Source organism: Humulus lupulus, chromosome 1 (assembly GCF_963169125.1).
Source record: "Humulus lupulus chromosome 1, drHumLupu1.1, whole genome shotgun sequence".
Classification (NCBI taxonomy): domain Eukaryota; kingdom Viridiplantae; phylum Streptophyta; class Magnoliopsida; order Rosales; family Cannabaceae; genus Humulus; species Humulus lupulus.
This window is the reverse complement of record NC_084793.1, coordinates 239,551,702-239,623,790: the sequence shown is the minus strand read 5'-3', so window position 1 is coordinate 239,623,790 and position 72,089 is coordinate 239,551,702. Positions and strand designations below refer to the sequence as shown.

General features: G+C 36.1%; 1 protein-coding gene across 1 annotated transcript; it reads left to right on the top strand.

Annotated features, from left to right (window-relative positions):
* The first annotated feature begins 47,573 nt into the window (after positions 1-47,573).
* On the top strand, positions 47,574-61,180 carry LOC133804617 (uncharacterized). Its single transcript, XM_062242764.1, has 5 exons — positions 47,574-47,930; positions 57,553-58,416; positions 58,902-59,765; positions 60,348-60,868; positions 60,952-61,180. The coding sequence occupies exons 2-5, from the start codon at positions 58,183-58,185 to the stop codon at positions 61,088-61,090; spliced, it is 1,758 nt and encodes a 585-aa protein (XP_062098748.1). The 5' UTR covers positions 47,574-47,930; positions 57,553-58,182; the 3' UTR covers positions 61,091-61,180.
* Positions 61,181-72,089: the final 10,909 nt, after the last annotated feature.

Sequence of the window (72,089 nt, the reverse complement as noted above, 5' to 3'; positions counted from 1 at the left end):
TTACCAAGACCAAGCATTGTCAATCCAGACGTTCACATGGTCAGCGTCCCAAAGGAGTCGTGGACCAGCCCGATTATAGACTACCTGAAGGATGGAGTGTTGCCAACAGACAAGAGGGAGGCTCGGAGGCTAGTTTATAAGGCAGCCCGATACACCTTGGTAGATGGGATCCTATACAAGAGGGGGTTTTATGTGCCACTCTTATGATGTGTTGATGAGGAAGAAGTTGTGAAGGTGCTATATGAAATACGTGAGGGTGAATGTGGCAACCATGCGAATGGACCATCCACGACTCGAAAAGCTATGAGGCAAGGGTACTACTGGCCTTCCATGGAGAGAGATGCAAATGATTTCGCAAGGAAATGTGACAAATGCCAAAGGCATGCGAACTACTCCCGAAAACCCCCGAATGAATTGACCAGCATGACCAGCCCTTGGCCCTTTGCTGTCTGGGTAATAGACCTGATTGGCGCCCTTCCCCCAGGAAGAGGTGGTACGAAGTACGTAGTGGTAGCCGTAGATTACTTCACCAAGTGGGTCGAAGCAGAACCTCTAGTGAAGATAACGGTCAAGCATATCACCACCTTTGTGAATAAATTCATTGTCTGCAGATACAGAGTGCCCTATAAGATTATCTCTGACAACGACACTCATTTTGAGGGGGAAACGTTTGAGGAGTACTGTAGGGAAAGAGGCATAAGGAGAAGCTTCTCGGCTGTTGTGCATCCACAGGCCAATGGGCAGGTTGAGGCCATTAACAAAGTCCTAAAGAGGAACTTAAAAACAAAGTTAGAGAAGATGAAAGGTGCTTGGGTCAAGGAGTTACCTAATGTGCTTTGGGCCTATAGGACCACTCCAAGCACTACCACTGGAGAGACCCCTTTCTCTTTAGCATATGGATGTGAGGCTGTCCTCTCGATTGAGATGAAGGTTAACTCGTACAGGATACAGGCATACGAGGACCAGGTCAACCATGCGGCAATGGCCGAAAGTTTGGACATGCTAGAAGAAAGAAGGGAAAAGGCGCAAATGAGGGTGGCGGTATAGCAGCAGCGGGCAACAAGATATTACAACTCGAGGGTGTGAGAGAGAACGTTCAGAATAGGCGACCTGGTATTAAGAAAAGTACTCCCTAACACGCGAGACCCGGGGGCAGGGGTGCTTGGGGCAAACAGGGAAGGGCCCTACCAAGTCGCTCAGTACATACCACCAAACACCTACAAGCTGGCGCGCATGGAAGATACCGTCATACCTCGAATGTGGAATGCGGAACACCTCAGGAAGTACTACCAATAAGACTTCCACATCCAATGCACGCAGTAGCTGTGTTGAGTTTGTTGCAGGTTATGTTATCTTAGTAGATGAGAATCAAAGAGGTTACCTAGATAACCTCCCAAGTAGATGTAAGCCTTTTATATATATATCATTGTAATCTGACTACTATGAATGAAAGTGTTCACAACTTCACATGTCATTTTTCTTCTTTATACGAGCATCAACCAAAGTGCCTGCTGAAATAAATCTCACCAAGCACTTGGGGGGGTAGGATAGGAGGCACGAGTAAAAAAAAAAATCTCTTATATTCAAAAGGATTAGCTACCCTTATGAATATCAAGGGAACAGTTTAAAAGGATGACCTCCAACTAAAGGCCGACACCCCAAGAGGTGAGGCTTTAAGGAGGGAATCTCCCAATAAGTCTAGAACGGCCATTAAGCCGGCTAGCCAAAAAGGGTCCCACAAGAGAGCCTTGAAGAAATAGTACTATGTATAACGACGAGAAGGACGCTTCTCGCAAGACATAACAAGCGCGCGCAAAGAACATAAAAGGACCCCAAGAGCCCAATGGGTTAACGTGTCCTTACAAGTATAATCAAGGTGCACCAAAAAGATTATCACCATCAGATTAAGGAAAGGATATGTAATCCACAAATAATAATAAGGATAAGAGGGACTTACCAAAGTCCCTTAAGTTCAATGAACACAAAAGGAGAGAAAGGAGAAATAAGGTGAGGGATTACATAACAATAACATACATAGGTCGAATACAAAGGAACCTACAAATCTCCGTCCAGACCCTTCCACTCAGAAATCCTCTCGACGGCGTAGTCTCCAAAGGGAGACAGGTCAACGGTGCGGTTGGTCCTCCAGACAGCATGCAACGTGCGCTCGGCTATGCGATTATCCGCATCCACAAGCTCGGCCTCGAGCGTAGTGATCCTTTCATTTAAAGTTTGGATGGTAGCCTCCAGTTAAGTGTTGGTGTGGGAGGTTGATGCAGCCCGGGCTAAGGCAGCGTCCCTTTGGCAAACCGCCTCGATCAGTTGACTTGACAAATCATCCTTTGCTGCCTCGGCCACCAATAGGTTCCCCAGTGCCTCCTCAAGCTCGTGTTGCAACCGTTGGGTCGATGAAGAGTTGGAGGCGAACAGCCGATGACTCAAGATGGAAGCCTGAGTAAGGGAGAGGATATGAAACAAAGCCTCGAGGGTAAGATGATATACAAAAAATAATATATAAAAAGTATATATATAACCATCATAAATGAATAAACCGAGTATCATGACAAATACCTGCAAGGAGGCTCGCATATAGGCATCCTCTAGCTCAGCCTCGGGAACATTGTGCAACGTCCCCCACTCACCTTTGGGAAAGTTTCCCAGATGATGGCTCATGGCTTCCCCATACTGGCACGCCAAAGGATGATCTTCAGGAGCAGAAACATGAGCTTGGTCGGGGGAGGTGCGAGTGCTTGCCGAGGCACGCTTTGTCAGGGATGGGGACCGAGAAGGTCCTGACCCATCTGTAGTTGTACAATGAGTAGAAGAGTGCGGAGTCATTTCCTTGGGTAAAGAGGTGCCTGAAGATGCCCTCCTGGGATACCTCTTCGGGGGTAAAGGAGCCCCAGCAAAAGGAGGAATGATGAAATTCCTTTTAGGCTCGGAGGGGTGAGGGACAGAGGCATCAAAGGCAAACTCGCCGCCAGGCATCGACGGTGACATCCGAGAGGTAGCACCGCCAGTATGACCATCATCGGCTACACCCTTAGCCCTGCCAGCAGCAGAGTACAAGCAGGAGTAGTTCTCAGACACCACTGTCTCCTCAACGTCCATATGGTCGCCCAAAGGGTAGACATAGTCCCTATCAGCTACCTCGTCATAATTACTTTCATCGTGACCATATACCCACGGACCCATAGGTTCGGGTGCCATAGGGGGTGGATCCACAGGTTTGGGTGACGTAGGGCGTGGACCCGCAGGGTCGGGTGACGCAGGGCAGGAACCCGCAGGGTCTGGTGACGCGGGGCGTGGATCCTCAGATTCAGAGGAAACAGAGCATAGGGTGACTGTCTAGTCCGGGGTCAGTAGCCTGTACAAGCGAAGGTTGCTCTCTATAACAAGGGCGCTGACTTGTTTTCATCCCTTCGGAAAGGCCAGGATTTGCATTACTCGGTCACGAGCCGACCGTTTCAAGTTGGTACCAAAAACCCCTAAGAGACCTGCCATCAAACGAAAAGAAATAACTACAGTTAGAAAAGCTATAAAAAAAGAGAGAAGTCGAGTAAAAAGAGAAACCTCTAATATATGGGATCGAAGTGAGAATAGCCTTATGTGGGGTGTTGAAGCTAGTGTGTCGGGTCTGCCCGCTATAAGTAAAGAAGTAGTCTGATTTCCACGACCCCCTATTGGAAATGGAGCCCTCCACGAGGGAACTCCCTTTAAGGGCCGCGACTTTCTTGAGTTGGTAGAAGCCGGGGGCAGATGTATTCGCCCTCAGGGTGAAGAAGTAAGAAACCTCACTCATCGAAGGCCCCCTAGAGTGCACCTGATGGTACAACACATATAGGCAGCTAAGCGTCACCCAAGAGTTGGGGGACAATTGTAGTGGCGCCAATTCAAAGTAGTTCAACACTTTGACGAAAAAAGGGTGAAGCGGCAAAGCCCCACTGGATCGGATTATGGAATCGCTGAAGGCCACCAACCCTTCTAGCAGTTCGGACGTGCGTTCATTGCGCTCTGGTATAACGAACTTGAGATTCAATGCTAACTGATGAGCTTTTAGCATGTTGCCCAGTTTGTTCATGGTAAGTGTGGACCTTCCTGTTTCTTCAGAAGTTTCCAAGGCTCTCCTCGACATCTAAGGTACCTAGACAAAGATAGGCAGCTTATGAGCAATAGACTTTCTAAGGATCCTGGAAGACCCCCCACGTGTACTATGTCTAGCAGCGCTTTGCTTGACCCTAGGGCGCAAGACCTGGGATAGGAGAGGAAGCGCGGGTGGAATCGTGGAAAGGAACTCTGGTTCAACCAATTCACGTCTACCGCCTTCGAATGAGGGATCCCTATGACCGGGAGACTCGTCACGACGAAAGGAAAAAGGCTCAGGGGGCAAGTTTTCTTCTAGGCAAGCAATTTCAGAAAGGCAATCCTGGAGGATTGATTGTAGCTGAGAAATGTGTGTCGCTTGCTGGGGGAGAAACAAAAACTCGCGTCCCTGGTATTGGATTCTAGCTCCCTCTCCAGGTCGCACGCTTTATGTCTGAGGTAGGACAATCTCCGGAGGTAAAGCGCCTGCACACCCCCGCGGTTAGAGGGTCTACGTACGTCGGTCTCTGAGTCGGAGGATGACAACTCAATAAATTCAACATGGGACGGACCTTCGAGACATCGCCTAGACACCATGGACCAGCTAAGACTCGAGGGCGTGTATGCGTAAGGGTAACCCTACATCTACAACATGAGTGTGAGGGGTATAAGAAAAGGGCCTATGTATATGTACTGGAAAGGGCATACGAAAAGGATGACAAACTCTGAAGAATGAGTGTCGTGCAACCATTAATTCTACCCCCACGTAATCAAGGTAAAACAAAAAGAGAAAGAGAGTAAGGAGGCATACCTATGGGTATATGAAGCTGAGGGTGTGCAAGGATAGACTTGTGTAGGTGTGGGGTTGGTTGAGCGATAAGTAGGGGCAAGATCGTAGGAGCAAGAGAATGCCTAGCGTCACCGCAATGCTAGCCCAAAAAAAAAAGAGAGAGCAAAAGAATCAAGAAAAATAATAATAATAAAGAAAAAAAAAAAGAGAAGAAAGGAAGATGAATAATGAAAATAGAAGGAAGGTTACCTCAAGAATGCTTTGGAGGTGGATAGAACCCTTGAACCCTTGAACTCTTGAAAGTGGTTTGGAGGGAATACCACTAGGCTAGGCAAGTCTTGGTGTGGAGAAATGGCTTCAAGCCTTGGGGTATTTATAAGGAAAGTAAAGACCCCCTAGCCATTGGATCTATATCCCTATGAATGGTGGAGATCAACAATATGGGTAACCTTGGGATCCACAATTGAGAATGATTGGCCCTTATGCAATCTTAGGGATTTTCATGGATCCCCCAAGAGTTAGATGGTTGTTGTGTTTCTTTGGACACTATAAAGAAACACAACTTCAAAATTCACTTTGTGTTTCTTCAAGCGACATTGGGAAACGCTCCAAGGCTGAGTCCACTAAAGTTGGCCATACATGTCAAGCAAGAGAAAAAGAGAGAGTCTACAAACACACTTAAAAGTGTACTTATAGACTCGGGGGGCGGTGTAAATGTGGGAATTCTTCCCTTGTGAATTCCATTCAAGAGAACCTCTACACTACGAGGCATCCTAAAGGCTACTTATTGCATGCAAAAGGGGACAAGGACGTCACACGGTGTTGAAGGAATTGGGCTAAGAGAGCCACCCTCGCTACGTGAGGGTCCTCGGCCGCTTACCAACCCGAACGCCATCCTCGCTATGTGAGGGTCCTCGGCTGGCGTCCCATGCGTGCCGCGTAGCCTTCGCTGTGCGCGAGTCCTCGGCCGACCATTTGCGTACGCCGCGTCCACTCAAGTATCGAGCCTCGCCTTGCCTGCACACGGGAGAAGAAGACCAGCCTCGCTATGTGAGGGTGTGGCCTTGTTGTGGCGCCCGTATCCCGAGCCGAGCCGAGCCTGCACCCGGGGGAAGAGAGCTAGCCTCGCTATGCGAGGGTGTGGCCTTGTTGCGGCGCCCGTATCCCGAGTCAAGCCTCGCCTACACCCAGGGGAAGAGGGCCAGCCTCCCTATGCGAGGGTGTGGCCTCGTTGCATTGCCCGTGTCTTGAGCCTCGCCTCCATGTGACCTGTATAGGCCAGCCTCGACCCCTAGCGCCTTGGCCTCTCATGACGCGTATAGGTTGAAGCCTCCTTGACATAGGCACGAGGAACACTTGGAGACACCTAATGGGTGTGCCAAACGTACATTAGGCATCGAATAGGGATTGATGAGGACGGCCGGGTACAGGACACGTGTATTGACAGGAGGCGTACGGTTGTGAAGAGAACAGAGGCATGGCCCTGTGATTTGCATCTGAGGAGTAGTGGCAGTACGGACCTGTACGAAGAGTAGTGGCACCACTTGAACACCCCAGACCATACACCAGAGCCGACAGTACTATGTCCTGAGCCACAACTCTGCCATTGTCAGGGTAGACACCACTACGCCCTGAGCCACTACACTATCAGTGTACTCGCGTACGTCCCTGTCTCCTGATGTATCAGGGGCCAATAGAGCCCACCTATAAATAGGCCTCAACCCCTCGGGTTAAGGGGTGGGAAAACTGATTGTAGGAGAGACACTGAAGAGATATATGATTTTTGTTCCATGAGAGTTCTGGTTTTTCTGTCGATTCAAGTTCTTTCTATTTGATTCTAAGCTAACCTTAGTATAAAAATCTTAGTTTTCTAACATTTAATCGTTGACGAGTTCTTACCGTCAACAGGTAATATATAGGTTGTTTTAGAATAAATAACATTTTATTTGTTTAATTTTGTTAAAAAAAAATAGCCTATTAGATTAAAATCGTATTGTATATCGGTATATTTAATTGTTGTGATTTTTTTTCTTAAAAAAATGTATTGTATGAATATTGAATAGATCAATTGGAATTCGAGTAAAATTAAAAATATGATTTTAGTTTATTTATTAAAAAATCGAATTAGTATTTTGATATAAGTATTTTATAACATTTTAATTTATGTTGTCAAAGTTAGATTATAAAATTAGGTCTTTGTTAGTGTATATTTGATTGTATTTTTGAAGATTGAATGTAAATTGTTGTTAATTTAGAATTTTGTTTTGTATATTGTGCATTCTCTAGGATTTTTTGAATGCATGTTTAAATTTTTTGGAATAGGAGAAAACACGGTTGTTATGCTGCCGAAATTTCGGTAAAATTATGAATATTTAGTAATTAGTAATTAATCAAGTGAATTAGGAAATTAATTTAACCTAAATAAAATAATTACAAGGACTGGAAGTCAGTGCCGGACTAGTACAAAACAATACTTTTTGACAGGATGAATAAAGTAAGTATAATTTCTTAATTTTAATTTAAAACATGTGTATATATCATTTTTAATTTATTGCTAATACATTTCTTTTCTCAAATGTAATGCTTCTTTGACATAGCCAACAAGGATGACTACCGGCGCAACTGTTACGATAGAGTAAGCAATGTAATTAAATTATTTGATTTGTATTAACTTATCACTTATACTAAATTTTTGTATTCATTTATGAGGCGAACCTAAAAGCTGGAAAGTTTTCGAGTAAACAGCTGGAGGGGCTTCCACATGAGGATGAAAACTGGGGAAATTGTCAACGTTGACGCGACCATGGAATATGTAAGTTTAATTACTACAATATCTCACTTTTCAAACAATATAATTTTATTTTATTACTAATTACTGTATCTTTTTAAAAATAGAAAAAATGAGAATAGAACTTGCTGCACAACCCAGGTGCAGTCCGACACCACAAGTCAATCCCAGGACAACGCCTTTGCTTCTAGATCCACCGCCTCCATTTCTCTTGGAAGGTGATTCTTCTCAACCCCAGCAATCAGCGACTCCTGATAATGAGGATGAGAACGCTCATAATCAGGATACTACATACTTGTGATTTAGTTTATTAGGTTATCTAATTGTTTAGACTACTATAATAATAATTGTGTGATTAGAGACAATTTATTGAGTTTATGTAATATGAATTTATAATATTTATTATTTTAAAGTTGTAAATTAAATAAATAATTATTTAAAATTAATTTTTCTTAAAGCTAGCAATATTTGAGGCAAATTTTTGAATTATTAGCGTCGACCTTACTCTTCAAGTCGCTACAAACAACATTATATACAATGAAACTAGCTTTTCTTGGTGACGAAATCAACCGAATTAACGGCTACATTTTCCCACAATAAAACCATTATTTGCAGGTAGAACTTATTTCGTCACTAAAGGTGATTATTTGCGATGAGTTAGTTGCGGTACTTGATAGAGTAGTTTTTATAGCGTTTTAGAGGGTTGTTTTAAGAAATTTTTGAGCTTATTTAGTTATGTTTGTACAGTATGATGCTTTTGTTGCTTGTATTTGATAATATTTCAAGATTTATGGAAAATTTGATAAATGACCGTGTTTGGCCTTGAAAAGATGTGATTTGGTCAAAACAAAGCAATTTGAGCTGCGACTCTGGTCTTAAGAGCCGTGGCAGTGTGTCAAACAAAGATGGCAAAAATTCAGGGAAGTAAGGGCCGCGGCATCTACATTCTGATTGTTTTGGGAATTTGAGCTGCAACGTACTACCTTAAGGGTCGTGTTCCTTGTCGAGGTAGAGGCAAGACAAATTCTCAATATCGAACACGGGTCGCGGCGCTTCAGTCGGTCATATTGCGAATTAGGGCATTTAAAGCAGGGCAAAAGTAAAATTTCACATCTAACACACCAGCAACTATTTAAGCATCATTATGATGATTTTTTAAAGGAAGAACCCTAAGGAGAGACTCAAGAAAATAGTCTATTGAGGCAAAAGCTTGGAGATCAACTAATTTCTATCATTTTTTTCTTCTTCTTCTTTTAATTTCTTTTGTAATGATGTTTATATTTAGTTTGAAGGATTTGATTATGTTTAGCAAGAACTAATAATTTCTTATTTAGGGTGTTAATGGATTCTCCTTGAACCTCTGTGATTTTCTAATGAAGTTTTTATAAATTTCCTATCAATATTGTGAATTGTTTGACTTGTGTTTAATGCTTGTGATTAATTGACCATTAATTGCATGATTTATATGATTTTAACCTGAAATCTGAGAAGTGAAGCATAAATATGCTATAGTCAAATAATCATAGATTTATATTAGACGAGAGTACATGTATGATTTGTGGAGCTTAGGGTTTATGTGTTTAATTCCTGCGATATGTTAATTTACCACAAAGATGTAGGAGATTTGTGTATTGTAGAAAGTTATAAGTCCTAGTAAGAATATACACTACAACAGTTTTGACATTCAATTAAAAAATAGGAGGGATTTTAAATATCATATGTTTGGAGACATTGAAAATATGTATTGATTGCTAAAATTGTAAGACATTAAAAGTACAAGAAGATGTTAAAAATTTGGAGTGTAAGTACGTGTCCGAGGGGACATCCAACGTCTACTAGTGGGAGACGTTGGAAGTCATGGACATCCAATGTCTCCTACTGATATAATGTAACTCCTTCCTCTTGCTTCTCCTCAGACGCACAACAGAGACATCCGGTTGTGAATTGGGGTTATTTTCTGCGATTTCTAAGGCTCAAAGAGGTAAGGTTTCTCTCCATTTTCATGGTTTTAGTTAAAAAAAATTTTAAAAAATCATAGGTTATGCATAAAGATGAATAATAAATGCGATTTTGTGTTAGTTTTACATTATTATGAGTTTTTTTCCATAGATTGTTGGGTTTTCTTAGATTTTTCATAGTGGGTTTCTAAGAAAATTTTTATTTTGTTGACAATGTAGAAATTTTATTAATTTCACATATCACATTGTATAGATTTCATTAAGTATATATGTTTATGATATTTTTTTAATTTTTATTATTTATTATTTCGAAATTTAGGTATATTTGTATATGTATTAAAAAAATTATTAAAATTCTAGCTATTTTGATTATACATAGTTATGTTAAAATAAATTTATTAAATAATTTAAAAAATATAAATATATGAAAAATTTTATGTTTTTGTTGTTTATGAAAAGTTTTATTGATTTTTTTTAGGTTAATTAGTGGCTTATTGGAATTCTTTTTTATTTGTTCAACAATCATTTATTTATTAGATATTTAGTGGTAATTAATTTAATTTTGTAGGTTGTGATTTTGTTGGTGAGATTTTAGGGTATTTTTTGCATCAACATTTATATTTCAAGCACTCATTTGAGGTAATTAAGTTTCTAAAATTACAATAATAAGTTATATATTGCTAGATATTTAGTGGTATTTTATTTTATTAATTATTAATTTAATTTTGTTGGTTGTGGATTTAATAGCAAATTCGATTGCTACATGAAGTAATTTTGCTAGTTTTTGGATTATTAATTGCAAGAGGTACATATATATTCTATTACTTCTACTTTTAATATTATTAAACAAATATTAGAGGAGTTTAAATATCTTAAATATTCATCCATAATGAAGTATCATCTGAGATTAAAATTGTGTGTTGCGGTGATAACGGAAGGTTGAGAACTTGTGTGTTTTAGTGAAGTAGGTTTTGAGAAATTTGGTTGTGTGTTGCGGAGCTATAAGGAAGAAACTTGCTGTATGTTGTTTGAATTGTTTGTTTTGCTATTCACATGCTGATGGTTAGGGTCACTATTATAGGGGAAATGATACCCAATTTTATCTAGGATTATAAACAATTAGCTTTATATAGACATCCAACTCTATCACGTGCTTATTTAGTGTCATTTCTTTTATTTTTCATAGACATAGGAGAATATATGGATAGAAAGTGGATGTCAGCGAATAGGTTATATGCGAAATATAGGAATGGAGTCGATTTGTTCTTAAGGTTTTGTTTGGGAAATGTGAAAGACCCAAATTTTACTTATTCTCCATGTCTTAAGTGTGGAAATGTTATAAAGATGAATCTTAAAAAGATTAAAGAACACTTATATTTGGTATTACCATGGGGAGATAGCAACTATTGCTCCAACTCTGCCAAGAAGACCAAAAGGAGTGAGGAGGAATATAGTAGAGGAGAACTGGGATCCATTAGATGAAATAACTGATGATGCACATTATGGATGAGGAGTAGACCTAAATAATTTTGAGACACTCCTTATTGATGCTGAGAAATCAATTTACCCTGGTTGTACTAGATTTACAAAATTATTTGTGCTTCTTAGGTTGTACAATCTAAAAGCTAAACATGGCTGGAGTGATAAAAAAATTACTAATTTATTTAGTTTTTTGGAGTTATTGCCCAAAGATAATTAAATGCCAATTTCATTTTATGGGGCAAAGAAGACATTATGCTCATTAGAAATGCAGTATGAAAAAATTCATCCATGTTCTAATGATTGCATATTATATCGGAATAGCTTTGCAGAAGCAAAATAGTGTCCTACTTGTGGTGAGTCACGACGTAAAAAGAAAATAAATGGTGAGGATGTTAAGGAAGGATTACCTGCCAAAGTTTTGTGGTACATTTCGCCAATTCCTCGTTTCATCCGATTGTTTAGAAATGTCGAACATGATAAAAGTTTTTCGTGGCATGCTAATGAGAGAATAGAGGATGGTAAATTAAGACATCTAGCTGACACCCTAGCTTGGAAGAGAGTTGATTTGAAGTGGCTTTTGGAAATGAATCTCGTAATCTTTGTCTAAGTCTTTTGACTAACGGGATTAATCCACACACATCTGTTAGCAGTAAGTATAGTTGTTGGCCTGTTATGCTTATTATTTACAATCTACCCCCATGGTTGTGTATGAAGAGAAAGTTTACGTTGTTGACCTTGTTGTTATCAGGACCTAAACAACATAATAATTACATTGACGTCTACCTAGAAAAATTTGTGGGATGAAGGGGTTAAGGTTTATGATGCGTATAGGAAGGAAGAATTTAATCTTAGAGCGGTCTTATTGTGGAAAATTAGTGACTTTGTGCTTATGGAAATTTATATGGGTTTAGTGTGAGAGGATATAAGGTTTGCCCTGTTTGTGAAGAAAAAACATATTCTGAATACTTGAAACACTCTTGGAAAATATGTTATATGGGACATAGGAAGTTCTTGCCTAATATGCATAAACTTCAGACATGGAAGAAGGCATTCAATGGTGAACATGAGTTTGAGGAGGCTCTTGAGCCTTTGAATGGGATCCAAGTACTTGAGAAGATGTCTAAAATTGGGTTCAAGTTAGGGAAGCCTAAAGTTCATACACCTACAAAGATGAAACGTAGTCGTAAGGCTTAGGTTGTGGAGGAGCCGAAAGGGTGTTATAAAAAGAAATCTATTTTGTTCGTACTTTAATAATATTGTCCTTTCTTACTTGTACGCCATAATTTAGATGTTATGCACATAGAGAAAAATGTATGTGATAGGTTGATTGACACTTTATTGAATATTCCTGGGAAAACTAAGGATATAATTAATGCTAGAGAAGACTTGGTTGCAATGGGTATAAGTGATGAATTAACTCCAAAACCAGATAAGAGACGAACATATTTACCTCCTACTGTTTACACTCTTACTAAAGAGGAAAGAATGGAAATTTGCAGATGTTTGTTTAATACAAAAGTTCCAGACGAACGTTCCTCAAATATAAGGTCATTGGTAGACATGAACAGTTGTATTTTGACTGTTATGAAATATCAAGATTGTCATATTCTAATGCAACATTTACCACCAGTGGCCATTCGATTTGTGTTGCCTACGAAATTTCGAGATGTAATCACAAGGTTATGCTTGTTTTTCAAGTCATTGTGTTGTAAGGTGATTGATCCACTTAAGTTACCCAAGTTAAGAGATGAAATTGTTGAGTTATTGTGTGAGTTGGACATATATTTCCCGAGGGCATTTTTTGATATAATCATCCATCTGACAATTTAGTTGGTTAGAGAAGTAAGATATTGTGGCCCTGTTTATTTAAGATGGATGTATCCATTTGAGCGATCTATGAAGATTCTTAAGGGGTATGCTAGGAATAGAAGTCGGCCAGAAGGATGCATCGTCGAATGCTATATTGCAGACGAGGCAGTTGAGTTTTGTTATGAATACATGACTGGTGTACAGAGAATTGGGTTAAATGATGTTGAAAATGTTGAGATTCAAAGTCGTCGTGGTAGCGTTGTATGAAAAGTAAGTCGAGATATACTAGATGAAGCACATCGTCTTGTGTTGCATAATATAGATGAAATTCAGCCTTATATCGAGTGAGTTATATTCATATAATACATTAAGTTTAAGTTGTGTAATTTTGTATATTCAATTGTCTAACAACATATGTATAATTTAAGGGAACATTTTAACTGGATAAAGACCAAATTTCCATCCAAGTCCAGGAACCAAAAATGGTTACAAGACGAACATTATCGAACTTTTAGTAGTTGGATAGAATAAAAGGTAAATTGTGTTGATTATGAAACGTTGTCATTTATTGGTAATTATAAGATGGCATGGTTGGTTGTTTTTAGTCATTTATTTTTGCTATGTTGATTTAATAGGTTATGTCAGAATTAAAAAACACATCAAATAAGGTTTCAAACATTGTTAAGTGGATTTCTCGAGGACCTTCTGTTAATGTCATCAAGTTTTCATCATACATGATTAATGGTACTCTATTTAACATAGGGAGTGTGATAACAAAAGAAACACACAAAACAGTGGTGTTAGCCTTGTTGCTATAACTGTGCAAGTCTATAGTACAAAAGACATAACTCCAGTTGAATATGATATGACTTTTTATAGAGTAGTTAATGAAATTTGGGAGTTAGATTATATCACAACTCGAGTACATGTTTTCTTTTGTGATTGAGTGAAAAGTGAGAGTGGCATATTATATGAAGATTTTAGTTTCACATTAGTTATTCTAAAATGAATTGGGCATAAATCAGACCGATTTATATTAGCTTCACAAGACAAACAAGAATTTTATGTGAATGATCATTCAGACAATCAGTGGTCAATTGTTCTTCCAACGAAAACAAGAGAATGGAACATTAAAGATGGTGATTTACATGATATACCTCTCAGAGAAGAACTTGTCACATTCACTGCAATAGAAGATAATGATGAAATTGATGATGATTGTATTTGTTTCTGTGAAAATGGTGAAGTATTATGAGTTGATGATAATGGGTCTTGAGGTAACATTTAATTGGTTTGATATGTGACATTTTTAGTTTCATCTTTAATTAAAATGTTTGTATAACCTTTTTTTTATGATTATGAGTGTCCCAAATTGTTATAATAATGATATTTATGTTTGACAGATGGAGGGAGATCCTTTTGGTTGTAGTTCTTATGAGGGGAAGCCTCTCCCTCATTCTCACACAGTGGAAGATGAACATAAAATTGTGAGAGGGTGCACCTGGATGTCTAAAAACACCAAAAAGAAAGGAGTGAAGGACATCTTACACATGTTGAATATACCGAGTATGGTCAAATAGTTGGTGACACTAGAAGTAATGTTTCGTCACAACTTGGAGCTGTTGTTCGAGCAACTGTGTCCATCAACACTAATAGTTGGAACAATGTGAGTATGATGGATAAAAATAAAATATGGGATATAATGAAAGTATGGTTTTATTAATTATATTTCATTTAATGTTTTTAAAATATATATTGTTGTGATAATATGATTCTTATTACTTTCAAACTTGCATAAAAATTATGATTTGGACCCTAAACAAAATAAGTAGATATTGATGGATGCAGGAAAGTACTTTCAAAATTGGAAAACTAATCTCACAAGGGTTCCTAAATGAGTTCCCTCCAGCTATTCCATTTGGATTTGAGAATGTCATAAAGCTAGATAAATGGTTAAAGTTTGTGAACTCAAGATTAACTCCTGAGTGGCGTAAAAAGAGAGAAGAGATGCAGACCTTTCGAGCATTGAATGAATACAACCACAACCTCTCCAGAGGAGGCTGTGTGCGTATTGAAGATATGTTAATGCAATAGAGTGGGAAAAGCCTTACTAAACTTGATAGGGCAGACTTGTGGAGCATGGGTAAAGGATAGCTAGTTGGAGAGGCCTCTGAGATTCAAAAAAATATTGTAAGTGTTCATATTCAATAATGTTGGTATAACAAATTATTTGCTTCTATATATAACTATCTATGAATATTTTTTCACATGATCATTACTGGAAACTCCAAGCTAAGGGTAAATGGGCACCTGATGGCCTTGATGATGTGCTGACGAGGGCGTTGTGCACTCCTGAGCCCTGAGGATGTGTTAGGGCTGGAAAGCACAGTGTGTCAAGCATAGTATACTGGAATACTCCAACTCTTACCTCAATGAAAAATAAATCGGAAGCTCCTTCTTCGAATGACACCATTAGAAATAAGTTTGAAGAAAGATTTCGGAAACAAGAAGAAGAACATCGTCAACAAGCACAACGACTAGAAGAGCGCCTTAAACAAAAAGATGAACTCTTGAGAAAATTCCTGGCCCAACAGAGCGGGTCGGGATCCAACATTGGAGTCCCATCAGTGCCACCAGCGCATGCATCCTACTATACTCCTGACCCACTAGTGCCTTAAGTATAAGATCAATTTATTGCACTATAACTGCTTTTGCAAGAGGTAATTACACTTTCTTGAATATTACAAAACCAAATAGATTTCTTTACTATTTCAACATTCTCATTTGTATATAACTTGTTTCTTGCATAGGGTAGAGCATGCCAATTAGCCATTGGTTCGCTTTCAAATGTTGTTGCATCAGATAAACTCATTGAAAAGAGAGGCAGACAACAACTACCAAGTTATGATTACTAGCGTTCTTAAGCCAACGACTCCTCTCCCTTTTGCATATCCTGATTTGGATATGTACATAGTTGCTCAAGCCGTTGGGACGCCAATAGCATGGCCTAAGGATTTGGTCATTATATCTAAAGATATATATCATGAGGTGATGCCATATTTTTACATAAATATCTTTAGTATTGTATATTAAAGATAGTTTTTGATAATATTGTATACAGGCTCCTTCTACAAGTAGGACCAGATCACAACGACCACGAGAAAGAAGACGACAACAAACTCCTCCAACAGAACTGCCCCACACACCATTTGAATGATTACACAATATCGTATCTCAGTGGGCTAATGCAGAGTGTGTCAATCTAGGCATAGGTAGGAAGTTTTTTATCAGGATATGTCTCACTGTTACATATGCAAGGATGACATACTTCAGTTTGCTCGAAAGGAGAAGATTTGACAAGCAGTTGTCATCAGCTACATGAGGTATATATCTCAAAAATTTCATTCATTTAAGTTTCTAATTTGATTTATTCATTCAGATAACAATTTTTTCTAATTGTATTTTCGTATGTTTGTATTAGGTTCATTTACAGATATGTGGTACAACAAGGTCACCAAAATAAGTTTTTATTTGTCAATCCTAATATTGTAGCCACTCAAGGGTGTTCATTTGAAGATCGTGTTCAAAATCTATACAGACGATGCAATGAAGTTATGCTTGTCCCTTGGAACCGTGGGTAAGTTTATAACTTTGTCATTTGTTCGACTCATATCAATACTTTCTTTGTTTGACATTTGAGTTATAATTTGTTAGTTTTTCATATGCAGTGAACATTGGATGTTGCTTATATTGGCACCATATGCATATCATGCTTATTGCTGTGATCCGGTGAAATCACATCTAAATAACCGTGAGGAGATTGTATCAATGATCGTCAACGCTTTTAATCTTTTTTTCTCTATGAATCTTCATAATGTCAAGATCCTTGATAATCTACGCATTAAGAAACCTCATGTAAGTAATTACAACTTAAATTTTTGAACTTTTATAATTATTAAGTAGAATAATATGTATGCATTTTTTACCAAGTGTCAATATAATAATCAATTAACTCATACTTTTAAATAATTAGTGCCCACATAAACCGGACAATGTGGCATGTGGATACTACATAATGAGGATGTTGAAGGAGTTGATTGAACATGTGAGTCCATGACATTACTTGAGAACGTTATTATTAATTAAAATTTACAAATTATTTTTGAAACCATATATATAAATGTAATCAAATATATTATTAATTAAACAATATATTTTACTTTATATTTTTTGTAGCTAACAAGTACGTCATATACAGAGGCACAAATTGATGAGTCGCGACAAGAATGGATGTGTTACCGATAATCCAAAGTTACTGACCTCATTGATAGATTTTCTTACTTTTTACTACTTTCTTCATATATAGTGCAGTATTTGTTAATTTTGCATATGTCTAACAAATATTGCTTATCTTGTAAAACAATCTAAATTTTCATTAAAGAAGATTCGCAATTTCATTTTATTAATTATATCAATTTAAATTTATGACTTATACAAATTTCAATTTAATTAATTATTAAATCAATTTAAATTTATATTAGTTATTAAATAAATTTTATTTTGTTTAATTATTAAATCAAATTAAAATAATACTAATTATAATTTAATTTTTTTTTTAAATGGGAGACTTTTCAATGTCTCCCATTGGGAGAGGTGAGAGATCTCACGTCTTCCAATGGGAGACATTGAAAGTACATGATTTTGGACACCTTTCAACCTCTCCCATTATGAGACGTGGGATGTCTCTCACGTCTCCCATTGTGAGACGTTGGATGTGCACTTACAATGTTTCCACCCACTACTACAAATATAGGCTTTCTCAGTGTTTTTTTTTCAACTTTAAAGAAAAAGCGCAGAGAAAAAGTTTGAATGAGTCTAAAATATCATATTTAATACACACGCACCATTTTATTGCAGTTTTTAAAAAAAAACGCAACGTAAAGGTTTAAGGATTGGGGAGGCGAGGACTTTTCTCCACGGTTCTTTAGCAAGAACCGCAAAGAAAAGTTTACAACTTTTCTCTACGACTATATAGCAAAAACTAATCTGGAGAAAAACCCTCTTCCCCTCCAAATCCACCAGAGACCCTATCTCCCCTCACTTCATTCCCACATTTAACACACGAAGCAGTGGCTCCACATTCGTCCCCAGCCACGGGTAAGCCCCATTTTCACCATTTTAGTTTGTTTATTTTCATTTTCTTGCATATTAAAGCTTTAAATCATTTAAATATACCTAATATTGATTTGTTTTCAAGTTTTAGGGAAAAAATGAATAAATATTAAGTGAGTTTAATGGGGTTCAATATATGTTTATAGGGTGCTTTTCAAGTTTTTTTTTCTAACGTTTTTGAAAGTTTATATAGGATTGGAAGACACTTTCATTGTTCAAAACATGTATTGATCACTAAATCTTAATTTTTTTAATATATATTTTGGTTTTGGGGTATTTTTTTATATTATCTACCTAATTTATTGGTTTTTTAATAAAGTTAATATTAATTATGTTAAATCTTTAGAATGTATTGTATTTTACATAATTTTTTTATATTATAATAATGTTATTTACATAACTTTTTATATTATAATATTATTTCTTACATAATTTTTTATATTATTTACATAATGAATTTTTTTTAAGTTTATTTTTGTTAATTATATTATCTTAGGATCAATTCAATTATCATATATTTACTAACCAATGTTTAAACTTTATTGTAGGAAATATTTGTTTGAATTTGAGGTGTGTTGAAATTGTTGAAGGTTAATTTTGAAAGTGAGTAATAATTACTACTTAATTTTTTATTTTATTTTTTATATTTACAAACTATTGTTAGAGGAGTTTGAATATATTAGTTAATCATCCGTAGTGGAGTAGGTTTTGAGATAAATTGTGTACTGCGGAGATAACAGAAGGTTAGAACATGTATGTCTCAGTGAAGTAGGTTCTGCGAATTATGTGTGTGATGTGGTGGCTTATGGTTGAGAACATGCATGTTGTTTGTTATATATTTTATTTGATGCGAATTTATAGGAAGTAATAACTTGGGATATGCTATAAAAACAAAGGAAACTCTGCCCATTTTTTTAAGATTAATATATTAATTGAACATGTTTTATAGGTTATTATATGCAATACTTATGTTTGTTTATGTTAAAATTCTAAATACATATAAATTTTGGATATGTTATAGAAATAAAAGAAACTCTGCCCATTTCATTTTAGAATCTATTAATTGAACATAATTTGGGTCGTTTACAATATTAATTTCTTTATCATTATTGACCTAGGAATTAGGTAGATATTATCATAATGGATAAATCATGGATTCTTGAGAATAGAGAAACACAACAATTTTAAGACGGATTCAACTCATTTTTAGAATTTTGCCAAACAAATTGTAGTGATCCGAAAAGAATTCATTGTCCATGTATAGATTGTGGAAATTGATCAAAAGAAAATATTACCATGATAAAGAATCATGTATTTTGTTGGGAATTTGATACAAGTTATCGTACAAGGTATTGGCATGGGGAATCATTGAAAAACAATAATCCATAACCATTCGGGAGGCGAGGGGTTGATGATTTGGGTTATAGTGATTTTGACGATCATCCTATGGAATTGCTTATGAAGCACAGCAATAGTTTGTTGATGATCCTTCAAAATTTGATAAATTGGTCAGAGATGCAGATAAATCATTATTCGATGGTTGTATGAAACAAAGATTACCAACGATGGTAAAATTTTACAACATAAAAGCAGAAAATGGAGTTAACGATAAATGTTTTAATCAAATTTTAGCTGCTTTTAAAGAGATTTTGCGTCAGATAATTGCTTCACTGAGTCTACGTATGAAGTGAAGAAAACTTTAAATTACATGGGTTTAAGTATGAGAAGATCCATGCATGTCCAAACGATTGTGTGTTATATCATAAAGAGTATGCAGACATGGACACTTGCCCAGAATTTGATTTACCCCGTTACAAACCTAACAAGAGTAAGGAGATTAGGAAACTTATTCCTCAGAAAGTGATGCGGTGCTTGCCATTGATTCTATGGCTTAAGCGGTTATTTTGAAGTGCAAAACACTCTGAAAACTTAATATGGCATGAGACTAGGCGAGTGAAAGATAGTAAACTCCAACATCCTGCAGATTTGCAGGCTTGGAAAAAAGTTAATAACTTTAATCCATAATTTAGAACTAAAGCAAGACATCTTCGTCTAGGTCTAGCTGCCGATGGTGTAAATCCACATAAATCTCTAAGTAGTAGGCATAGTTCGGGCTTGTCTTCCTTGTTATATACAATCTTCCTCTGTGGTTAGTGATGAGAAGAAAGATTTTGATGCTCACGTTACTGATTTCAGGCCTAAAACAACCGGGGCACGATATAGGTATTTATATGGCACCTTTAATTGATGATTTGAAAGATTTGTATGAAAATGGTGTTGAGGCATATGATGGTTTTAAGAAAGAAGTCTTTAACTTAAAAGTTGTTTTGTTGTGGACTGTTAATGATTTCCCGGCTTGTGGTAATCTATCAGTGTTAAACACAAAAGGTTACTAGGGATGTCCAATACGTTACACTAACACAATGGCTCTTCATCTGTCGAATGGGCACAAAATGTGTTATATGGGTCATAGACGATACTTGCCCCTAAATCATCGTTATAGGGGAAAAAAGCATTTGATGGTGATAAAGAACAAGATGTTGCTCCTTTGCCACTTTCGGGGCAAAAAATTCTTAAAGAAGTAGATAAAATTGATTTCAAGTATGGAAAAATGAAGAAAAATAAGAAAGTAAATGGATGTTTCCAAAGGAAAACAAATGTTTTTCGTCTCCCTTACTGGAAAGATTTACTAGTTTGACATTGTTTGGATGTCATGCATATAGAAAAAAATGTGTGCGAAAGTATTATAGGTACATTACTTGATATTCCTGGTAAAACTAAGGATGGTATAACTAGTTGTTTAGATCTTGTTGAAACGGGTATACGAACTAATTTAGCACCTGAACGGAAAGGTAAACACACATATTTACCTCCTACTTGTTTCACGTTGTCCAAAGAAGAGAAAAAAGTTGTATGTAAATCATTTGCAGAGATGAAAGTGCCTGATGGCTATTCATCCATGTAATGACCCAACTATTTATAAGACCTTGTTCCATTAAAACTACTAGACATAGCTACTATTTCAATACAAACATAAGAAATAACATGCCTTTATTGAAAACCCAAAATATAAGAAATAGCATGTCTTTATTAAAAATGTAAAATAAAATATGATATGGTATGGGATCCCATTGTCTACAAAACATAAAACATAGCTTTAAAAACAAGTTAAAAAAAAAAGTTGAATGCGAAATTACAAAAGAGACATATTTCAAAAGACTAAAATAAACGTCATCCTCGATCGACACGCAGTCCATCCATTCCATTCATCCTCAACACACATGCCATGCTACCAAGAATCCTTTCGCCTCCATAATCATTTTCCTACATCACACTAAAATAAAGGAATGAGCCTAATGCCCACTACTATAAAAGAACATAAGACTATCTAAAACATATATCATATATCATAAGCATACACTATAAAACATATGGCTACAAAAACATCTATTACAATGGCCATCATACATCTTGGGGCTTGCTAGCTAGGCAATCATATGCCCATAATTATACAGGGCTAGTTATCTAAACAAGTCATATAAATTTATGTGGCTTGTTATCAAAACAAATCATATGCCCAAGGAATATACTATTGAGACTTGTTATCTAAACAAGTTTTTTGTTATCTAAACAAATTATATGCTTGTGATCTAAACAAAACATATACCCAAGAACTAAAACATATCATACATATACATATCATAGCAAAAACATATAACATAACATATCATAACATAACATAACATAACATATAAGGAAATAAAATCTATCCTATTTTCCTTACCAACACCGGGATATGAGAACAAGGACGGGATTGGGAACACTCCTAAAACCAACAATACAAATGGTGAGTATTTCTAAAGAATAAAGAATGAATGTGGAAACTAAACCATCAAGAAGAAACTTACCAAGAAAGAACTTAAGTTTCAAGAACCTAATCAAGAACCAATAACAAAAGTTGGGATCTGAATAAGAGGAACTAAAGAAAACTAAAGACTTTTAAAGAATAGGAGTACCTTAGTTGACCTTATGGATTGGTCTAACTCCAATACCGAAATACACTAAACCTCACTTCCCAAGTATTTTATAAAGCTTAAGAATGGCAAAGCTTTTTCCCAACCCAAGTATTTATCACTCTATGGTAGTACTAGCACCTTAGAGTCTAATCATAGCTGAAGAGTGAGGAGAAGGGTTGGGTTCTAAGTCCTATTTATAGAGTTCTAGGAATAAAAATCTTCTTTTTGGCTTTGAATATAAATAATGAATTTAATTGAAAATATTTGAATTTTCATCAGTCAAAGGCTTAGGACTCGGAAAAATTGTTCAGAGGTAGGTCTAAGGAGTCAAAGCTTGTTTTAAAAATTAAAAAAAAAAATAGAATCCTAACTTCTAACTTCCTAAATCTCGTAACTCTAAACTCACCTGTAGTAAAATCAACATAGCTGGAGCTGTAAGACTCTGATTTAGAGCATCTTTATACCGTTAGAAAGCTAATTCAATTATCTACAACTTCCTAAAAATACTATTTCTCGAAATTCATAATATAACTGGGTCAAAAATAGGTCGGAAGTTACAGTACCCTGAAGTTACGGGAAAATCTATTTAATTATCTAAATAACAACCTAATCCACAAATTTCTTAACTAACCATAAAATAACAAACTCTAATTCCCTAATAATCATGCTTATGACAAGTGTCATATTCTTATTGGCTCTTTTTAAACCTTAGGTTATAATAAATAATACACCTAGGACCAGCAATATTAACCAAACCTTATGTTATAATTAATATTCTTTAACTATAGGTTAAACTTATAAAATTCATAACTATTGCTATGAGTTGCCAACTAAGTCCCAACTTGAACCAAAATCCACAGAATCTAACATACTACAAACTAATACTAACTACTACTACTACTATCGAGCTAGTTAAGTAAATATTTTGGGACTCTACAATTCTCCCCCACTAAAAAAAATTTCGTCCTTGAAATTTACTTGTCAAACAATTCCGGATACCGGGTTAACATGTCTTCCTCCAATTCCCACGTTGCCTCCCATTCAGAACTATTACTCCATAGGACCTTGACTATCGAAAAACTCTTAGACCGTAATTCTTTCATCATTCTATCTAGGATGCTAGCCGGCCGTTCCTCGTAACTCAAGTCTTTCTGGAGTGCTATCATATCATATTTGAGGACGTGAGATGGGCTTGACACATTTCTACGCAGCATCGAGATGTGGAACACATTGTGACTATCTGCTGGAGCTAGCGGTAGGGCTAATCTATATGCAACTGCTCCCACTTTGTCCAATATCTCAAAAGGACCTATAAACCTAGGACTAAGCTTGCATTTCTTCTCGAACCGCTTCACACCTTTGATAGGAGATATCCTTAAGAAGACTTGATCTCCAACTTTGAATTCCACATCACGCCGCTTGGCATCCGCATAACTTTTCTAACAGCTTTGAGCAGTGAGCAGACGCTTTCTAATCAGCGCTACTACATCTTGAGCTCCTCTAACAGCTTCAGGTCCAAGTAGTTGCCTTTCTCCTACCTCGTCCTAATGCAATGGTGATCGACCCTTCTTCCATAAAGTAGCTTGTAGGGTGCCATCTCGATTGTTGACTGGTAGCTATTGTTGTAGGAGAATTCTATCAGCGACAAATACTTACTCCAAGATCTCGATGTAAACACCGATCCTCTATCGAATACTATTGTCTTAGAGATTCTATGCACTCATACTATTTCTTGGACTTAAACGTCTGTGTATTGATCTGCTATGTATGAAGTCTTAACAGACAGGAAATGAACTAACTTGGTGAATCTATCTATTACTATCCAAGCCGAATCATGCTGCTTACTTGTTCATGGCAAAGCCCGTCATGAAATCTATGGCTATATCATCCCATTTCCATTCTAGAAAGCTAATTGTTTGTAATAAGCCTGCAGGCCACTGATGTTTTGCTTTCACTTGTTGCCATACCAAGCATTTAGACACATACTTCACTATCTCTTTCTTCATTCCTGGCCACCAATATAACACTTTAAGGTCGTGAGTCATCTTGGTCGACCCTGGGTGAACTAAGTATGGGGTATTGTGCGCTTCTTCTAAAGTCTTCATCTTAATCCCTTGATCATTTGGCACGCATACCCGATCCTTGTATCTTAATAACTCCTAACTAGATATTGGGAAATCTGTGGCCTTTCTTTCTCTAACTGCATCCATATGTGCTACTAATGTGTCATCAAGTCCTTTCCCAATCCGTATATCTTCTAACAGGCTTGACTGGATGGACAAGTTAGCCAAGTTACCAATGACTACTTCTATTCCAGCGTTGATCAGCTTCTGATGTAGCGACTTTTCTATTCCAGCTAATGATGCTAGACTTCCATAATTCCTCCTACTTAGCGCATCAGCAACTACATTTTCCTTGAGGCGTAGGCTATCACCTTATCATTCTGCATCAGCACACAACTCAATCCTTGCTTCGACGCATCGCAATAGACTACAAACTTATCATTGGGTGTCAGTACATAAAGTACTGGTGTTAAGCATATCCTTAAGCAACTGGAAACTCTCTTCACACTTATCAGTCTAGTTGAACCTTTGCTATTTCTGGGTTAGGTTGGTAAATGGAGTGGCTATCTTAGAAAAGCCTTCTACGAACCTCCAATAATAACCTTCTAGTCCCAGAAAACTTCTTACCTCGGACGCATTCTTAGGTCTTGGCCAATCCTTCACAGCCTCTATCTTAGATGGGTTTACAGCAACTCCTTCTTTGGATACTATGTGCCCAAGGAACGCTGCTTGCGAAAGCCAAATTTCACACTTTTTGAACTTGGCGTAAAGTTGATGCTCCTTTAGTCATAACAAGATCAACCTTAAATGTTCCTCGTGCTCAACTTCGTCCTTTGAATACACCAAGATATCATCGATGAACACTACGACAAATTTGTCCAAATAATCCTTGAAGATCCTATTCATTAAATCCATAAATGCGGCTGGAGCGTTGGTAAGACCAAAAGACATAACTAGAAACTCGTAATGTCCATAACGAGTTCTAAAATTCGTCTTGGGATTATCCTCTTACCGTACTTTGAGTTGTGATACCCGGTCTGTGGATCAATCTTTGAAAACACAGTTGCCCCTCGGAGTTGATCAAACAAGTCGTCAAGTTGGGGTAGTGGATACTTATTGTTAATTGTCACCTTATTCAACTCGCAATAATCTATACACATATGCATACTTCTGTCCTTCTTCTTCACAAATAGAATCGATGCTCCCAAGATCGAATGGCTCGGTGCCCGGTAATAGTTCGATTGTGAAGTCTATCTCCCGTGTCAGCGGAAATCCTGCTAGTTGCCAAGAAATACCTCTGGGAATTCCTTTACAATGTGGAAGTCTCCAACTTTTAGTGGTGTTTCCTTTACCCCATTCGTAACGTTGGCTAAGAATGCGTGACATCCTTTTTCTATCATCCTCTAAGCTTTGGGAGATGAAATAAGCGGCGTATGTAGTCCTAAAACTTTTCCCATATAGCATCGTTTCTGGCCATCAGGAGCCTCGAACATCACTTGCTTACGTCTGCTATCGATGGTTGCGCCATGCCTTACTAGCCCGTCCATGCCTAATATCATGTTGAAGTCTTTGATTTCCAGCTTTATCAGGTCTCATTCTAGTTCTACGTCCTCGATTTTGATTGGTACGCCTCGTACTATTCGTAATGATAGGACTATTTTACCCGAAGGCAACTATGTGCTGAGCTGGGTATGGCGCATGGTTCGCCAATGGCCATCCCCCATATCGACCTATTTGATGGGTGACTTGAGCCATTTGCTGAGCCTGTGGTTGCGGCGGAGGCGAAGGCTGACTCTGTTGTCGTTGTTGCTGTAGTAATTCCTCCACTTGTTGTTGTAGTCCTGCAATTTCTGCGGTGTTGTCAACCTGCGGTGCGCTTCGGTTGGCGGTAGAACGCACTACCCTTCTACGAACTGGAGGGGCTTCATTGCTCTCAGGAGCAGCGTTGGAGGCATTAGCATTTGTGCGTGCAGACCTTCTGAGCGACATCCTCAGCAAAATTCTAATAGTCGAGAAAGCATATTAGAACTTACCCTAATAGGCTCTAAGGCAAAAACTTAATCTAAGCAAACATAACACAGACCTATTAATTATGTGTTCCTAAGAAAAAAATTTATAAGCCTTCTTTTAATTAGGGTGTGTTACTATACTTAGAAAAAAAAATAAGCCATCTTTATTATTTTCTAAGTCTGTTTCTAATCATCCTATATGACGTAATTCTCAGGCTCGAAACTCATCGTTGTTCCAAAGTTAACCATATTGAGGGAGGGCTCGTATCAGTAAAATCGTTCCCACTACTATGGCCCCCTAAATCTCAATTTCGAATCCAGTTCATTGATTCGTATCCACCCTCACCGAACTTGGTCATTATTTATTAAATTTATTATTTATTATGATTGTAAAAGAAAATCAAACGCATACATGTCATTCAAAAATAACAATGATATTTATTTGGAAAATTTTTTTTCATTATATACAATCATAAATGCAAAGATAATAAATAACAAAAAAAAACCTAATTTATAAATATTCTTAACTGAAAACATAAGGGCTAATACACATAATCATAACAACTATAACATAAACACTTACATTGGCGGTTAGATTCGGAGCTTGAGCGTGTGTATCAAGGAGAACTTCATGTAAATGGACCGTTGCTCTGATACCAACTGTAATGACCCAACTATTTCTAAGACTTTGGACCATTAAAACTACTAGACATAGCTACTATTTCGATACAAACATAAGAAATAACATGCCTTTATTGAAAACCCAAAATATAAGAAATAGCATGTCTTTATTAAAAATGTAAAATAAAATGTGATATGGTATGGGATCCCATTGTTTACAAAACATAAAACATAGCTTTAAAAACAAGTTAAAAAAAAAGTTGACTGCAGAATTACAAAAGAGACATATTTCAAAAGACTAAAGTAAACGTCATCCTCGATCGACACACAGCCCATCCATTCCATTCATCCTCAACACACATGCCATGCTACCAAGAATCCTTCCGCCTCCATAATCATTTTCCTGCATCACACTAAAATAAAGGAATGAGCCTAATGCCCAGCAAGGAAAATCTACTAAAAACAAAGCATACATCGTAAACATAAGCATAAGACTACATCAAATACTATAAAAGAACATAAGACTATCTAAAACAGTTGTCATATATCATAAGCATACACTATGAAACATATGTTTACAAAAACATCTATTACAATGGCCATCATACATCTTGGGGCTTGCTAGCTAGGCAATCATATGCCCATAATTCTACAGGGCTAGTTATCTAAACAAGTCATATAAATTTATGGGGCTTGTTATCTAAACAAATCATATGCCCAAGGAATATACTATTGGGACTTGTTATCTAAACAAGTTATTTGTTATCTAAACAAATTATATGCTTGTTATCTAAACAAAACATATACCCAAGAACTAAAACATATCATACATATACATATCATAGCATAAATATATAACATAACATATCATAACATAACATAACATAACATATCAGCACATAAAATCTATCCTATTTTCCTTACCAACACCGGGATATGAGAACAAGGACGGGATTTGGAACACTCCCAAAACGAAAATACAAATGGTGAGTATTTCTAAAGAATATAGAATGAATGTGGAAACTAAACCATCAAGAAGAAACTTACCAAGAAATAACTTAAGTTTCAAGAACCTAATCAAGAACCAATAACGAAAGTTAGGATCTGAATAAAATGAACTAAAGAAAACTAAAGAGTTTTAAAGAATTGGACTTAAAGAATAGGAGTACCTTAGTTGACCTTATGGATTGGTCTAACTCCAATGCCGAAATACACTAAACCTCACTTCCCAAGTATTTTATAAAGCTTAGGAATGGCAAAGCTTTTTCCCAACCCAAGTGTTTATCACTCTATGGTAGTACTAGCACCTTAGAGCACAACTAGAAATATAGGCTTTTTCTTCGGTTTTTATACTGAGTATACAAAAAAACTGAAGTAAAAACCTTTTCAAACTCTTTTACTTCTCTTTTGAATTTGGCACTTTGAAAAAAATTACATACTACTTCGCTTTTTAAAAAAACGAAGTTAAAAATTCAAAGTGAAGAGGACCATGTTTCGTTGCACATGCCCGTGACTTCTGTTTAGAGATAATAAAGATGTGAAAAAATGGCCAAGCCAAACGCAGCCCTTGTGCACCTTTTACTTCGGTTTTTAGGTAAAAACCAAAGTGGAAAGACTTTCCATTTCAGTTTTTACCTAAAAACCGAAGTAGAATGGGCTGAGGTAAGCTAGATTTGCACCTTTTACTTCGGTTTTTAGGTAAAAACCGAAGTAGAAAGTGCATTTTCTACTTCGTTTTTTTCCTAAAAACCGAAGTAAAAGGGTTATATAACCCTCTCCCCCACCCCAAACGGCCATATCCCTCTCTCTCCTCTGTATAAAAAATCCCCAAAACCCTCATTAACAACCGTGAGCCAACACCCATTTTTCGTTCTCCAAACCCTTTTTTTTTTGTTTTTTCTTTATTTCTTACTACTTTTCTTCTTTATAAACCGAAATATAGCCCCAAAATCATATTCTTTTTTTTTTAGAGAAAAAAAATACATTTGGCTGTGGGTATTATCTATCATGGTTTCTTGGTGTTTCTTGCCAGATTTTGACCGGAGTTTTGTCATTGCAAGGTGTTTTTGAGCTTCAAAACAGGTATGGATTACTAAAATATGGTTTTGATGATAATTTTTTATTTTTCTATGTTTTTTTTATTATTCCGAATTTTATAATTAAAATTATTAATATTTTGTTAACTTTTCTAATTATTTGTTTATTTTGTTAGGTTAAATAATGTGATAAAAATTTGGTTTATTATAAATATATATATGTATATTAGTAAATTTTAGAAATTGTGACAATAGATAAATTTTCTTTTTAAATATTTGAAAAAAATAAATAGCTTGAAGATGATCAAAGTGTTGTTCATTAGTTTCTTTAACTAGTTTGAGTTTTTATTTATTTATTGGTTTGATAATTAATTATGTAAGTAATGTTTTAGTAGGGTCGTTGATTGAGTGGTGAACTTTGTTGTTCATTTTGGGTGAATTGAAGAGTAATATTGAAGGTTAGTTATTTTTTATTTTTATTTATATTACTACAAGATTTATGTATAAAGATAAGGCTAATTAAATCATGCATATTGAATTTAGTGAAAGTTATGTTTAAAAATTAGTGAAGTAGGCTCTCTGAAATTTGCGTACTGTGGTGATATTGTAACGTCCTACGTTTTTGGGTACCTTTAAACGACTCGGGTCGGGATTTTTCCCCCGGGTTAAGAATATTATTTTAAATAATATTATATTTTGTTTGTAAGTATTCCATGAGTTATTGCTAGCCAAAATATGAATTTTGTGATTTTAAAAGTCAAGATAAGACTTTCGGTCCTGGACCGACACAAAAACCCTGATCGGGTAAAAATCTCGGAAAATAAAACGAAATATCATGGCAATTATATTTTGGGCATAAAATACATTCATAAAAGTTAAAGTTTGGTAAAAAATAATAAACCTAAAAGAAAATGGAAATTTTAAGGCATTTTGTGGTAAATGCCTAATTTTGCCGAAATGGGGAATTTTATTCCATGAATGGACCTTAGGTTAAATTTTATTTTGTGGTTAATTAAATTAAATATGAGAGACATTTAATTTAATTAATTAATAGTAAGTTTGGTGATTAAAACTTAATGAGAGTGAAAAAGGTGTAAGAAGTCAAGTGGGCAAGTGGGTAGAAAAGCACTCAAGTGTTTTGTGATATTTTGAAGAGTTGTGTGAGCCATTCTAACCCCCAAATCCGACCACTCTCCCTCCCTCATTCACTCTCATCTGATTTTTGAAGACTCTCTCAAGTGTTCTCTCCATTTGCAACCCCAAGAACACCAAAGAAACTTGGAAGCTAAGTCTTGGTCTAGGAAGGGTTTTCCCTAAGGTAAAGTTTCATTAATCTAGACTTTTGTAAAGTTTTAAGCATAGAGTTTCAAATAGCTAATTGACTATGTTGTTGGGGGAAGTTTGTTAGGGTTTTTGAAAGGTTTTGAAGGAGTCAAAGCTTATAGGAAGGTCCAAACCTTAAGCAAGAACACCAAAGAGGTAAAAAGTTTACTTTTGATGATTTTGTTGTAGGGTTTTTAGTTTTAAGCATTATTTTGTATATCTAATGATTAGAGTTTCTTGTTGATGATGTAATAAGGTTATGGTAGTTGTTTAATAATTTTTATGATGCATGAGTATTGATTTTTGAAAATGGGAACCAAAACCCCCAAGGGTTTTGTAGGATACCCTAAAACAAAACATGTTTTGAGCTGTGACTTCCAAGGGGTAAAGCAGCCACTGTATATTGTTTTTGTAAAATTAAATTGTACTGTGATGTTGTTGAGATTGAGTACATAAAATTGAGCTTTTGAAACACAAAAAAATGTTTAGAAATGAGTAAGTTATGCTATTTCAAAGATTAGGTAAAAAACTGTTTTTTCGTATTCTTATTTTTGGAACCAAGTTTGGACAGCCACTGTATAGGTCAAATGAACCCAGTTTTTTCTAAAATTTTGTGAACATATTACTTGCATAACCTATTATTCCACTGTAAAATTTGGTAAGAAAATATTGAACGGTTTGAAATTTATTAACTGTCAAAGTTTGGAAAAAATAAGGACTTGAAAATAATGTCATTTTTACCTCATTGTTGGAAAATGATTTCACCAATCAAAAATGCTCATTTTGACTTAATATTTTTCAAAGACCTAAATGGCATAACAAAAATGGAATTGGGAAATTTTGGTAACAATTGGGTAAGTAAATTTCAAGTTATGAACTAACGAAGTATGTAGTTAAAAATGTGAAAAATAGGTTTTTCACACTTAGTGTAAAAATGAGATTTTGGAACATAAGGTAAAAAGTAAAATTTTGTTTATTTCAAGATATAAAATGGTAAGTCTTGAAATCATATTTTCACTAAAATTTACCCTTTGAGTTTAAATGAATTATTTTTATTAAAGAGTTTTTATTCTTTCTAAAAATAAGAGATTTAATTTATTAATAGTTAATAAATTAAAAGAGGGATTAAAACCCTATATTTTGAGAAAAATAATTAAATAAATTATTTTCCTAGTAAGTAAAATTGATTAATTGCTTTTGGAAAATTAATTAGTCAAGATGAGAAATTTATAACGGTTTTCCTAATTAAGACAAATTAGGCAATTTTCTTAAAACGGTTTTTAGATATTAAAACCTTAAGAAAAATAAAAGGAAAATTTAAAGAGTTTATTTTCTTTAAAAATAATTAAGGAATTTATTTGTATTTTCTGGATATAATACCGGCTAAAATCTTACATATTTTAACCGACTAGTCGAAAGTGCGGGTTAATAGCGATACCTGGAAAGAATAAGATTTTTAGCGGATTGTGGGAAATACCATTGTGATACCCGAGCCTAGGTATCGAGACCTTAGGATAGGTCTCCCCGAGACTTAAGGTTTAGTCTCGAATATTTTGTATAACTTTCCTTAATAAGTTTAAAAACAAATAAGGATTGTAAATCCTTACAAATGACTTTTATTAAAATGACCAAACTGCCCAAAATAATAATAATGAATTATGAGTGCCATAATTAATCCGAGTATACTGTATGGATAACTACAGTATTGGCTAAGCGTAACTGGACTGAACGTTGGAGGGTGAAAACTTGCTGAGCGCTAAGGACTCCAAGTAAGTCAACTTATATTGTATGGCTGCAACATGAAATGATTATTGTCTTGTATGTTAGTATAGGGATACATGCATATACATAGGCTGTCATAGAAAGTTGCTTAGAGACGTTAGTCTAGTGAGTGCTGATTTAGAAAATATGAACGGTAGAAGTCCGTCATATCCTAGACGGTTGATCCCCGTCACACTGCTTGATTTTATTTATGTCCGGTTCATTACCGAGACGAGTGGCCATGAGATGAGGATAAGCTGGTTAAACCTAGGGGCGCCAAGATAAATGGGACCTAGGGGCCCTCATGCTTACTTAATCATTGGACAGTTAGAATCCGAGCAAGTGCTCTGATAAGTTATTCCCGGATAGCAGCCGTGAATATTGGCCATTCCGTGAGAGTGCCTAGAGATACTAGGGGTTGCCAAGATAGAGTGAGGTTGAACACCCTAGGGGCAGCTGCTCACCAGCACCACTGATTAACATAGAAGTCTCCATAAAACCGTGTAAATTGGATTACACTCTTGAATATGTAGCGATGCCCTAAGTAACACGATAGTTACCCTTGATGAGAATATTTATTGGCTAGATCTTAGTGTGGGGACTCAGTTCTCTTTTACAGATTAGCAATTATGTTGGAGGGCGCGTTACGCATGAATTGTTGGAAATTGTCGAGCGTTGGTCTCGAATTATTTGGTGATATAATATATCTGCTTGCTCTGGGATTTTCTGAGTGCAGGGATATAATTGTTGATAAGATATAGTTGTGATATAATAGATCTGCTTGCTCTGGGATTTTCTGAGTGCAGGGATATAATTGTTGATAAGATATAGTTGTGATATAATATATCTGCTTGCTCTGGGATTTTCTGAGTGCAGGGATATAATTGTTGATAAGATATAGTTGTGATATAATATATCTGCTTGTTCTGGGATTTTTCTGAGTGCAGGATTTTTATCTAGTTACGAATTAATTTATCATTGGTTATCAGGCATGACCATAAGTTTGCCAGGACGCTTTAGCGTTCTTGAAATTGATTGTTTAGGGTCCGGATGGGTCCGGAACCCTAATTCTCTACATGCTTTGTTTGAAAGTTGATCTTACTAAGCGTTTTCGCTTACTTAGTTGTTTCATGTTGTAGGTAAGAGCAAGGGCAAGGCAGAGCAGTGAGCGCTGGAGTCTTCCTTGCAAATGTACATGTGGACCGACCTTTTGGGAAGCCGTTTTATTTTTGGAAATGTTGTGTAATTTTCCTAAACTATGCTCACTCTACTCTTTATAAAATATGTTGAAACTAAATGTTAAGTATGGCCATACGACTTTTTAAAAAGTTTTTTTTTTTTATACGGGTTTTTGAGACATTTTGTTAAATGAAAACATTTATATTTCCGCATTATCGAGTCTTGAAAATCCGGGTCGTTACAGATATAAGGATGGATTCATTTATGCTTGATTATTGTGTTTGATTGTGTTGTTTTTATAGGAAAATTTGAAATTGCAGTATGCTATAGAAATAGAGGATACTCTGCCGAATTTTTTAAAAATTTTATAAGATTAGAACCTAATAATGATGGATTCATCTATGCTTGATTATTGTGTTTGTTTGTATTGGTTTTATAGGTAATTATGAAATTACGGTATGCTATAGAAACAGAGGAAACTCTGTCGAATTTTGAAAAAAAATTATAAGACTAAAACCTAATATAAGTTTTTTTTCTAACTTATTAAGAATTTAATATTGTTATTAATATGGATAAATCATGGATGCTTGAGAGGAGAGAAACATCACAATTTCAAGATGGATTCAACAAATTTTTAGAGTTTTGCCTAAAGAATTGTAGTGATCCACAAAAAATTCGTTGTCCTTGTATTGATTGTGGTAAAGGAGTAAAGGGGAATATTACCATGATAAAGGATCATGTATTTTTTCGGGGATTTGATATAAGTTATAGTAAATGGTATTGGCATGGAGAATTATTAAATGACAACCCATATCCGTTAGGTAGGCGAGGTGTAGATGATTTTGAGAGTAATGATTTTGATGATCATCCTATAGAATTGCTTGATGAAGCACAAGAAGAGTTTTTTCATAATCCAAAAAAATTTGATAGTATGGTTAGAGATGTAGATAGACAATTGTTCAGTGGTTGCAATAAACTAAGATTGCCAACAATGGTTAAATTTTATAACATAAAAGTAGAAAATGGAGTTAGTGATAAGTGTTTTAGTCAATTTTTAGCTGCTTTCAAGGAGATTTTTTCCACTAGAAAATTGTTTTCCGGAGTCTACATATGAAGTAAAGAAAACATTAAGTTTGATATGGTTGAAGTATGAGAAGATTCATGCATCTCTGAATGATTGTATTTTATATCGTAAGGAGTATGCAGACATGGACACTTTCCCAGAATGTGGTTTATCACGGTACAAACCTAACAAAAGTAAGGACATTAGGAAACTTATTCCTCAAAAATTGTTATGGTACTTACATTTGATTTCGCGGCTGAAGCGATTATATCGAAGTGCAAAACACTCTAAGAACTTAATATGGCACGAGACTCGACGAGTGAAAGATGGTAAACTCCAGCTTCCTGCAGATTCACAAGCCTGGAAGAAGGTAGATTATAACAATTCAGAATTCAAAAATGAACCAAGACATCTTCGTCTCGGTTTAGCTGCTGATTGAGTAAACCCGCATAGATCTCTTAGTAGTAGGCAAAGTTCATGGCCTGTCTTCCTGGTTATGTACAATCTTCCTCCTTGGTTGGTCATGAAAAGGAAGTTTATGATGCTTTCATTAATGATTTCAGGCCCAAAACAACCAGGACACAATATCGATGTTTATTTGGCACCATTAATTGATGATTTGAAAGAGCTGTATGAAAATGGTGTTGAGACATATGATGGTTTTAAAAAAGAAGTTTTTAATTTGAAAGCGATGTTGTTATGGACTGTTAATGATTTTCCAGCATATGGTAATCTATCAGGTTTGAGCACAAAAGGTTACCAAGCTTGTCCAATTTGTTGCACCAACACAAGGGTCCGTCGCTTGTCAAATGGACGCAAAATGTGTCATATGGGTCATAGACGATATTTGCATTTAAGTCATCCTGAAAAAGCATTTGAGGGTACTGTGGAACAAGACCTTGCTCATTTTCCATTGTCAGGTGAGCAAATTCTTAAGGAAGTAGAAAAAGTTAACTTTAGGTATGGGAAGAAGAATAAAAACAAAAAAGTCAATGGATGTTTTCAAAGAAAATCAATTTTCTTTCAACTTCCTTACTGGAAAGATTTACTCATTAGACATTGCTTGGATGTCATGCACATAGAAAAAAATGTATGTGAAAGTATAATCGGTACATTACTTGATATCCCAGGTAAAACCAAAGATGGTTTGTCTAGTCGTTTAGATCTTGTTGAGATGGGTATAAGACACCGCTTGGCACCTGAAGAGAAAGGTAAACGCACATATTTTCCTCCTGCTTGTTTTACATTGGCTAAAGAAGAGAAGCAAGTCGTATGTCAATCATTGGCAGAGATGAAAGTGCCTGATGGTTATTCATCGAATGTTCGAAACTTGGTGTCTATGCAATATTTGAAGTTAATTGGAATGAAGTTAATTGGTGTCTATGCAACAATTACATCCAATTGCCATTCGTTCAGTTTTACCAAAAAGAGTTCGAGATAGTGTGACAAGTGTGTGCATCTTCTTTAATCAACTATGCAGAAAATAATTGGAAATAAAGAAGTTGAATGCATTGCATGATGAAATAGTTGAAACTTTCCGCAAGCTTGAAAAATATTTTCCACCATCTTTTCTTGACATCATGATACATTTGATGGTCCATTTAGTAAGAGAAGCGAAGTTGTGTGGGCCAGTTTGGGCGAGATGGATGTATCCATTTGAAAGGAATATGAAGGTGTTGAAACGATATGTACGTAATCACCATCGCCCTGAAGCTTGTATGGTTGAGTGTTATTTAGCAGAAGAAGCTATGGAATTTTGTTCAGAGTACATGGTTGGAATCGACACAATCGAAATTAGCAAACCACGGAATAACTCGAATGGAGTTGATAGAGGATTACGAGGGAAAGGAACAGTAGTGACCATATCTCATGCAGAATTAGATCAAGCTCATTTAGTTGTGTTGGAAAACAATCCTGAGGTTCAACCATATATAAAGTAAGTTATAAATTTAATAAACATTATGCTCATTTTTATGTATAATTGAAATTTTAATGTTGTACTTTGTATTTGCAGTGAGCACATGGAGTTATTACAATCAATGATTCCAAACAAGGTTAAAAATAAACAGAAATGGATTATAGATGAGCATCATAAAACATTTAGACTATGGTTGAAAAATACTATTCTAGTAAGGTTGGGAGAAGAAAACCCTGGAGTGTCAACAGAGTTAAAATGCATATCATTTGGAGCAAGTGTTCATGTAATAAAGCATCATGCTTACATTGTTGGAGGAAAAAGATTTCACACAAAGTCAAGAGATGATGCTTGAATGGTTCAAAATAGTGGAGTAAGTATTGTTGCAGAAGCAATGCATTTCGCTAGTGCAAAAGACAATAATACAGTAGCTGGTACTATGACATATTATGGGGTTGTTGAAGAAATATAGGAGCTTGATTATTCCTTATTTCAAATTCCCATCTCAAGTGTTCTTGGGTGGACAACAATTTTGGGGTTAAAATTGATGAACTTGGATTCACTTTGGTTGATTTAAGTAAGAAAAGGTCACAAGAATGATCCTTTCATCATGGCTGCCCAAGCAAAACAAGTGTTTTACATAACTGATCCTGCTGATGATAAATGGTTAGTTGTTTTACGAACCCCGGAAAGGCAGTTTATAGAAGATTAAAATGACAAAGAAAATGGTGATTTGTTTCATGATAATTTTATTGTTGGACAACCAATACATGAGCAAGTTGAGCAAATCCATGATTTCAATGAAGATGATGATGATGATGATGGGGAATACATTATAAATGATATTAGAGATGGAATATGGGTAGCTTGTGAATCAACCAAGAAAAGAAAAAGGAAAAAAAGTGTCCAGTGAGTAATGTATTCATTTTTATGTTAAATATGTATTTATTTATGTCATAATTGTAACGTTAATTCTTGTTGATGACAAATTCTGAAGGGGAGAACACACCAAATAGGCGAGGCCCAACAAAGAAGAACAATATCAATAATAAAAAAGCTAAGAGAATAAAGAGAAATATTAAGTTTAATGATAAAGGTCAACCTATAGGGAAAGCATATAGTGAGATGCAATCGTACCTTGGAGTTAAAACTAGGAGAACAGTCTCTCTCAATTATAAGGATTGGAGACAAGTCCCACAAGAATTGAAGAATAGAATATGGGAGGATGTATATGTAAGAAAATATTTTAATTACTTGAATACATTGATCATTTTCATGAATTATTTTGCATTTCATTAATCATTTTCTTTCTATGTCAGGGTGGCTTTAACATTCCAGAAAATTGGCAACTAGAATTAATTAAATGTGCGGGAAGAATGATGAGAAATTTTAAGACCAACATCACTAGTGACTACATCTACCCTTTGGCAAAAGACGATCTGATAGATGAACTCCAAATCCTTCCTAAGAAATATCCAGAACTTGACCTAGAAGATTGGAGGACCTTTGTTAGCCGCCGTTTATCTCCTGAGTTTATGGTACTATTATGTATATCTATTACGTATATTTATCTCCTGAGTTTATGTAGTGGATAAATCATTGCAAAGGGTCAGAATGACATATTAACGCAAGCTTTAGGGACACCTAAGCACCCAGGCCGTGTTAGAGCACTTGGGTATGATATTATTTTTTATTTGTTGCATTTAACTTCATTCTACAATATTTTAGTTTTTAAATAATTGGGTTGATTATTGTAGGTCATTTGCGAAGATTTCATCCGTCTTTGGAAGAAAACCAAAAATAGCAAAAGAAATGGCTGATGTTGTTAGTAAGAAAGATGCAGAAATTGCGAGGCTCAAAGCAGAACTTAAAGCTTTAGAGGAGGAAAGAGCTAAACAAGCAGGTCGGATAGATGATATGGATGAACACGACAACGATGACGAGCAGAATGACGAAGAATATCACACACCGTACATGCAGGATGTGTTACTTTGTTCAGATAATATTCATAATGTGGTGGCAGAGGGTGTTATCATTGATGGGCTGGGTCCACTGACTATTTATGGTGTTCAACTGACAGACGAATACGCGAGGGTACGAGTCACCAAAATGTTACAAGAGGATGCTCCCATGTTCTGTTGGGGAGATATGCTATGTTCGAGATACTTATAACGTATTCATTCCTTGGCCAAAAGAATTAGTTATGACTGATTAGGTATAAAAGAATTCTTTAATTTGTTACCTATTAAAATTTGTGTTGGTCCATTATTTTAATATTATTTTTACTTGATGTTGTGTAGGGTCCTCTAAAAAAGAAACCTCCTATGTCAAAAAGCCCATCCAAGGATAAGACGAACCGTAATTCTCTGACTAGCCCACATCTGTCATCAGCTGGGTCTTACGTCAATCCAGAAAACACTCTGACCGAAGGCCAACCATTTGTCGATCACATCATCAATCGCATCCATGTTAGCCTTCAATTTATGGTGAGAGAATTTTGCAGAGTTAAGGGAATAAATACAGTCGTCTCAATTCCAGTGGACCCATCATTCATGAATCGCGAGTTAATCTTTATAACTTCAGAGGATGTGGAACGAGTTGCTACTTTGCATATGATTGGAGGCTCAACAATGATATTCGGATTAAGGAATCCCTTCAACTAATTCTTTGGAATGATATGAAATTTGGAATGGTTATGAGTAATGCTCTGTGATCTGTTGCAAATTTTCATAGTAAATTGAATGTTTACAGGTTTGGGTAGTCCTATTTATAGGGGAAGCTCTACCGAAATTTTTCAAAAATATTTAACACTTAAGAAAATTTTGCAGATGCATTTGGGAGTCCCTATTTCCCAATCAGCGTGTCTTTTACAAGTTTTTTGACATTGAGCGTCTTAGCATTAATAATGCTAATGATGTAGAACAATCAACCATTGACTTGGAAAATTGGTTGATGACCATGGATAGAGTTGGTCAACTATAATTTATACCTTGGAACATACGGTAAGAAATAATATAAACTTTTCTTATTTGATTATTGATATATTAAAATTTTAATTATTCTATTTAATACGCTTATTATTTTAGGGAACATTGGATGTTGGTGATTGCTATGCCAAAAGGAAAAATCATGTTCTTGGATCCACTGAAAGCACACAAATGTCCTGAAGAAATTGATTCAATGATAATGAGGTAAGTTTTAAATTTTTAAAAATATTTCTTAATATGCAACAACTATTACATGTTACTACATTTTAATAACTTTTGTTAATTTTCTTTTTAAATAGTGCATATTATAAGGCTTCTTCCAATGAATTACTCGGCAATCCTACAAGGATATTCAATGTTTTATGTCCAAGACAACCACAAAGTCATGAGTGTGGTTTTTATGTGTTGAAGTACATTAGAGATCTTGTACGGGCATCAAATGCAATAGAAACCTTAAAAGAAAAAGTAAGTTCGTTTTTTATAACTTATCTTGGTATCGATAAACTATAAAATTAATTTATATTTATTAATTTTACAGTTTGATGGGAAGAAGAAATATTGTGAGATTGCAGACCTCTTGCCAATCCAACACGAATGGTTACATTTATCAGTAAGCCTATTTTATTTATAAGTTCGTTTAGTTGTAAGTTTAGTTTTATGTAAATGTATGAATGTTAAGGCTAGCTATCTTACTTAAGTACTTGTGTTTTATATGCTTATGTATGACATTTTTAATTAATGAAAGTTAGCATATTTTCATTCAAAAAAAATTCTTAACCAATTCCAATTGTAATAATATATATAACTATAAATTCATATAATTAGACCGTTGAAAAAAAAATTAGGCCAAAATATATATATATATAATTAGACCATTTAAATAAAATTAGGCCAAAATATATATATATAAATAGAATTGGGCCATTTAAAAATAATCAGAAATAATTATTAAAAAAAATGGGCACTTTCTACTTCGGTTTTTAGGTAAAAACCGAAGTAAAAGGTGTACTTTCCACTTCGATTTTTACCTAAACACCGAAGTAGAATGTCCCTTGCTGGGCACTTTCTACTTCGATTTTTAGGTAAAAACAGAAGTGGAAAGTGCACCTTTTACTTCGGTTTTTACCTAAAACCCAAAGTAGAAAGTGCCCAGGATGGATGCGTGCCCCACTTTCTACTTCGGTTATTATGTAAAAACTGAAGTAGAAAGTGGAGATTCTAATTCGGTTTTTAACTACTTTTTACTTCGCTCCGAACTACTGCAGTTGCAAATTTTAGCGAAAACCGAAGTAAATCAAGCTTAAAAACCGAAGTAAAAGCCATTTTTTCTTGTAGTGGAGTATGATCACAGCTGAAGAGTGAGGAGAAGGGCTGGGTTCTAAGTCCTATTTATAGAGTTCTAGGAATAAAAATCTTCTTTTTGGCTTTGAATAAAAATCTTCTTTTTGGCTTTGAATAAAAATAATGAATTTAATTGAAAATATTTGAATATTCACCAGTCAAAGGCTTAGGACTCGGTCAAATCATTCAGAGGTAGGTCTAAGGAGTAAAAGCTTGTTTTAAAAAAAAAAAAATAGAATCCTAACTTCTAACTTCCTAAATCTCGTAACTCTAAACTCACCTATAGTAAAATCAACATAGCTGGAGTTGTAGGACTCTGATTTAGACCATCTTTATACCGTTAGAAATCTAATTCAATTATCTACAACTTTCTAAGAATACTATTTGTTGAAATTCATAATATAACTGGGTCAAAAATAGGTCGGAAGTTACAGTACCCTGAAGTTACGGGAAAATCTTTTTAATTATCTAAATAACAACCTAATCCACAAATTTCTTAACTAACCATAAAATAACAAACTCTAATTCCCTAATAATCATGCTTATGACAAGTGTCATATTCTTATTGGCTCTTTTTAAACTGTAGGTTATAATAAATAATACACCTAGGACCAGCAATATTAATCAAACCTTATGTTATAATTAATATTCTTAAACTATAGGTTAAACTTATAAGATTCATAACTATTGCTATGAGTTTCCAACTAAGTCCCGACTTGAACCAAAATCCACAGAATCTAACATACTACAAACTAATACTAACTACTACTACTACTATCTAGCTAGTTAAGTAAATATTCTGGGACTCTACAATCCAACATTCGAAACTTGGTATCCATGAGAGATTTGAAGATGATGGGTATGAAATCCCATGATTTTCATATGTTAATGCAACAATTACTTCTGATTGTTATTCGGTCAGTCTTACCGAAAAGGTTCGAGATTGTTTGACAAATGTTTGCATATTCTTCAGTCATTTATGCGAGAATTAGAAATGAAAAAAATGGAAGCATTGCATTGTAAGATAGTGGAAACTCTATACAACCTTGAAATGTTTTTTCCACCATCCTTCTTTGACATTATGATACATTTAATGGTTCATCTAGTAAGGGAAGTCAAGTTGTGTGGACCAGTTTTGGCAAGATGGATGTATCCATTTGAAAGGAGTATGAAGGTGTTGAAAAGTTATGTGTGTAATCATTATCGTATTGAAGCTAGTATGGTTGAATGTTATATATTAGAAGAGGCAGTAAAATTTTTCCCAAAATACATGAGTGGGGTTGAGGCAATCGGAATCAACAAACCACGAAATAACTCATATGGAGTTGATAAAGGACTACAAGGGAACAAAATAGTGATCACCGTATCTAGGGCAGAATTAGATCTAGCTCAATTAGTTGTGATGCAAAATAATCCTGAGATTCAATCATATATAATGTAAGTAGATAATATATTTCAATCATATATATTAGAGTACTGATCTTCTTGTTGTTGTTTAAACTTTTTTGTACTTTTTTTTATGTTTTAGTGATCACATGGAGTTATTACAGTCGATGATTCCAAACAAGGTTAAAAATAAACAAAAAGGGGTTATAGATGAGCATTATAAAACGTTTTGTCGGTGGCTGAAGAATACAATTTTGCTGAAGTTGGGAGAATAAAATCATGGAGTGTCAACTGAGTTGAAGCACATATGTCTTGGAGAAAACATTGATGTAATAAAGCATTAAGCTTACATTGTCGGAGGGAAACGATTTCATACTAAGTTAAGAGATTATGCTCGACTAGTTCAAAATAGTGGAGTAAGTATAGTTGCAGAAGCTATACATTTTGCCAGTGCAAAATATAATAACCCAATTTCAGGCACAATGACATACTACGGGATTGTTGAAGAAATATGGGGGCAAGAATATTCACTATTTCATATTCCTATTCTTAAATGTTCTTGGGTAGACAACAATACTAGAGTTAAAACTAACGAACTTGGATTCACTATGGTTGATTTAAGTAAGAAGGGAATCAAGAACAATCCTTTTATCATGGTTGCCCAAGAAAAACAAGTGTTTTATATAACTGATCCAATTAATTATAAATGGTCAATTGTTTTATCAAATCCCGAGAGGAAGTTCTCAGAAAAAGAAGATGACGATGAAAATTATGATTTATATCATGTCTGTTTCATTGTGAGACAACCGATATATGAACAAGTTGAGAATATTCAGGATAATGATAATGATAGTGATAGCGATTCTGATGATTGTGATTATCTTAGAAACGATATCGAAGAAGAAATATGGGTCGATTGTGAATCAATCAAAAAGAAAATAAAAAAAGAATAAAACATGTTTAGTAAGTTATATAATACTTGTGATTATTTATTTGTGTAATGCATTAATTTAAAATAATACAAATGGATTTATGTGTTGCAGATGGCAGATAAAAGAGCTGACAACTTGGGACAACCAATAGGTGATGTGTATACAAATATGATATCATATCTTGGATCTATAGTACGAGCCACGATTTCTATCAACTCAGGTCATTGGAGGAAGGTCCCACAAGATCTGAAAGACAGTCTATGGGAGGATATCATTGTGAGAAATTATCATTATGATATTTATTTATTTCTGTGTGATATCCAAATTTAATAATTACTTTTCTTGATTATATTCTCAGGGTGGTGACAACATTCCTCAAACCATCAAACATGTAATTTTGAAAAAAGTTGGTCATACAATGAGGGATTTGAAAAGTGAACTCACTACCGAGTACATCAAACATTTGGCTAAAATGGGTATGATGGAAGAACTCAAATTTCCCACGAAGAAGTATAGCGATATACTTGATGAAAGAGGATGGTTAAAATTTGTATCTAGACGTCTAAGTCCAGAGTTTCAAAAAGTGCATCAAGAACAAAAAGCATGTGCATTACAAATGAATTCTCAAGGCATCAAGCATCTCGTAAAGGAATGACTAATATAAGAAAAGATTTCGTATGTATAATTGATATTAAAGTTTAAATAATGGTTGATATTATCACAACATATAATTATAATTATCTTGTACGTTGTAGAAAAAAGAACGAAATATTAAAAATCCGGAGAGGTATCAAGTTTGGCTTACGTCGTGTGAAAAAAATAAAGTTACGTGACAGAGTTGGACCGACAGATTGCCAATAAGATAGTAAGTTTTCTACGGTTTTATAATTAACATATTGATTTTATTTATATAAACTAATTTTACCAAACAATATATTGAGTAGGAAGAGGTCAAAGAAAAATTGAGTCGTGGTGAAATTACAGCTCAGGGTCGAGATAACATCTTGACTCAAGCATTAGGGACAAGGGAACACCCAGATCGTGTTCGAGCTGGCGGGTATAATACTTTATAATAGTTGTTTTCTTTTAAGAATTATTTAGCTTGATTTATTGATTTACTTGGTTGATTATTTTGTAGGTTCACTGCGACCATGTCCAAAATGTTTGGAAAAAATGACTGCAAAAGAGGAGATTGCTCAGCTAAAAGCTGAGATTGAAGAGCTAAAAATGACTGCAAAAATGACTACAACAGAAGTGGAATTGGCTCATAATGAGGAATACAATGAGCAAAACAATGAGTGGGGATACTATGATGAAGGACAATTTGAGAATCCAAATGATGAAGGACAATATTATGAGAATCCAAATGATGAGTGGCAATGCTATGAGAATCCAAATGATGAAGTCTATCGACCTACCTCCTATGCAGATGGTCATTTTCATCAAACCGAAGACTATCCTATTTGTGAATTCTACCAAACCATAGCAAATCCTTTTGATGAAGATAATCGACCATCAAATTACAATCCACAGAATTGTACTTGATGATTCAGTTGCGAGGCTTTGGCTTATAGATGTCTTACAAGAAGAAGTTGACATCCCTATTCCCTTTGGTAACATACGATATGTTTGAGATGCACGAGACACATTCCTGCCTTAGCCAAAAAAATTAATCGTGACTTGTCAGGTATAAAATTATTTACTTAGGTATTTAAATTTTATTTTTAAATAGGTACACTATATTGATATGTTAAATGATAGTATGTAGGGTCCATTGACATCTAAACAAAAATCCCTGTAACCAAGCCTACATTTATCATTAGTTGGATATCACGTAGTCGTCCCCGCTGAAATAGCTCAATCAGAACCTTCAAATTGGTTAACTGATGACCAATGGGACAAAACTGATCTTAGTCTTAAATTTATAGTGAAGGAGTACTATTCCATTAAAGGAATAGATGGGGTTGTACAAGTTCTCGTTGACCCGGAGTTTATAGGAGATAGCGAGGCTCTCTTCATCACTTCAGAAGATGTTTATCAAGTAGCCTCCATGGATAATATTAGATCCTCAGCTATGCTTTTTGGTATGAGGTATGTATCAATTCAAATTGAACTCAATATGTTATATCATAAGAAACTATTAGAGGAGTTTGAATATATTAGATATTCATCCGTAGTGAAGTATGTTTTGAGATGAAATTGTGTGTTGTGGAGATAACAGAAAGTTGAGAACATGTTTGTCTTAGTGAAGTAGGTTCTACGAATTCTGTGTGTTGCAGTGGCTTATGGTTGAGAACATGCATGTTGTTTGTTGTATGTTTTGTTTGAATTGAATTTATAGGTACTAATAATTTTGGATATGCTATAGAAACAGAGGAAACTCTGCCCAATATTTTTTTATGATATTAATTTATTAATTGAAAATGTAATATTCATGATTGATTTTACAGATGCATTTGGGAAAGCATGCACCCAAATTCACGACAGCTATACAAATTTTTTGACATCGAACATCTTTATATTGGCAATGATGAAAGTAAAAATTATATGGTAGATCTTATAGCCAAATAGATGATGACTATGGATAGACGAGGCCAAATATATTTCATTCTTTGGATTGTTGAGTAAGAACGAACTACTTAAATATTATCACTACTATGGTTGGATTTTGATCTTATAATAATTATAATTTATTATTGTTTTAGTCGGCATTGGATGTTGGTGCTCATGATGATGTGAAGGATGACCATAATTTTGGACCCTTTGAAAAATCATAAATCTCCACCAATAATTATGAAGGTTATGGAAAAGTAAGTTTTCCAATTTTAATGCATGCATTGTAAATTTTTAAGAGTATAATATGTATTTAATTAATTTTATTTTTTGTAGAGCATACACACAATGTTCGTAAAATGATTACATTGGCACATTTACAAAATTGATGAGAGGCTCTTGTCCAAAACAGCATGAAAGTCATGAATGTGGTTATTATGTACTAAGATACATTTTATGATCTTGTAAATGCATCGAATCCGGCAGAAGTTATCAAGAAGAAAGTGTGTTATATTTTATACTCTTTTTTTATTAAGAAAAACTAGATATAGTATTTAATCATCTGATCTATATATATATATATATATTAACTTTTCAATTTTCCAGTGGTTTGACAAAAATGAATACAATGTCAAAGACGATCTACTACCACTACAAAGTGATTGGTTAGCAAGATTAATGTCATTTATTTATGAAGTCTAATTTTTCATATGTATGTAACTTGCTAACTTATTGACCTATATGTTAAATGATATTTGTATGTTCTTATTATGTATATACAAACTACTTGTATGATATGTGAATGTATATAATAATATGTAATCTTTTAATTAGATAATAATTTATCAAATTAGGTATTTTATATTATTATATAAAATTTGGGTATATAAACAGAATTGAAAATTAGGAAATATAAATAGAATTGAAAATATAATAATATTTGGGTATATATTAATAATTAATAAAATTAGGCAATATAAACAGAATAGAAAATATATATAAAGAAGCATGTCCAAAAATTTTAAAAAAAACAAATTATTTCTCTGTGGTGCACAAAACCCGCATAGAATAAAAAACACTTTTCTCTGCGGTTTGTTTATTACTTTTCTCCGTGGTCTCAAACACTGCAGTTCTTGGTACTCCCAAAAATCGCAGTGTATTAAGGAAAAAAATCACAGAGAAAAACATTTTTTGTAGTAGTGGCCTACGATGTCTCCCCAACTGGAGATATTGTAGACTTTTAATATCTAACAAAATAAAGTCATAAAACTTAGTGATAATTGACAAGTGTAATATGCTATCACAATAGAGATAGCAATTCTTAAATTCACATTGGAGAGGCATAGGTGGATAGTTGATGAAGTTAATAACCCTAATTCTTATTCCATTGAATTAATATTTTAGTATTGAGTTGTCTATTGTTCTGATTTATTGTTTTATTTTGTTTACTTTTAGTAAAGTCTATATTCATTATTTGCAACTCATTTAGAAATTAAGATTGATTCTTGGTAATTAGTAACAATCCTCGTGGGAATGATCAATACTCTACTTACTATTTTATTACTTGTTACGATTGCGTACATAATTTTCACGACATTGCCCTATTACTTGTTACAATACTCTAAAGAATATTTGCGAGAACTTTGGGGACTATTTCTGGCGACTTTGTGCGTCGCAAAACACCCTATCTCTTGTAATGTCACTTTCAATACAAGTCCAAATCATATAAAGAATAATACAAAATATATCCAAACAAAAGTCCTGCACATCAGTCACCTTATTAAAGAGATCTCCAGCTGCAGCCAAGGAAATGTTAGAAACAAGGACACATCAAAGAATGTTTAGAGTGTTATTCTCTCTTTGTATTGGCGTGTTGTTTATGTCAAGGATCGTAAAAATGATTGTATTGTGATTAAGGATCTACAAACAAATATATGAGATTTCAGCTATAATATATCTTGTCATACATAATAAATGTGACCATTTTCTTTTTTATGTATTGGATGATCTCAATCTCGGTTTCACATATATGTATAACAATAATTAATTAAGATTCACACTGCTTCATTTTATTACAATTACTCATTTGATGAGTCTAATAGTTGATAGTGTCCTATACATAATAATAATAAACTTATTATTTCCCTATTATCTCCGTAAACAAGGGTAGCTATTCAAATTACATCAATTCTTTATTCAGCTATTAATATTAGTGTGAAGTAATAAGCGAAGAAAACGACTACAGCATATGTGATTATATATAATGAAAATCATAATAAAATAGAACCATTAATTTCTAGTATTCTTCGACATTATTATAACAATATAAGAAGCCAAATTTACGAAGTAAAGAAAGTTGCTTAATGTCATATTTATACATAAAAGAAAGCAAGAGATCATATTATATACAGGCTATTTGGTATATACCGGCCTTTCTGATCCGATTTCACTTCAGAGGAATGATTATTCTGAGATCAAAGAGAAAAAGATATCGATGTGCTTTAATTTGGGATACAAATTCAAGAAGCCAAAGAATGGTGGGTCAAATAATGAAAATAGCAACAGGGAAGAAGAGAATACTCGGGGATTGCCTGTGGAAGAAATAAAAAGATACAATGAAAAGCAGCACGAGTTATTGGTTATAAATAATAACGACCAACCAGGTTTGTCAAATCCCTCCAAATCCGACCATTCATCATCTCTTCTTTTATGGCCTTGTAAATAAACTACTTTATTATTGTCTTCTTTAGTTAATATATATAAATATATATGTATATTTCAATTATATATGTGACAACTGTTCTATACATATGTGTGTGTTGTAAAGTGACTAATGATAATCTCAATTTTAGTTACGATTAAGTCATATATATGATTATTAAATAATGGCTTAATCCAAGAAGCCTAACGCACACATATATGTTCTTTGGCTACTCTAGTTTTTTTGAAGTCTAGACGCTGTATTGATCCTTGGATTTAGCTCAATTGAGTATACCAAATGGTTTTTTATTTTCCAGGTATGTAAGATAGAAATATATTTAAATTAGTAAATCTTAATAAACATTTATTATTGGCCATCCATCACCATGAGCTTAAACAAATGCTGTAAAATATATATTGAGCATATATTTATAGGGAATTTCTTATATTGGAGGGTCTTTACGTGGGAACAATATTTGTTTTTGGTACGAAAATAATTATAATTCAATTTTTTTATATAATAATATACATTATAATTATAGCAAGTATCCGATTGATATTTGGAAAATTCTGAAATAATTGATGATGCCAACGGTATATTTTACACATATATTAAAAAAAAATTACACAATTATAATTTACTGTTTGAACCATATTTTTGACACCATAAATTATTCGAAATGTCTCAAAAATTGATAAGATGCTTACAATAATTATAATGTACAGCATCATATAAAAATATTTAGATTATAATTTCTTCACGTGCGGACAACAAAAATTACACCTACTAAAAGAGTCAAAAGTGACACTCCTAATTAAGAAACTACCTATAGACAGAAGATAAAATGTGGGCTTACATTAAAAAGTGAATGAATTTCTTTTCTTTTTGAAAATTTTACAAAAATATGGGAAAAAATAAATTACTTTCTATATTTATGGACATAAAACTTATGCCACAAAATATGGTAATTCTAGAAAAAAAAAAAGTTTAAATATGGAATCCTATAAAATATTATAAACATAATACCATAAATAAAAATACACACACTCTCTCTTACTTTCTTCTTTCTCTCCATCTCTCACGTGTATTTCACTCACACTCTCAATTTTCTCTCACAACAATGGCAGCCAACCATTTTCTCGCACAATAATGGGAGCTCTCTCACACCGGCAAATGGACGACGTACCTCTACTCACTGCTGACGCCATCTCCGATTTGTCTTCTTCTTCGCGTTCTTCTTCTTCATTTTTTTCTTCCTGTTCTTCTTCTTCTTCTTCTTTTTCTTCATCATCATCATCATCATCATCTTCTTCTTCTTCTTCTTCTTTACGTTCTTCTGCGTCTTCTTTGGTGTTTCAAATCTTTTTTTTTCTTTTCAGATCTGGTTTTCTTTTTCTGATTAGATTTTTTTTTTTCTTTTCAGATCTGGTTTTCTTTTTCTGATTAGATGTCTAAGTAACCAGTTACTATCACAATTTTGTTTTGTTTTCAGATCTGAATTTTTTGTGGACCTAGCTGTAACCAGTTACCTTATTTAATCTCATTCTTCATTGTAGTTTTTAAATCTGATTTTGTTTTTTAGATCTGGTTTTTTTTTATAAAACTATTACCTTAGTAACCAGTTAATGCCACGATTTTGTTTTGTTTTCAGATCTAAGTTTTTTTGTGGACCTAGTTGTAACCAGTTACTTTATTTAATCTCATTCTTCATGGTTGTTTTTAAATTTGATTTTATTTTTTAGATCTGGTTTTCTTTATAAAACTACCTAAGTAACTAGTTACCTTCTTCGATCTTCTTCTTCTTCTTCTGGGTTATTTTCATAACTGATTTTGCTTTTCAGATGTTTTTTTTTAAGATTTGGCTAAGGAACCAGTTACCAATTAATTGTTATTTTGATAGGGGTAACCAGTTACTACCTTCTACTTCTTCTACTTCTTAGATTAATTTTTTATTTTTTAAGTTTTTTTTTCTAGATTTGGCTTAGTAGCTAGTTATTAATCAGTTATTTTAATAGGGGTAACCGGTTAGCTTCTTCTTCTTCTTTATTGGTCATATTCTAGTCTTTTTTTTTTCTTTCCAAATCTGCCAGTAACCAGTTTCAATTCACTCGAGTACTTAACATGGTAGTTAAAATTGATAATGGTAACCGATTACCGCCATATTACTAAAAAATCCAAAATTATTTTTATAGTGGTAACCGATTATTATTTAAAATGAAATTAAATGTCATATATACATGTCCAACAATAATTTAAAACATACATATGTATAATGAACATAACCCATACATCATCATCATCACCACAATTAGTGAAAGCCAATCTCATGACCTCGTATTTGAATGTATATATAAAAACAACATAATAAAAATAATAATATATCCAAATATATATATGTTGAAATGTGTATTGTTTTATAATCTTATATATACATACATATAAAAATAATAATAACAATAATATATGTATATATATATGATGGAAGAAATTATATGGTTTTATGTATACCATTAATTGTATATATGTATATATTATTAACCAAAATATAATTAAAAAAATATATAGTAATAAAAATATCCCTAGTAATTAAAAAACTCAATATTGAAGTTTTATATTAAGTATATGGTATATTTTAATAAAATTACAAAAATATGGGGGAAAATCCCATAAAAAAATAAACAAATAAATTATGCCATACATAACTTAAGGGAAAAAAAAAAGCCATATTTATCAAAGTTTTACAAAAAAAATTTAATGTAATTTCCTCTTTCTTTTTTCGCAAGTATAAATCTGTTACACAGTGGGAACATGAATCTTTGGGCTCTCTCACGACAAAGCCAAGGCATTGCTTTTTTTATATTTACCCAACTTTAACTTTTCTGATGACATAATGAGTTACTATTACATAAAATGAAGCTTTAAGAATATATATACGTACATTATGCATAAAATTGATGCATAAGCATACAAAATGTACCTCGACAACGTAAGTGTGTTTTTTTGAAAAAAAAAAATGGCCTCAATAAAACCTACAAGAGCAAAACTTATTGGGAAAAAACTTAAGGGGGAAAAGCTCCAAAGGATATTATTGATAATGAGCATCATCTCGAATAAGAGAGTCAATACAAAATGGGAAATTTGATTAATCATGCTTAAATTAGCTTAATAATTAAAATTTGAACCAAAGTTAACCACCATATGAAACCAATGCTCATATTTCATTTAATACCAAAAATACCCCTCTCATAACAAAATCTCATACCTTTCCTCTCTAAAATCTTGCAATAAAGATACACATGGGTAAGTGATTTTCTTTGATTCTTGTTGTTGTTGATTGTTTTTATGATTTAGAATGCTGTTTAGATGTTGGATCTGTAGTTTGTTGGTATTTTTTGCTGTTTTTTGGGTGAAAATCGTGTTCTGTGAAAATCTGCGTTTTTTTTTTGTTCCTTGAGTAAATGCCCGATAGTGTCCGATAGAGGCCCGATTCGGGCACGATAGTTGTTGAGTTTCATGGTTAGGGATGAAGGTCCGATGGCAACCCGATGGTTACCCGATAGGTTTTGTTACCTGTTGACGTTGAAATCTCGTCAACGATTAAAGGTTAGAAAACTAAGATTTTTATAGTAAGGGTAGCTTAGAATCAAGAGGAAAGAACTTCAATCAATAGAAAAAAAACCAGAGCAACAATGGAACAAAGATCATGTATTTCTAAAATGTCCCCTCATACACTCAGTTTTCCAACCCCTTAACCTGAGGGGTTGGGGCCTATTTATAGGGGAGCTCTATTGGCCCTGGATACAGACAAGTCCCAGACGACAGGGTCGTACACAGGTACTCTGATAGTGTAGTGGTTCAGGGCGTAGTGGTGTCTACCCTGATGATGCCAGAGTCGTGGCCTAGGACATAGTACTGTCGGCTCTGGCGTATGGTTGGGGGTGGCCAAGTGGTACCACTACTCTTCGTACAGGTCCGTACCGCCACTACTCCTCAGATGCAGGTCACGGGGCCGTACCTTTGTTCTCTTCACAACCGTACGCCCCGTGTCAGTACGCGTGTCTTGTACCCGGTTGTCCTCATCAATACACGTTTGGTACCCAATGCTGGCTTGGCATTCCCACTAAGTGTCTCTAAGTACCCCTCATGCTAATGCCAAGGAGGCTTCATCCTGTATGCGTCATGTGTGGCTGATACGCTAGGAGCCGAGGCTGGTCTACGCAGGTCACGTGAAATCGAGGCTGAAGACACGGGCGGCGCAACAGGGCAGCACCCTCGCATAGCGAGGCTGCCCTTCTTCCCCATGGGTGCAGGCGTGGCGAGGCTCAGAGCACAGACGCCACAACAAGGCCTCACCCTCGCATAGCGAGGGTGTCTCGCGTAGCGGGGTTGACCTTCTTCTCCCGAGTGCAGGCGTGGCGAGGCTCGGGGCACGGACGCCACAACAAGGCCTCCATCCTCGCATAGCGAGGGTATCTCGCATAGCGAGGCTGGATTTCTTCTCCTAAGTGCAGGCGAGGCTCGATGCTTGATGGAATGGGGCGCACGCAGGTGGCCAACCCGGGACCCTCGCATAGCGAGGGTGACATTCAGATTGGCAAGCGGCCGAGGGCCCTCGCATAGCGAGGGTGGCCCTCTTAGCTCAATTCCCTCACCATCATGTGACGTCCTCATCCCCTTGTGCGGACAATGAGTAGCTTTTAGGATGTCTCGTAGTATAGAGCTTTACTTGTGAATAGGATTCATAAGGGAGGAATTTCCACATTTACACTTCCCCCCGAGTTTATAAGTACACTTTTAAGTGTGTTTGTAGACTCTTTCTATTTCTCTTGCCTGACATGTACGGCCAACCTTGGGGGACTTAGCCTTGGAAAGTTTCACAACGTCGCTCGAAGAAATACGAAGTGAGGCTTGGAGTTGTGTTTCTTTATAGTATCCAAAGAAACACAACAGCCACCTAACACTTGGGGGATCCATGAAAATTCCTAAGATTGCATAAGGACCAATCATCCTCAATTGCAGATCCCAAGGTTACCCATACTCTTGATCTCCTCCATTCATAGGGAGATAGATCCAATGGCTAGGGAGCATTGACTTTCCCTATGAATACCCCCAAGGCTTGAAGCCACTTCTTCTCTTTTTCTCCTCTTTTTTTTTTTTTTTATCAAACTTAAGGGGCTCTGGTAAGTCCCTCTTATTACTGCTGTTCGTGGATTACATATTTTTCTCTCATCTGATGGCGATAATCTTTCTGGTGCACCTTGATTATACTTGTAAGGACATGTTAACCCGTTGGGCTGTTGAGGTCCTTTTATATTCTTTGCGCGCGCTTTTTATTATTTTTTTGCGAGAAGCGTCCCTCTCGTCATTAGGCATAGTACTATTTTAGCAAGCGTCTTCTTTGAGACCCTTTTTGCAAGCGTCTTCTTTGAGACCCTTTTTACAAGCGTCTACTTTGAGACCCTTTTTGCGAACGTCTACGTTGAGACCCTTTTTGCGAGCGTCTACTTTGAGACCCTTTTTGCAAGCGTCTACTTTGAGACCCTTTTTGCGAACATCTACGTTGAGACCCTTTTTGCGAGCGTCTACTTTGAGACCCTTTTTGCAATCTTTGAGGTGATCCCCCCTCATGTCGGGACTTATATGGCTAGATGGTCCTCGTCCAATTTTAAACTTCGCCAGCGACCCTTCTAGCATGACGTCCCCTTCTATATTGACTCTTCAGACGTATTAGCAGTAGGGTGACTGGAGGAAGGTTCGCTTTCTTCAACATGCGAGTCGTTATGGCCCTCTTCCACACGTATGCACTTGTGTGCTCTATTCGACCCCTCATTGGCTGGGGACTTTACATGGGACTCGCTGTTTCCTGCCTTTAAGTTTGCATGGCCATCCTCCACACGAATATACTTTTGCGCCCTCTCGTAGAAGTCATCTAGGTCAGTGACTTCCCTCTTAAGCATGTTATCCCACAATTTGCTTCCCGGACGCACTCCGACTGTGATGGCCATTTTTAATTCCCTGCGGCTCAAGCTCCCCACTTTGGCTGCCTCCATGTTAAACCTGTGGATGTAACCCTTCAGACTTTCGTTTTCTCCTTGTTTTACATTGGCGAGGCTGGTGCCTGGCATTGTATAATCACGCACGGCGTGATGCTGTCGGAGAAACTCATCCGAAAGCTGCTGCCAAGACCTGATGGATCCTGGGCGAAGTCTATTGAACCATTTGTACGCAAGTCCTTTCAATGTGACCACGAAACAGTAGCATCTAGCCCCGCTGCTGATCCCTCTTAACTTCATCAAGTCATTGAATGCGTCCAGATGGTACTTGGGGTCTGTGCTCCCCTCATAAGGGGTCATATACGGCTCCTTGAAGTTAGCTGGGAGTCGAATGGCTTGAATCTCTTTAGTGAAGGGAGATTCATGATCGAACTCATCCTTGATGGTTTGTCCTCCGGGTGCGATGACAATCTTGCTTCGCAGGCTCCTCGTCTCTGCATCAAGGCCTTGCCTCCTCTCCTTTAGGGAGTCTCTCAACATGGAGGGGTTGATATCTTCCTTTCCTTTGTCGTCTCGGGGGATAGTAGGAGGTGTAGTTCTCTTGTCTGCCCCTCCCTTGTTGAGCTCTTCTCGTAGACCTGAGGGCGTCCTCTTTGAGGTGACCTCAATGTCGTTGTGAGAGCCAACATTGTTCCCTTGCCTTGGCCCCTGAGGTGGCCTCGATGGTCCGAGATGCTCATGTGGCTTCTCCCTAGGGGTGTTACTGGTGGAGTGTCTGGTCCTCCCGTCATTTACCGGGACAGTGGTTTCCTGACCCTTCTCTTTCCTCTTGGGCAGGGTCACGTTCGACTTACCTTGCAACAGGCCATTTAGCACCTCCTGCATGTTCTCCATGGTGGTCTCCAGTCTTTGGTTTTTACATTGCATCTCACGAATCTCCTCTTCATAGAAACGAGATTTAGAACTCGAACTCACGGAATGGACCCAGGGTTGTTTGTCATGTCTACGCATCGAGGGGCCCGGATCCTGCCGGCCGGAGTTCAGTACCTGCGGTGGTTTGGGAGGAGGGAACTCGTTGGCAATCCCTGGTGGTGCGGTAGTTGTCCTTGGAGGATTATCACTGGACGAGATGGCCGGTGACGAGGCCTCCCTGTCATTCTCGTGAACCTCAGGGTCCCTTGGGAGCTCCACGTCTTGGGGTGGAGATAGATCCTTCATGGAAGCCTTCAGCTGGACTCCGTTTAGGTGGACCTCCACCTCTCGTGGCTCCCTGAGTTGCTTCGAACGTCTTGGCATTTCTTCTTGCCAGAAGTAATGGTAGAACAGTAGCTTGGTGCTTACGTTCCCACAGACGGCGCCAAACTGTTGACGTTGAAATCTCGTCAACGATTAAAGGTTAGAAAACTAAGATTTTTATAGTAAGGGTAGCTTAGAATCAAGAGGAAAGAACTTCAATCAATAGAAAAAAAACCAAAGCAACAATGGAACAAAGATCATGTATTTCTAAAATGTCCCCTCATACACTCAGTTTTCCAACCCCTTAACCTGAGGGGTTGGGGCCTATTTATAGGGGGGCTCTATTGGCCCTGGATACAGACAAGTCCCAGACGACAGGGTCGTACACAGGTACTCTGATAGTGTAGTGGCTCAGGGCGTAGTGGTGTCTACCCTGATGATGCCAGAGTCGTGGCCTAGTCGTGACATAGTACTATTGGCTCTGGCGTATGGTTGGGGGTGGCCAAGTGGTACCACTACTCTTCGTACAGGTCCGTACCGCCACTACTCCTCAGATGCAGGTCACGGGGTTGTACCTTTGTTCTCTTCACAACCGTACGCCCCGTGTCAGTACGCGTGTCTTGTACCCAGTTGTCCTCATCAATACACGTTTGGTACCCAATGCTGGCTTGGCATTCCCACTAAGTGTCTCTAAGTACCCCTCATGCTAATACCAAGGAGGCTTCATCCTGTATGCGTCATGTGTGGCTGATACGCTAGGAGCCGAGGCTGGTCGTGAAATCGAGGCTGAAGACACGGGCGGCGCAACAGGGCAGCACCCTCGCATAGCGAGGCTGCCCTTCTTCCCCATGGGTGCAGGCGTGGCGAGGCTCAGAGCACAGACGCCACAACAAGGCCTCACCCTCGCATAGCGAGGGTGTCTCGTGTAGCGGGGTTGACCTTCTTCTCCCGAGTGCAGGCGTGGCGAGGCTCGGGGCACGGACGCCACAACAAGGCCTCCATCCTCGCATAGCGAGGGTATCTCGCATAGCGAGGCTGGCTTTCTTCTCCTAAGTGCAGGCGAGGCTCGATGCTTGATGGAATGGGGCGCACGCAGGTGGCCAACCCGGGACCCTCGCATAGCGAGGGTGACATTCAGATTGGCAAGCGACCGAGGGCCCTCGCATGGCGAAGGTGGCCCTCTTAGCTCAATTCCCTCACCATCATGTGACGTCCTCATCCCCTTGTGCAGACAATGAGTATCTTTTAGGATGTCTCGTAGTATAGAGCTTTACTTGTGAATAGGATTCATAAGGGAGGAATTTCCACATTTACATTACCCGATGGTCATTCAGGTCCGATGGCTACCCGATGGTTGCCCGATTATTATTTTGAATCTATACACCATTTTAAGTACGATAATGGATTAATAGTAGTCCGATATATGCCCGATTGTTGGTATTAAGTTACTGCGGACCTAATAGTACGATGGTACCGATACGTGCCCGATACTTGCCCGATAGTACGATGGTACACGATAGTGATAAAAAACATAAATAAAAACTGTAACTTTTCCCCTGCCCATTTCCTGTTCCCTCTCTCTGCCAAAACTCTTCACTCCCACAAAACCATCGAGCAACCCATAACTACCCTCACCCGACGCATCTCTCTCCCTCACCCACCCTCACCCGACGCATCTCTCCCCTCACCCGACGGTCAGAAAAACCCCCACCACCCGACGAAGGAAAACCCAGACCACCGGAGACCAAGCCTCACCCAAACCCCAACCCCCACCGGAGACGAAGGAAAACTCAAACCCCAAAGAAAACCGACACCCCATTATGCAAAAATGTCTAGGGTATGTGTTTTTTTCAATTTCTTTTCCATTGGAAAATGTTATAGTATGTATTGTTGAATTTGACTGTGTGAAATTGAATATTTTGTTGGGTTTTCTGAGAGGTACGATAGGGTACGATAGTGGGTCGATAGGGGTACGATAGTGTTTGTGTTTTCTCATAACTTCAGGTTGAAGATGACTGTATGATAGGGGTACGATAGTGGTTCGACGTTGGTACGATAGTTTGTGTTTTCTGATAACTTGATGTTGAGGGTGAAGGTACGATATGGTACGATATTGGGTACGATGTGTGCCCGATATTGGGAACAAATTGTTGTGTTGTTATATTCCGATGGTGTACGATGTGAGGTACGATGGTGCACGATAATGTTATAGTTCCAGTTTTTATTTTTTTTTCATTGGTGTCCGATATGGTGCGATAGTGTCCGATAGTTGCTCGATAGTAGATTGCAGAATATAAAATTTGATTTTTTTTTTTTGTTATTCTATTTAATTGGGTATTTATTTGTTTTATGCAGAACTTAAGACCTCCACAACTGATAGTTCCAGTAGAGGAACATTTTACGGAACGTATCACTTGGCGCGACAATTGGTACTTTCCAAAGATTAAAGCAAAATTTATACAGTGTGGTTTATTGGATAGGGTGAAGGAATCCCCTTTCAAACAGTTCTTCATGGCGGAACCATTAAATTTTTCTGCTGCCTTAGTCCATCAGCTGTTGTTGCACAAATTCAGAGGGGAGAAGACTGACGAAGTCCAGTTTTATATTGGGAAAAAACGATGTAGATTTAGCCAATTGGAGTTCGCTTTAGTTACTGGTTTAAATTTCGAGGCCGGACCCTCTGAAGTTGAGATTAAAGCGAAGACCACTTCGGATCGGTTGATTCTTGAGTACTTCAATGGTCATTCCCCAGTGAGCATAGGGCAACTGCGCAGAACTTTTGAGAGTTGTCAAATAGTTTATGATGTGTACAAGATGGGTTTGTGTTTATTAGTAGAGGGTGTTTTGAAAGGTCGTGAGGAGAAGTTGATGGTTTGGACTGACATGCTGAAGATGGTAGATGACGTTGACTTCTTTTTCTAGTACCCGTGGGGGAAGATATCATACCAGAAGTTGTTACAAACTTGTCAAAAAGACTTTGTAGAAATGAAGAAGCATTTACAGAAGAAGATTGAGAAAGGAAAGACTCAGAAGGAGGCCAAGTACTCTATTTATGGGTATGTTGCAGCATTGCAGTATTGGGCTTTTGAGTCCATCATTGAGTTGCGTCAGGATTATGCTGTGAGATTGGGCCAAGGCATTCCAAGAATGATCAACTGGCAGAGCAAGGAGAAAGTAGAGATACACAAAGAGCAACTTATTAAATTGTTTGCCAAAAAGGTGAGCTTTTACTTTACTTTTTAAATATTTTGAATGTTCTATATTTTTTTCTAGATATGCAATTCTATGGGTACTGCACGATAGGAATACGATAGGGTACGATTTGAGTACGATTGTGGGGTTATTTTGTGGTTTTTTGTCAACTGTTTGAAAACTGGCTAAGGGGTACGATTTGGTACGATGATGGTCCGATTGGGGTACGATATGTATTCTGTATTCTTTATTAATGTAGTTGTAGAGGTACGATAATGGTACGATGTAGTACGATGATGGTACGATAGTTAGCAAGTAATTCTCACTTACGGGTACGATATTGTTATGTTATGGGTACGATATGGGTACGATAATTGCATGATATGGGTACGATATGGTATGATTGAGGTACGATTGGGGTACGATAGTTTACCATTGTTCATCGATGACAATTACTTATTTTTTACATTGTTTTACTTTCCAATCTAAATATTCATTTTTTTTTGTGGCAGTTGACAGTATACCCCTACCTGTGTGCCCGGCCTGCTGAAGAACAGTATGTGAGGACCCTTGCAGACAATGAAGCCCCATTGTATGTGGACATGGGGTTAGAGGAACTAGAGGTGGGTGCCGATGGACAGCCTACACAGGAAGCCTTACAGGGCCAGGCTGAAAAGTTAGCTGAGCAAGCAGAAGCAGCAAATATTTTTAAGGAGGTTTCACCACCTCCAGCACCTGAGGCACCTGAGGTTCCCCCATCAGCACCTCATGCCAGCACCTCCTCCCAAGCTGAGCAACCAGGCTACTCTATGATTTTGGCTAGGTTGGAAAAGGTGGAAGGGCAACAAAGTGCCCTTATTAAAGGTCAGTCCGAGATCTTGGGTCAATTGCAGAAGTTGATGACAATGATGGAAGATCTTAGTAGGCCAGCTCCAGATCCACACCCTCAGTCCACTGAAGAAGGCCCTCAGTCTCTTGTAGATGAAGACATTCTCCCTAACGATTACAGACCTGATGATGTAGATGATCACATTTTTCGCACACCAGAGGATAGGAAAATTACTATAATCGGAGATACTGATGATTCTGAAGTACAATTCTTAGACATAGCTCCACCAGCACCGGAGAAGAGGAGAGAAAGAAAGAGGCCTAGGTGGTTCGATGAGTACACTGCAATGAAGAAAAGGAATAAGAAATTAAAGATAGCAGTGAATGTGGATCCATTGAGGGTTGTTGATGGTAAATTACTTATGACCTTTCACAAGTGGTTGCTTGGCACCATTGGGAATAAATATCCGAGGGAATGCTTCTCAGGGACACACGATGCAGCTTGGTTCCTGAAACTGCATACTCCGAGGACATGGCTTTCTGACTCTGTAAGTTTTCTATAACTTCATAATTAAAGAATGTTGAAAATTTATTTAAATGTTTCTATATGTAGTGGTATGATATAGGTACGATTGGTGTACGATGGTAGTACGATAATTATAAGTGTCAAATTATAAACTGTTTATATTGTCCATGGTACGATGGTGGTACGACATTAGCACGATAGGGGTACGATATAATTTGTTAAGTAGTTACTATTAACATCGTAATTTTAGAATTTGTAGTGGGACGATATAGGTACGATGGTAGTACGATAATAGTTAGTTTCAAATTGTTAACTTACTTTGTCAATGGTACGATGATGGGACGACAGTGGGACGCTAGTGGGTACGATGGTGTATAATATTGTAGTTTTTTCCATAAAGGTACGATGATGGTACGACATTAGCACTATAGGGGTACGATAGAAGGTTTTATTGTTGTTATTTAATTACTATATTCATGTACGATTGGGGTACGATTATGGTACGATTGGGGTACGATATTTACTATATTCATGGCTGATAGTGTTTTGTTTATTTATTTTGGTACGATAATGTGGTTACTGACTTAATTTTCCTTTAATGTAGCATTTAGATGCAGCATTCCATCTCATGAGGAGGCGTCTAGAAGTTTATCCTGACGTGTACCCTCACAACTGTGTTGTTATGCCTACAATTTTTCCCAAATCATTGAAGGCTCGGTGGGACGCTTTTCTAGGTTCTGACTACTCTAGCTTTAGTTGGGATGACAGTATATTGGACCTGGTTAGGGGTGATGCAGTCCAGTTCTTACCGAGTTGGCAGAACAAGGAGTTCATTTATTTTGCCCTTTTCTTGAAAGACCAATTGCATTGGGTAGCTGTAGAGGCAGACCTGAATGGGTGGATGTTCAACATCTTTGACTCCAGTATTGGATCAATTTCCGAAAACGATTTGATCAGTTTGATGGTTGACTGGTGTACCATTTTCCCATCGGTCTTGCGACAGTCCGGTTTATTTGAGAGCCATGACCTTATACTCGCGCCTCAGTTGACAGCATCAGAGAACCAGGTCAGACCCTTCGATTGGAAACTCACTCCACGTGAATTCGTACCGCAAACAAAATCCAGGTGAACTTTATTAAATATCACATATTAATTATTATTTCTTAATTACAAAACTTTATTAAATTATTGTTTATTTTCTAATGCAGTGGCGATTGCGGATGTTACGTAATTGAGCATATCGAACATAAGCTTCTACAACTACCATTTGATAATGTAACTGACAATAATATGAAAAATTTTAGGCAAAGGTGGTGTGTAGACTTATTCTACCAAAACTTATGTTGAACGGTCTTAATTTTTTTGAATTGTATAATTTTTTTGATTGCTCTTTTTGTAATTACTACATTTTAATGTGTTTAATCTTTGCAATCGTACTATCATCGATCACTATCGTACTCTATCGTACCCTCACATGTCTCACAAATTTCACGAAACTGTACTGAAACCATATCATCGTACCACAATCGGACCAATATCGTACATTATTGTACCCTAATGTCGTACATTAACTATCGTACTACATCGAGCAACGTCGTACCATATTGTAAGATACATTTAAATAATCATACAACAAATGATATCGTGCATTGTTGTACCGACATCGTGCACTATCGGACCAACACTGGATTATTACATATTTAAGAGTTTCATAATGGAGAAAAAAACAGAAAAAAAACCTGCAAAATCCAGCACATAACAAATATTACTAGTTCAAGCAGAAATAAAACATAATAGGTCAACTAGAATACAAACAAAACAATTTAACCTCGGTACTTGCAAGACGCTTTGTTGTGCCCTTTACCACCACACTTGCTACAACATCGTTGTATCACAACCTTGTCTCCATTAGAAGGATATCGATTTTTCCTAATTCGTCCGACCTTTTGCTTCTTCGGTCGGCCTACAGGTTTCTTCTCAATCGGTACTCCAACTTGGATGTTCTAAATGTCTTCAGGCAATTCCCAATCATCCTCATCACCAACTGGCATAATTGTCCCCTCATATGTGCTCTTCCAACACTCTCTTGTGTAATATTGAGAGCACAATGCGTACATGCTAATATTTCGTTCTTGAGCAGCAGCACATGCATGTGGACAAGGAATCTTCATGATTTGGAATAGGGCGCAACTGCATGTTCGTGCCTCCAAATCAACTATACCACGGCTCTGAACTGTTCCTCCGGGGTGGACATTAAATGTATAAGGTCCAGCTCTGTCGACGCTTAAGAACCGAGATTTCTCAAATTGACATGAAAAGTCCCCCTCCATAACTGGTGATAGAGACGTGCTACACTTTTCAGCGTTTTCCTTTCGAGTAGCAAACCATGTTTGAATAGTAAACCTGATGAATTCAACAAAAGCAGTGATCGGGAAGGCTCTTGCGTCCTTAGTTTTGCTGTTGAAACTTTCAGCCCAATTACTTGTCATTACATTGTAACGATCCCCTGGAAAGTACGCACGAACCCATCTTTCAAATCCAATGCCCTCAAGATATAGTGCAACTCGAACATCTATTGCTTTTATCTTCTCAAATTCTCTTTCAAAATCTGTCTTCTTATACAAGTATGCACAACTGTAAATATGATCCGTGAAGCAATCAGTCTTGAACTTGCTAGCCACGTTCATAATAATGTGGTGGTAGCATGCGCCGTGGGGTGCATCAGGGAAGACAAGTTCCAAAGCATGAACAATGCTTTGATGCCTATCCGATACGAATGCTAAGTTCTCAACATCACCAATCGCTTGTTTCAACTTCCTCATGAAATAGGTCCAAGAGTCGTGGTTCTCACTGTCAACTATTGCGAAAGCAATCGGAAATATGTGGCTGTCTGAATCGAATGCCACGGGACACAACATTTGGCCACCATACCTAGTTTTCAAGAAGGACCCATCAATACATATAACAGGTCGACAAAACTTGAATCCCCGCCTACAAGCACCCAGAGAAAAAAAGCAATACTTGAAGCGACCCTCGTCTACCTTGAAATCAATAATGGAATCGGGATTGTTCAACTGCAGCATGTGCAAGTACCTAGGTAACTTCGAATATGAAGCTTCAGGCGTACCCCTAACTATGTGGAGTGCCTTCTCTCTGCATCTCCAAGCCTTCTCATAACTCATTTCGATCCCGAAAGAATTCTTCATATCTTCTCTTATTTTGGAGGCTAAATAATCTGAACCGTTAACTGAGAATTTATCCTTGATCAGTTCGGCAACTACCAAAGGTGATGCTTGACGGTTATCTTTTTTTCGAACATCGAGGGAACATGTGTGTACATTTTCAAATGCTGTCACCTCGAACATGTTAGAAAGTTGCTTCTTCGTCCCTCTTAACCTCCACCCACAATCAGGATCCTTGCATGTAATGTACCAAACATCAGTACCAGACTTCTTAACTATAAAGTCAAATCCCTTCTTCATTGCAAACAAGCCAGCAACCTTCTTTAAATGTTCCTTGTCTCTGAAAAACTTTCCTAAATGAATCTCCCCGCCCGATGTGCCACCCATAGATTTATAGTGACTATTATCCTCAATGTTTTCTCTTGTAAACATCTAAGCTTTGAATTTACTATAATATGTCGAAGAAGAGAGTGGATCACTAAATTCTCTAGCATCATTTGTTCCGTCTGGACGACTACTACTAGTACCAGGTGTTTGGCGATCTTCTCTACGGGGTCTACTTCTACATGTTGTTTGCCTCGGTATTTGGTACGACAATGGACTCAGGCTCAAAGCTTGAGAACGGACCTCTGTTTCTTGGTTGTCTCTTACATCATCATTGCAATCAAAATCAGCATCAGGTTCAAGATAATCAGGAAAATCTTCATTGCCCTCAAAATCATCTTCAGGGTCAGGATAATCAGGAAAATCATCATGAAATGGCATCTGTGCTACATGATAAATTGTCAGTATGAAAGGGTTTGATTCAGGTATAGCAGTGGCTACCAGCACCTCCGGATTTGTTTCTGGAACATAAGTCCCAACCTCACTACGAGTATCCTTAACAGTACTTGGTGGAGGATTACGATCAACAATGATATTCTTCTTCACCAAAGTCACAAAAAGGGGAACAAATTCATCTGGCTTCTTCAAAAGCATTGACAAATATAAGCTTACACCCTTGTCATTCCTTATAAGTTCAAGCCGATACATTAAACCTTTCATGTACTTATAATTCACTTCTAATTTCAGGTCATACTGCACTTTGTCAACCTCCAGCTCTGAGTACAAAAGTTCAACAAGTTGTGAGTAAGTTATGTCCTTCTCCAACTCGAACGTTAAATTTTCGGCTCCATTAAAAACCCAATCTCTACCTTCACGCTCCCAAACACCATTATACATCAAGTACGCGAACAAAGTTGACCCTATCATGTACAAAGAAAAAAAAATCAGTAAATGGCAACAAAATGTCGAAATTTAGTTCGGCATTTTTTTTATCATCGTACCAGTATCGGACCATATCGGGCGGTATCGGGCAAAGTTTTATTTATGTTTTTGATCACTTAAAACACTAATATCGGGCACGTATCGGGTACCATCGTGTACCATCGTACTATTAGGTCCGCAGTAACTTAATAACAGCAATCAGGCATATATCAGACTACTATCGATCCATTATCGTACTTAAAAGGGTGTATAGATTCAAAATAATAATCGGGTAGCCATCGGACCTGAATGACCATCGGGTAACAAAACCTATCGGGTAACCATCGGGTTGCCATCGAACCTTCATCCCTAACCTTGAAACTCAACAACTATCGTGCCCGAATCGGGCTTATATCGGACACTATCGGGCATTTAGAAAAAAACTCAGGGAACCCAAAAAAAACACAGATTTTCACAGAACACGATTTTCACCCAAAAAACAGCAAAAAATACCAACAAACTACAGATCCAACATCTAAAAAGCATTCTAAACCATAAAATCAACCAGCAACAACAAGAATCAAAGAAAATCACTTACCCATTTAATCTCTTCACTATGAGCAAAAACAACACAAAACTTAGTGTTTCTCCTCAAACAATCCACAATGTCCGAATGTGTATCTTTCTTGCAAGATTTTAGTATGGAAATCTTGTGTGTAAAACTTATGGTGAAGAGAGAGTGAGAGAGAATGTATGGTGAAGAGAGGTAGAGAGGAAGTGGGAGAATAGAGATGAAATGTGTTATGAGAGGGGTATTTTTGGTATTAAATGAAAGATGAGCATTGGTTTCATATAGTGGTTAACTTTGGTTCAAATTTTAAATATTAAGCTAATATAAGCATGATTAATGTGTATTGTTTTATAATCTTATATATACATACATATAAAAATAATAATAACAATAATATCACTACTAGAAATATAGGTTTTTACTTCGGTTTTTATAGTGAGCATACAAAAAAAGCGAAGTAAAAACCTTTTCAAACTCTTTTACTTCGCTTTTGAAATTGGCGCTCTGAAAAAAATTACATACTACTTCGCTTTTTTAAAAAAACGAAGTGAAAAATTCATAGTGGAGAGGGTCGTGTTTGGTTGCACAAGCCCGTATATTATGTTTAGAGATAGTAAAAATGCAAAAAAATGGCCAAGCCAAGCGCGGCCCTTGTGCACCTTTAACTTCGGTTTTTAGGTAAAAACCGAAGTAGAAAGTGCACCTTCCACTTCGGTTTTTACCTAAAAACCGAAGTTAAAAGTGCACAAGGCCACCCACGCACATATCCACTTATGGACCTTTAACTTCGGTTTTTAGGTAAAAACCGAAGTGGAAAGTCCATTTTCTACTTCGGTTTTTACTTAAAAACCGAAGTAAAAGGGCTTTATAACCCCTTCCTACGACCCGAACGGTCATCTTTCTCAAACCCTCCTCTGTCCTCTGTGCAAAAAAAACCCCCAAAAACCTCCATTAACAACCGTGAGCCAACACCCATTTTCATTCTCCAAACTTTTTTTTTTGCTTTTTCTTTATTTCTTGCAACATTTTTACCCTATAAATCGAAATATAGTCCAAAAATCTTTTTTTTTTTTAGAGAAAAAAAAAAGCATTCGGCCGTGGGTATTTTCTCCATTTGAAAGTGGTGTTTCTTGCCGGATTTTGACCGGATTTTTGTCATTGCAAGGGGATTTTGAGCTTCAAAACAGGTATAGATTACTAAAATGTGGTTTTGATGATAATTTTTTATTTTTCTATGTTTTTTTTTAATTTTTTTTATTATTCCGAATTTTATAATTAATATAATTAATATTTTATTAATTTTTATAATTATTTGTTTATTTTGTTAGTTTAAATAATGTGATAATAATTAGGTTTATTATAAATATATGTATGTATATTAGTTAATTTTAGAAATTTTGACAATTGATAAATTTGTTTTTTAAATATTTGAAAAAAAATAAATAGCTTGAAGATGATCAAAGTGTTGTTCATTAGTTTCATTAACTAGTTTGATTTTTTTTATTTATTGGTTTGATAATTAATTATGTAGTTGACTAATTATGTAATGTTTTAGTAGGGTCGTTGATTGAGTGGTGAACTTTGTTGTTCATTTCGGGTGCATTGAAGATTAATATTGAAGGTTAGTTATTTTTTTTATTTATATTACTACAAGATTTATGTATAAAGATAAGACTAATGTAATCATGCATATTAGATTTAGTGAAAGTTATGTTTGAAAATTAGTGAAGTAGGCTCTGGGAAATTTGCGTGCTGTGGTGATATAAGGATGGATTGATTTATGCTTGATTATTTTGTTTGTTTGTGTTGTTGTTATAGGAAATTTTGAAATTGCGGTATGCTATAGAAACAGAGGATACTCTGCCGAATTTTTAAAAAAATTTATAAGACTAGAACCTAATAATGATAGATTCATCTATGCTTGATTATTGTGTTTGTTTTAAATGGTTTTATAGGTAATTTTGAAATTACGGTATGCTATAGAAACAGAGGATACTCTGCCGAATTTTAAAAAAAATTTATAAGACTAGAACCTAATAATGATGGATTCATATATGCTTGATTATTGTGTTTGTTTGTATTGGTTTTATAGGTAATTATGAAATTACGGTATGCTATAGAAACAGAGGATACTCTATCGACTTTTTTAAAAAATTTATAAGACTAGAACCTAATATAAGTTTTTTTCTAACTTATTAGGTATTGAATATTGTTATTAGTATGGATAAATCATGGATTCTTGAGAGGAGAGAAACATCACAATTTCAAGATGGATTCAACAAATTTTTAGAGTTTTGCCTAAAGAATTGTAGTGATCCACAAAAAATTCGTTGTCCTTGTATCGATTGTGGTAATGGAGTAAAGGGGAATATTACCATGATAAAGGATCATGTATTTTGTTGGGGATTTGATATGAGTTATAGTAAATGGTATTGGCATGGAGAATTATTAAATGATGACCCATATCCATTAGGTAGGCGAGGTGTAGATGATTTTGAGAGTAATGATTTTGATGATCATCCTATAGAATTGCTTGATGAAGCACAAGAAGAGTTTTTTCATAATCCAGAAAAATTTGATAGTATGGTTAGAAATGCAGACAGACAATTGTTCAGTGGTTGCAATAAACTAAGATTGCCCACAATGGTTAAATTTTATAACATAAAAGCAGAAAATGGAGTTAGTGATAAGTGTTTCAGTCAATTTTTAGCTGCTTTCAAGGAGATTTTGCCGCTAGAAAATTGTTTTCCGGAGTCTACATATGAAGTAAAGAAAACATTAAGTTTGATAGGGTTGAAGTATGAGAAGATTCATGCATGTCCGAATGATTGTATTTTATATCGTAAGGAGTATGCAGACATGGACGCTTGCCCAGAATGTGGTTTATCACGGTACAAACCTAAGTAAGGAGATTAGGAAACTTATTCCTCAGAAAGTGCTATGGTACTTACCTTTGATTTCGCGGCTGAAGCGATTATATCTAAGTGCAGAACACTCTAAGAACTTAATATGGCACGAGACTGGACGAGTGAAAGATGTTAAACTTCGGCATCCTGCAGATTCACAGGCCTGGAAGAAGGTAGATTATATCAATCCAGAATTCAAAAATGAACCAAGACAGCTTCGTCTTGGTTTAGCTGCTGATGGAGTAAACCCGCATAGATCTCTTAGTAGTAGGCATAGTTCATGGCCTGTCTTCCTGGTTATGTACAATCTTCCTCCTTGGTTGGTGATGAAAAGGAAGTTCATGATGCTTTCATTAATGATTTCAGGCCCAAAACAACCAGGACATGATATCGACGTTTACTTGGCACCATTAATTGATGATTTGAAAGAGTTGTATGAAAATGGTGTTGAGGCATATGATGGTTTTAAAAAAGAAGTGTTTAATTTGAAAGCGGTGTTGTTATGGACTGTTAATGATTTTCCAGCATATGGTAACCTATCAGGTTTAAGCACAAAAGGTTACCAAGCTTGTCCAATTTGTTGCACCAACACAAGGGCCCGTCGCTTGTCAAATGGACGCAAAATGTGTTATATGGGTCATAGACGATATTTGCATTTAAGTCATCCTGACAGAAATAAAAAAAAAGCATTTGACGGTACTGTGGAACGAGACATTGCTCCTTTGCCATTGTCAGGTGAGCAAATTCTTAAGGAAGTAGAAAAAGTTGACTTTAGGTATGGGAAGAAGAATAAAAACAAAAAAGTCAATGGATGTTTTCAAAGAAAATCAATTTTCTTTCAACTTCCTTACTGGAAAGATTTACTCGTTAGACATTGCTTGGATGTCATGTACATAGAAAAAAATGTATGTGAAAGTATAATCGGTACATTACTTGATATCCCAGGTAAAACCAAAGATGGTTTGTCTAGTCGTTTAGATCTTGTTGAAATGGGTATAAGACACCGCTTGGCACCTGAAGAAAAAGGGGCTCGCACATATTTGCATATTATGGGGTTGTTGAAGAAATATGGGAGCTTGATTATTCCTTATTTCAAATTCCTCTGCTCAAGTGTTCTTGGGTGGACAACAATGTTGGGGTTAAAATTGATGAACTTGGATTCACTTTGGTTGATTTAAGTAAGAAAGGTCACAAGAATGATCCTTTGATCATGGCTACCCAAGCAAAACAAGTGTTTTACATAACTGATCCTGCTGATGGTAAATGGTCAGTTGTTTTACGAACCCCGGAAAGACAGTTTATAGAAGATGAAAATGACGAAGAAAATGATGATTTGTTTCATGACAATTTTATTGTTGGACAACCAATATATGAGAAAGTTGAGAAAATCCATGATTTCCATGAAGATGATGATGATGGGGAATACATTAGAAATGATATTAGAGACGGAATATGGGTAGATTGTGGATCAACCAAGAAAAGAAAAAAGAAAAGAAAATGTGTTCAGTGAGTAATGTATTCATTTTTATGTTAAATATGTATTTATTTATGTCATAATTGTAACGTTAATTCTTGTTTATGTGCAGATGACAATTTCTGAAGGGGAGAACACACCAAATAGGCGAGGCCCAGCAAAGAAGAACAATATCAATAATCAAAAAGCTAAGGGAATAAAGAGAAATATTAAGTTTAATGATAAAGGTCAACCTATAGGGAAAGCATATAGTAAGATGCAATCGTACCTTGGAGTTAAAACTAGGAGAACGGTCTCTCTCAATTATAAGGATTGGAGACCAGTCCCACAAGAATTGAAGAATTTAATATGGGAGGATGTATATGTAAGAAAATATTTTAATTACTTTAATATATTGATCATTTTCATGAATTACTTTGCATTTCATTAATCATTTCCTTTCTATTTCAGGGTGCCTTTAACATTCTAGAAAATTGGAAACAAGAATTAATGAAAAGTGCGGGAAGAATGATGAGAGATTTTAAGACCAACATCACTAGTGACTACATCTACCCTTTGGCAGAAGATGGTCTGATAGATGAACTCAAAATCCTTCCTAAGAAATATCCAGAACTTGACCTAGAAGATTGGAGGACATTTGTTAGCCACCGTTTATCTCCTGAGTTTATGGTACTATTATGTATATCTATTATGTATATGATTTATTAGTTTTGAAATACTAATAATTGCTTAAAAACTTATTGTTACCTATTTAATGTAGGCTTTGCGGGAAGCACAACGTGAAAGAGCTCTCAAATATATTTCGAGGCGTCGTACATCTCGTAGAGGGCTTGCCAATGTTAGAGAGGACCTGGTAAGTAATTCACATCACTATTTTATAACTGTCAACCTGTTATGAAGAATATTGCACTCACCAACTTTAATTAATTGTTGTATGTTGTAGAAAACTGAACTAGGTGTGGCAGATGTAGAACGGTACCAAGTTTGGATAAGAGCACGAGAAAAGAAGAAGGTTCTTGTCACATATTTGGACAAACAAATTGAAGCAAGAATTGTAAGTGGTTTCAAGCAAGTATTTTAAAGTAATTTAGGAATGATAAAGTTCTTATAAGTCACTAATATAAGTGACCACTAGTTTGTTCTACAGAATGAGCTGAAAGAAAAAGTCAGTAGTGGAGAAATCATTGCAAAGGGTCAGAATGACATATTAACGCAAGCTTTAGGGACACCTGAGCACCCAGGGCGTGTTAGAGCACTTGGGTATGATATTATTTTTTATTTGTTGCATTTAACTTAGTTCTATAATATTTTAGTTTTAAAATAAATTTGGTTGATTATTGTAGGTCGTTTGCGAAGATTTCGTCCGTCTTTGGAAGAAAACCAAAAATAGCAACAGAAATGGCTGATGTTGTTAGTAAGAAAGATGCAGAAATTGCGAGGCTCAGAGCAGAACTTAAAGCTTTAGAGGAGGAAAAAGCTAAACAAGCAGGTGGGATAGATGATATGGATGAACACGACAATGATGACGAGCAGAGCGACGAAGAATACCACACACCGTACATGCAGGATGACACACCGTACATGCAGGATGTGTTACTTTGTTCGGATAATATTCATAATGTGGTGGCAGAGGGTGTTATCATTGATGGGGTGGGTCCACTGACTATTCATGGTGTTCAACTGACAGACGAATACGCGAGGGTGCGAGTCACCAAAATGTTACAAGAGGATGCTGAAATCCCATGTTCTGTTGGGGAGATACACTATGTTCGAGATACTTATGACGCATTCCTTCCTTGGCCAAAAGATTTAATTATGACAGACCAGGTATAAACGAATTCTTTAATTTGTTACCTATTAAAATATTTGTTGGTCCATTATTTTACTTATTTTTACTTGATGTTGCGTAGGGTCCTCTAAAAAAGAAACCTCCTATGTCAAAAAGTTCATCCAAGGATAAGACGAACCGTAATTCTTTGACTAGCCCGCATCTGTCATCAGCTGGGTCTCACGTCAATCCAGAAAACACTTTGACCGAAGGCCAACAATTTTCCGATCACATCATGAATCGCATCCATGTTAGCCTTCAGTTTATGGTGAGAGAATTTTGTAGAGTTAAGGGAATAAACTCTGTCGTCTCCATTCCAATGGACCCATCATTCATGAATCGCGAGTCAATCTTCCTAACTTCAGAGGATGTGGAACAAGCTGCTACCTTGCATATGATTGGAGGCTCAGCAATGATATTTGGATTAAGCTATCCCTTAAACTAATTCTTTGGAATGATAGGAATTTAGAATCAGTTATGAGTACTGCTCTGTGATCTGTTGAAAATTTTCATAGACATTGAATGTTTACAGGTTTGGGTAGTCCTATTTATAGGGGAAACTCTGCCGAAATTTTTCAAAATATTTAACACTAAAGAAAATTTTGCAGATGCATTTGGGAGTCCCTATTTCCAAATCAGCGTGTCTTTTACAAGTTTTATGACATTGAACGTATTAGCATTAATAATGTTAACGATGTAGAGCGATCAACCATTGACTTGGCGAATTGGTTGATGACCATGGATAGAGTTGGTCAACTTTACTTTATACCTTGGAACATACGGTAAGAAATAGTGTAAACCTTTCTTATTTGATTAGTCATATATTAAAAATTTAATTATTTTACTTAACATACGCTTCTTAATTTAGGGAACATTGGATGTTGGTGATTGCTATGCCAAAAGGAAAAATCGTGTTCTTAGATCCATTAAAATCACACAAACGTCCTGAAGAAATTGATTCAATGATAATGAGGTAAGTTTTAAATTTTTTAAAATATTTCTTAATATGCAACAAATATTACATGTTACTACATTTTAATAACTTTTGTTAATTTTCTTTTTAAATAGTGCATATTATAGGGCTTCTTCCAATGAATTACTCGACAATTCTACAAAGATATTCAATGTTTCATGTCCAAG

Excerpts from the sequence above, each read along its gene's own strand:
- LOC133804617 (XM_062242764.1), top strand. The coding sequence starts at position 58,183 with ATGAAGAAGCATTTACAGAAGAAGATTGAGAAAGGAAAGACTCAGAAG. Across the intron at positions 59,766-60,347 it reads GGACATGGCTTTCTGACTCT|CATTTAGATGCAGCATTCCA; the intron begins GTAAGTTTTCTA and ends CCTTTAATGTAG. Across the intron at positions 60,869-60,951 it reads GTACCGCAAACAAAATCCAG|TGGCGATTGCGGATGTTACG; the intron begins GTGAACTTTATT and ends TTTCTAATGCAG.